This window comes from Aethalodelphis obliquidens, unplaced genomic scaffold, assembly GCF_003676395.1.
Source record: "Aethalodelphis obliquidens isolate GAN/ISIS:26980383/991018 unplaced genomic scaffold, ASM367639v1 scaffold116, whole genome shotgun sequence".
NCBI lineage: Eukaryota > Metazoa > Chordata > Mammalia > Artiodactyla > Delphinidae > Aethalodelphis > Aethalodelphis obliquidens.
In genome coordinates, this window is record NW_020838060.1 from 51,862 (window position 1) to 123,950 (window position 72,089).

Consider the following 72,089-nt stretch of genomic DNA (forward strand, 5'->3'; position numbering starts at 1 on the left):
ATTTACAATGGTGTGTTAGTTTCTGCTCGGTTTGCTTTTAATGCCAGCACCAGCTACGCCCCTTAAGAAGCGGTCAGAGAGCAGAGTATGCCGCCGGCCACACAGCGCGATGCGGTCAGAAGAGGAGTAAATCCCACGGTGCACAAACCTGCGCGTGGCGTTGTCTCACCTCTGAACAGAAAATGTCTCTAAGGGTGAAATACAGCCTCTCAAGGAGGCTTGTCTGTACGTTCCGCTAATTAAACAGTGCCGCCATTACCGTTTTTCTGGTAAAGATCATTCAAGTATCAGTGTTGGGTTTTTTTTCTAAACGAAAACGAGGTTTTAATGAGTTTACAATAAAATGCAAGCTAGTTGTCATCATCTACACCAGCTTGTCTCCATCCATCATCCACTAATTTTTATGGGAACAGTAAATCATTGAGTCCCTTCTCCAGTGCTTATGAAGAGAGCTGAATCAACGTTTTCTAACAACGGGAGGAGAGAGAACCTGCGGCGACAGGAGGCAACCCGTTCTTATGCTGGTTCTTTTGGCACAGCCCATTGAGGGGCCCGGCTCAGGAGCCTGGAATCGTCCCTCCTACTTGAGGGACCTGGGTCGCACGCGGCCACGGAACTGGCCAAGTTGGCGTCTCTCCCACTGCCTCTCAGGGAACAGCAGGAAATCCTGCGGGGTCCACTCTTACCCAGAAGAGACACCCGGGAAATGATCCAGCAGAAGCCCGGACCCTGCTCGATGGACCACTTCGGAGCGACACTTCTGTCGGCCAGTTCTTGAGAGGAGAAATCATTTAGGACGAGGCGTTCTTCAGTGTCTTGTCTCAGACAAGAGTGAAGGAGGGTGCTTCTTCCAAGAAGCTGGCAGTCCTGATACCTGTGGTCGCAGAGAGGCTTGTGGAGCAAGAGCGCCCTCTCTCGACCAGGGTTATCCAGCTGTTTCGGCCTCCGCCTCTTCCTCCTCTTCTCCTCCTTCCCCTGTCGTTTTCTATCTTGGTGTTCCTTGAGTACTTATCTTCCTTTTGTGCCTCGGAACCTCTCACCCTCTACCATGGATTATACATTTTCCTGGGTTGTTCTGAGCTTCAAATAAGGAAATGTATGTAAGAGTGCCACAAATGCTCAAAAATTTTGATCTCATTATTTTATCAGTAACATCATCTGAATCATCAGGATTGTCTAACTCCCTTTTTAACAATTGCATTTTAATTGTCTGAATATATTAATGCACATTTAAACACCATATAATTTTTGAATAATAAATTGCTTCTGATATTTTAGTATCAAAAATAATGCTGTAGGGCTTCCCTGTGTCGCAGTGGTTAAGAATCCTCTTGCCAATTCAGGGGACACGGGTTCGAGCCCTGGTCCATGAAGATCCCACATGCCGCAGAGCAACTAAGCCCGTATGCCACAACTACTTAGCCTGCACTCTAACGCCTGTGAGCCACAACTGCTGAAGCCCGCGCACCTAGAGCCCGCACTCAGCAACGAAGACCCAACGCAGCCAAAAATAAATAAATAAAATAAATAAATTCATATAAAAAATAATGCTGTAGAAAGTTCTTACTTGTAAATCCTTGGCAATTCTGTAGGATAGACACTGTCCTTTTTTCCATCCTGTAGCCAATCTGTCAGTGTTAAATACCTTTAACAAAAATTTTCCAACAATCAAATGCTTGGGGCCAATTGCCTTCACTTGTTACTGTCTCAGTTCAAGGACTCTAGGTAATTGGCACAATACCCTGGATTAGCTAAAATGGAGAATTTTTTCTCACTCTCTTCTGTTTTGTGTCCTTTCTTCAGTTCTTAGGTAACAACATCCTAATAAAATGGTTGGCAACAACAACACAAGTATATCACTGTATCTTGGGGAAAGTTAGTGCTTTCCTTGTTCATATGCTTGTCTACCCAATTTGTGCTTGGAGCCAAGGAAGAAGAGATCTGCCATGGGCCTCACTCTTGCACTCTTCTAGCTGTGCCTTCTTCCATTAGGCAAGGATCATGTGGACCCAAGAGGACATTCCCACATGGTGCCCATGTCCTCCCTCCCCCATAGGGCTGTCAAATGTGTAACGAATCCCAGAGTCCCTTGCCCAAGTGTCTTTTAGCTCATGTATAGAGACTGTGGATCTTTCTTCCTTGCATTGTCAAACTGAGGGCAAAAGGTACTTTTGTTTGTTTGTACTCAAACCTAGGGATTGTGGGCAATGTGACATCAAGAGACCACTTTTTAGGGAGAGCTAGTGGATGTAGCATGGATGTGTTGGAGGTGCAGAACACAATCTGGTTCCAGCAGGCCAGTAGGCAAGTGGTGATGGATGTTCTCACCATGCTTCCTTTTTCTGGTGTGTTACTCCAAAAAGTATAGGAATTCTAAAATACTATACATTCAGTGATTATAAACATAATTTTCAAAGTAAGAGAATACAACCTATTTCAGTTTCAACTGAGAGATTTTTTTTAAAAAGCTTGATCAGTAGCTTTAAAAAAGATAGATCCATGGTAGATGCCAAGCTTGTCACTAACATTTGCAGGTGCCAGTGCAAAAAATAAAAGCAGAGGCATCAAAGCTGCTTACACTCTGAGGTTGGAGTGCCAAGATAGCTTCTTTCATATTCTGTTCCAGGGGGCCTTGAGTACAGGAAACATGGAAGTCAAGTTTTAGTCCCAGACTAACTTGAGAAGTTATATAGGAGGTCCTCACTACATTAAGTTGGGACCCCAAAGTCTTAAGCCCTCAGGGGTAAGGGTCATCCGATCTAGTCCTGTCCCTTCAAATCCCAGAGCTCTTTGGACAAGGCAGCCTTGGTGCCACAAACAGTATAAAGAAAAAGAAAGTTTTAAAAGTTCATGAGAAATCGTGGCCACAGACTTGACCTCTAGCAGACTTAGCCTTGAGTACCCACAGCCTGGGTAGTCTGAGAAACCATAAGAGAACAATTTGATGTGTTGTTTCCCAGCTGGTAACAAACCACAAGAGCCTATTAGAGGAGAACATATTCAGAGGAAAATATATTCATTCTAGGGCTGTAGAGATGTCTACAAATAACATTTCAAGAGAATCAACTAGTATCTAGAATTCAGTTATAAAATATAAGAACAAAATCTCATGTATTTGGAATTTTAGAAACACTTCTACCAATCCTTGTATCAAAGCAGATGTGAAAATTAGAAAATATTCTGTATCAAACAAAACTGAAAATACTACGTATATGCAGAAGGTGCAGCTAAGCCAGTCTTTAGAGGACAATACACAGATCTAAATGTAAATTATGAAATTCAAGGCTGATTTCTGAAGAGCTAAATTTCCAACTCATAAAGTTACAAAAAGAATAATGACAACAACAAAAGCAGATAGGAGCAGAAATTATATATAAAACCAGGAATTTTCAAATTAGAAATAAATATACAGAAGAAGAAGTATAAATGGTTGGCTCTGAAAAGACTACTAAAACTGATAAAACTGTTAAGAGAGAAGAAGGAAGTCATTGCTGCTGAACCTGTAGACATATGGGAACAATAAATGAATCTCATAAACCCATATATGCCAACAAATTAAAAATTTGAGAGGAACTGAACATATTCCAATAATGATTCTGGGGGAAAATGAGCTAGTCCTACAAGCATTAAATTTTTTAAAATCAGAATTTAAAAATCTTCCTGCAAAGAGAACTCCAGAACCAAAAAAGTTCATTAGAAGAAATGATTCCCGAGCAAATAAATTCCAAAAGTATTAAAAGATGGCATATTTTCTCCAACTTATTTTATGAGTTTATATTGGAACCAAAAAACGGCAATGTAAAAAACAGAAATTATAGGTCTGTCTTATTGCTGAATATAGCTGTAATTAAAAAAATAATCAAGCAATGTATTAAAAAATATATATTGTGACAAAATTGATCTTATCCTGGAAAACAGTTGATTCTTGTTAGAAAATAAATTAATCTAATTTACCACATTAAAATGTAAGGGAGAAAAATAATAATCACTAAAATACAGAACAGTTGTTTGAAAAATTTCACCATCGATTTACCATTTTTTAAAACTTAAGCATAATAGTATAGAAGAGAACAGACCTAATCTGCTAACGGGTAGTTTCAAAAACAAAAACAAAAGAAACACACAAAAAACCTTCAGCGAACATTATAGCTGATGATAAAATACTGGCTTTCCCCCCTCCCCCAATGCTTACCAATCAGGAACCATCAGGAATCAGACAAATAAGCCTCACTCTGACCACATCTTTTCACCACTGCGATGGAGATCTTAGCCAGTGAGGAAAGGCAAGAAAAAAAAAAGAAACAGTGTAAGATGTGAAGATGACCAAAAATCAAATAACCCAATCAAAATATGGGCAGAAGACCTAAATAGACATTACTCCAAAGAAGACATACAGATGGCCAAGAGGCACATGAAAAGATGCTCAACATCGTTAATTATTAGAGAAATGCAAATCAAAACTACAATGAGATATCACCTCACACCAGGTAGAATGACCATTATCAAAAAATCTACAAACAATAAATGCTGGAGAGGGTGTGGAGAAAAAGGGAACCCTCTTGCACTGTTGGTGGGAATGTAAATTGATACAGCCACTATGGAGAACACTATGGAGGTTCCTTAAAAAACTAAAATTAGAGCTACCATATCATCTAGCAATCCCATCCTGGGCATATATTTGGAGAAAAACATGGTTCAAAAGGATACATGCACCCCAGTGTTCATTGCAGCATTATTTACAATTGCCAAAATATGGAAGCAACCTGTGTCCATCAACAGATGAATGGATAAAGATGTGGTACATATGTACAATTGAATATTACTCAGCTATTAAAAAGAATGAAATAATGCCATTTGCAGCAACATGGATGGACCTGGAGATCATCATACTAAATGAAGTAAGTCAGACAGGAAGACAAATATCATATGATATCGCTTATATGCAGAATCTTTAAAAAAAAGATACAAATGAACTTATTTACAAAACAGAAACAGACTCATAGACTTAGAGAATGAAATTACGGTTACCAGGGGGGAAGGGTGTGTGTGGGGGAGGGATAGACTGGGAGTTTGGGATTGACATGTATACACTTGAAAAAAAAAGTAAAGATGAAAAATGAATACTATAATTATTTACATATATGAAAGATAAATTACTAGAATTATTAAGAGAACTGAGTTTATCTGGTATATATAAAATTTAAAAATCAGAGGAACTGAGCTAAATTAAGGGTTTAAGAAGAAAAGGTATTAAAAACGTTATAAATATTCAACAATTGTAGCATGAAGTTCAATCACATGCACTGGGGAGGGGACGGGGCGGGGGTGGGGGGGAATGAAATATGACACCTACCTCTACTGTAACCAAAATCATTTCAGTGTGGATTAAGTACCTAAAATGAAATGAAACTTAAAATGATCTTAATTGGTATTATGTAGCAAGGTACTTCTACGATCTCAAAGGTAAGCAAGGATTTTAAAAATAAGACAAAAAGACTAATTCTTAATGAAGAGACTGATCAATTTGAATACATCAATCATCTCTGTTCATCAAAACACAGAATAAAGAGTAAAAAGATAGGTCACAACTTGGGCGAATGTATCTGCAGTCAGCATAATCAACTGGTACTGAAGATATTTAATGAATTCTTACAAAACAAGAAGAAACAGACAGACAGACCTATAGGGAAATCAAAAAGATCTTTGGGGGGGGAACTCCTTATATGAGAAAATCCAAGTAGCTAACAAACATGTATTGGTGCTCAAATTCATTACCAATAAGGGACATTAAAAGGGAAACCCACATGAGATAACATTCAGATTGGTGAAGAAGAAGAAGGAGAAGAAGAAAATAGGAGTGGGGATGAGGTAGAAGGTTATTACCTGTTAAAGTGTGGGAGGAATTGAGGAATTGCCATCGTTTTATACTAAAAATGTGGAAAGACAATCTCAGAATATGGAAACTCTTGAAAATGAATAAATCATGTTTTTCTTTAAAACAGAAAGGGTGGGTAACTCCCAAAATGTCACTGATCTTTGATTCCCCTACTGTTAGGTAGGGGAATCCTCCACAGATTTGGGGGAAAATTAATCACTCCTAGTCTCTCTTAAGGCAGCCATACCCCTAGTACCCTCAAGTCGGAATCCTTTAGAAGGAACCTCCAAGAGCTATAAAATAAAACCGGATAAACATATCCCAGATTCTGTTGCTCATTTTCCCTTAAAAAATATATATATATATAAATTTTCAGGCTAACACCTGTTGACACACATTGCCAGGTACACAGGATCCTTCCTGCAACACCGACGGGGCCCCGGGACACGCAGAGACCGAGGCGGCTGACGACGTTAAATTTAGCACAGTGTCCGGTGCACAGACTCAAGAGGCCTCTCCTCACCTCTGTGCAAGGCCTCCTTTTCGAATCCCCCCTCCTGTCCACGCGGATTCCTCCCCACACGCCTTCCTCTTCCTTGGGCTGCTAGCGCCTCCCTGGACACTGAGGTGTCTGCTGGGCCCCGCAGATGCTCTTCTTTTGGGACCTTCCTCTCTTGATTCTCGCTCTCCGGTGAGACGGGGCCCAGCCGTGAGCCCAAGGTCCAGAGAGTGAATCAGTGACCTGATGGCTCTTTGGGTTCCTAGGATCTTCCAGGAGAAAAACTGAAAGTAAGGTGGCTGCTGCGCTGCGAGCCAAAGGCTACTCTGTATACCCAAACACCTGAGGGCCACAGGGCTCTGCAAAGCCCCAGTTTAGCTCGACTCCTTAGAGTCTACTGCTCAGAACTGCCTTGAGGATTTTAGTTCTCATTTTCCTACTCCTGGTGGCCAGAACCACGGGATTTTCGGACGTGACTGTGCACCACGCAAACAAGGAGGAAGCATGAAAAGTCGGGGAGGGAAAAAAAGAGAAAAGCACTGTGCATTGGCTGGGAATCGAGGCTGGCTCTCCCGCGTGGGAAGCGAATGTTCTACCACTGAACCACCAATGCTTCTCCCTGTCCGCGTCTCTGACAGCTCTCCAGAAAGCATCTCCAGAGCGACCGAAGAACCGGGGGCGGCGAGACAAAAAAGTTCCAAAATAGGCTTACCCCTTCGTCTTTGGAAGACAGAGCTCACAGACTGACAGGCACCCGAAGCAAAGGCTTGCGAAAGAGACTCGCAATCAGGCAACAGCATGGAGTGGGGACAGTCAAAGGAAAATATCAAAATATCAGTTTTGTCAGCTCACATCACAGCTCTGATAATTTCACCCATTGATACTTTTCTAAAAATAAGTCCGCTCCTTATGTAAGCAAAGCACCAAAGCCTATGCGTCATACGCACCTCAGAGTCACAAATGCTAAAACTAAGCACAACACCGAGTCCAATTTAGGAGATTAGATTCTCCCATATAATCAAGCATTGATTGCAAACCTAATATTAATTACTCTTTTAATGATTATGGTATGTCACATATCCATCCAAATACTTTGAACACCTTAAAACGTAGACACATATTATTGTTATAGTGGTTACAAGACTGACTCATTATTCTTGTACAAAAAAACAGTTACAAAGAACTAACTCCGTTAACCAATGTGTTTCTTCATTATCTCTATTTTAATTCTGGCTTTTTTCTAATTCCAGTCTAATTCTGCTTCTGTTTCTTATTTCTTCCCTGGATTAGAATTTTAGACCGAACAATTCTACTCCTGGGTATATATCTGAAAGAAACAAAAACACTAATCTGAAAAGATACATGCAACCCCATGTTCATAGTAGCATTATTTACAATTGCCAAGGTATGGAAGCAGCCTAATTGTTCATCAACAGATGATAAAGTAGATATATATAATACTACTCAACAAACTAGTGAATATAACAAAAAGAAGCAGAAGAAATATTAATATATTGGCCTTCTGATGAAATTGAAATACAGAGAGATTTCTTTCCCAGTTTTTCCTGGGGGAAATTACACTGAAGAAAGGAACCTGGGAGGGGGCTCCCCCACATGTTGGGACTTAGGAACCATTATGCCGTTCTGAAAGATAGGAGCTGCAGACGTGCAGTCATGCTTCTCTTGCTGAGAAGCCAAGCTAGGTGGAGGCTGAGTCAGAAACTTGAACTCAACAAGGAAAACGACCATCCCCTTGACCTTGAAGAGCTTTGGCTCTATCTGCCCTCTGCCCAACACCAAAGACACACGCCAGCTCTGGCCATCATGCTTTCATTTACCAACTACATCGACCAGATCTACATGTATTCCCACACCTCTTTCTAAACTACAAACCTGCACTTTCCACTCACAACTCCTAAATCACAAGTCGATGCCTCCTATGCGTCTCAGAGTCACAAATTCTAAAACTCAACACACCAGTGAGTTCCCTGTCAGCATCACACACCACCCTCTGCCTCAACACTCTATGATCAGACCCAGGCACAGTGTCTCCCAAAGAGTAGTGTGCACTGTCTCTCAAGTGTTTCAATCAATCACCAAGACAATACCCAGATCTGTTCCTACCCTCACCTAGTGTGTTTATCCTCACCACCAACCACCCTGTTGTCCAAACCAGACCTTGCTACCCTCTTTGCATATACTCTCTTATCCTCCCGGCACAGAAGTTTATGTCCAGTATAATCAAGAGATCGTGCTTAACTTTATTGGGTGCACCACTGGCTTACTGCCACTCTATGCCTACACTCTTCCACCCATTAATACATTAATACATTCCATCCGCTAATACAACCAAATAAAAAGCTGGCCTCCCTACAGCCAGTCTAGTCTACACTAATCCATTTGCCACACTGTATCCTGAGCGACACTTCCGCAGCCTAAATCTGGACATGCCTGTTGCCTAAAGCCACCTAGCATCCCCATATTCCTTCACTAAAATGTCTTATTACCTCTATGACATGTACGCTGCTTCCCCCCCTCCTCATCATCAGAATATCTCTTGCCAATTCTCAAATCCAGCAACAGTGAAGTACTTGACCTGTCAGGAACTCTCTCACTCTCAGGGACTTGCTTCTCTCTACAGGGGATGGCCTTTCACAACTCCCTCTTTGTTCTTCAAATTCATTCGCATCCTTCAGGTCTCAGTTCAGAAGCCTTTTTCCTCTGGAAAGACTTTCCTGACTGTCAGAATTGAATATGTGATGTGTCAACTTTTATTTTGGCATTAATTGTTCTAACAAAATCACATTTTACTTGACTCTGTCTTCTGAAGACATATTTTCATATGAAAAAGATTCATATTTCCCAGAAAACTAAGGTTGTATACGTAAATAAAATATTCTCAAGAGGTAGAACAGTGCCTAGCATAGTTTATAGTCTAGAGTTGTTAAATAATGAAAGAGAGAGAGAGGAGCAAATAAGGAAAGTTTCTCTCTCTCTCTCTCTCTCTCTCTGTCTCTCTCTCTCTCTCTCTCTCTCTCTCTCTCACACACACACACACACACACACACACTCACAGATAGACAAAAGAGAAAAGAAATTTAGCTAGATAGGCAGAATGATTAGTCTGCAAAGTAGCAAAACTCCAGCAGAGCAATTGAAAAGGGTAGAGAATACAATGATCAAGAATAAAGTTTTGCTTGAATGTAAGGTAGTAAAAAGACCTTGAGTGGATCTTCAGAGTTGAAAATAAGTCAAGAGCTGGAAAGGAGAGGGGAAGGATATGGTGTGATGTGGTGAAGGGAATAAACCTTGGAGTGAAAATTTCACTTATACTCTTGTGTAGGTCTTGTAAGACATAAGAGTTTGAAAGCTGCCCATTTTGATCCTTAGGCTTTTCTAGGGACTTAAAAGAGATGCCAAGAGAGGAGAGAGGCTCTGGGGCCCTGGAGTGATTGTGCATGGGTTAGTGCTTGGCCTGTGCCAAGCTAATTGTAAACAAAAGAATAAAAAAGGAATAATTTGGATATCAGAATATCAGACAAGGCAAAGGGCAAAAGAGCTTTACATTAGATAGAAGAGTAACATTCTAGCATCTACCCAGAATCGAATGTAATCATTTTTCTCTGGCATGCCCTCTTCAAGTGGCCAAAGAGGGTGGGGCTAAAGGGAAGAAATCTTGGAAGAAAATTTTCACTTATTCACCCTTTTGTAGGTCTCTCTCAAACACAAGAGCTTAAATTCAGGACCATTTGATCCTTGGCCTCTTTCAGCGACTCAGAAGAGCATCTTATCTGGTTAATTTTATTTATTCTGAAGAGAATAGATTAAATTCACTTAACTGTCCACTCTATTAAATTTTGTTATAATTTATGTTACTGTAGTTGAATCAGGGCAGGAGGAAATTAAATTGCTTTAAAAAAAAAAAAAAAAGCCTTAGGAGGAGAGAGGTTTAATAGTCACTCAGATCTGGAGTAACTCAGGCACATCCCCAAACCTCCAGCCTCCCAGACCGTCCCTGAGTCCTGAATGCCTGTTTAGGGGAAGAACTTGTGCTTGTCTCAAGATTGGGGGAAAGGGTTTGGGAGGCACCAAGCAATGGGAGGGCAAAGAGAATGCATCCTCAGTGAAGAAATGAAGTCCAGTATTTTGCTTTGAATGCTGCAACTTGGTGGTGTTTCCTGACCTAAGCCTCCTACACAAGGCTTTGCTCTGGGTATGTTTTTTGTGGGGGGGGGGCGGGGGGAGCGGGTTGTTCTGCCTAATAAAGACGACTGTATAAACTTATTTTTAGAACTGGCTTTTCAAAGTCCTTCCCGAGACCCTGCCTGGTGACGCCTAGTCTAGCAGTACAGACCAAGGCATTGGTGATTCAGTGGTAGAATTCTCGCCTCCCACTTGGGAGACCTCGATTCCCAACCAAAGCATAGCTTTAGCTGCGGGGCTCTTCCCCGTATAAGGAGCTGAGCTCCACAGGAGTACTTTTGCAGCCCTCTGAAGCCACGAAGTGATCGCGCATGCGCTAGTGCTACAGGGCAGAAGCCACCTGGCGAGAGCCTGTCTTTGAAGCCCCAAGTGTGTCTGTCTGCTGGATCTCTGCGGTTTGGAACACTTGAAACTGAAACCCTTGTTACTACTTATCCTTTCTCCTATCCTATCCTTGGACTACATCGCACTATGGAGTGGGGATCAAGAAATGAAGGTCACTGAAGGACTGTAGCTGTGACGGGAGAGTCGTCAGGGGCCCAGGGAGGCGGACGCTTGTGGGGAGGAATTCGCATGGAGATGAAGGAAGTTGGAGAGCGGGACCTCTGACCTTCCTGGGGAGGTAGGCCCTAGTTTGCTGGTCTTGGTAAAATTAAGAACAAGGATGAGCCCGCAGTGGAGCGGCGCACCCACGAGAAAATCATTTTTATCTTGCCTTTTGGTTTTACACTTCAGCACTCCAATCTTCTGGTCAGTAGATCTTTGTTTTTGCATTATTAATATTCGTTAGAACTGTTTGAGGATTACAAAAACATTGAGCACATAGCAGAGTTGTCATATTCACTCCTTCTTTGCACACAGTTTCCTCTATTATTTACATCTTGCCTTTATGTGATACACTTCTTACAATTAATAAACCAATATTGATACATTATTATTAACTAAAGTTCATGGTTTGCGTTAAGGTTAACTCTCTTTTACTATCTCTATAGTTTTGCCTTCAATGTCATATAATTAGAATCATACAGTATGCAGTCTTTTCAGACTGGCTTTTCACTTAGTAATATGTGTTTAAGGTTCTTTTGATTATAGTCCATTTCTTTTTATTGCTTAGTATTATTCCATATTCAATACATTCACCTACTGAAGGGCATCTTGCCTCCAGTTTGGGGCAATTATTAATGAAGCTGCTTTAAACTTTCGTGTGCAAATTTATGTGTGGACATATGTTTTCAACAGATCTCTGTAAATACCTAGGAGGAGCACGATTATTAGATCATATTGTAAGGCTATGTGTAGCTTTTGTAAGAAACTACCAAACTCTCTCCCTAAATGGCTGTATCATTTTTCATTCCCACAAGCAATGAGTGATGATTTCTGTTGTTCCACAATCTGCTGTAGCATTTGGTATTGTTCGTTTTTTGGATTTAACCATTCTAATGGGTGTGTAGTGGTATCCCATTGTTGTTTTCATTTGCAATTCCCTAATGACATAGGATGTTAAGCATTTTTTCATATGCTTCGTTGCCATCTGTATACCTTCTTTGGTGGGATGTCTGTTTAGATCTTTTGCAACTTTTTAAACTGTACTAAAACTTTTTTCTTATCATTGAGGTTTAAGAGCTCTCTGTGTATTTTAGATACAAGTCCTTTATCAGATACTTGTTTTGCAAATATTTTCTCTCAGTCTGTGGCTTGTCTTTTTGTTCCCTTAACTGTGTCTTTTGCAGAGCAAAGATTTTCATTTTAATGAAGTCCAATTTATCCATTTTTTCTTTCATCAATGGCACTTTTGGTTTCATACCCAAGAAACTTAGTGTCAAGCCCAAGGTCACATAGATTTTCTCCTATGCTATCGTCTGGAAGTTCTATAGTTTAACACGTTCCTTTTAGGTCTATGAACTATTTTGAGTTATATTTTGCGAAAAATGTAAAGTCTGTGTCTAGATTTGTCTGAGATTCTCTTGCAGCTTGGCTTCTGCATAGAAATTATGTATGCCATTAGATGCACTCAAGAGAAATTGTAGAAGTGAGAAGAAGCAATTTTCTGCAGCTCTTGCTGGTGGCCTGTAAGGTTATGGAACCATGAGTGTTTAGACACACCTGTGACTGGCAGCCATATTCTAGTGTCTAGTCACCTTTTTAGTGCTCTTCAGTGGCAGTAAATATTCCACTTCTCTATGACCTGCCTCACTGCTCCCCTTCACTCCCCCATACTGAAACCTCTAGGATAGAAGGCCATTGGTCTTGCTCTCCTTGCCAATTTCCTGTCCATTGCTCTCTTTCCTTCAGTGGACATTTATTCTCATATCCACAAATAACTAGTAGAATGGCATTCATATGAGCCTTTCCCCAAAGCTGTAGTTTGAAATTACCCAAATGTCCATCATTTGTGACATGGTTTTACATTAGTGTAATGCTTATCATTAACACCAAAATTAAGGTGTGAGAAACTCAATAACATACGTATATATCAAAAACATAATGTTGCTTGTTAATAGCTAGATAGAAAAATTATATATTCATTCACATGAACTTGAAGAAAGGACAAGCCTACTCTGAAGGGGTAGACATCAGAGTAATTTAAAGTAGCAGGAGATGTACAGGCATTACCTGGAGGGTATCAAAGGGCCATGCTTGAATGATAAAAATCTTCTGTCGATCCTGGTGATGATCACACATTTCAATAGTTAAATAGCTGCCCATTAATGATTTGTGCATTTTGTTCTGTAAACACACGTTAATAATTTCCTTTTAGGATTGGTGGGCGGACGTCAGAAAAAATCCAGTGTAGACCACGATCGGTTTGCAGTATACTGTAAACTCTTTAAAATCTGTTTTATTTTGTGTAAAAAAACATGACTGATGTTTGAAACATTTGCACCAAAAACCAAAACCAAACAAAATCCCCGTGTGACTAGACCATTTCCTTCGTGGAAGTTACACATAAGACTCATTTAGAGCTTGAACCTGATCTTTAGATATTTTCTCTTAAATGGTGAGACCCGGAGCACATCCAGAGCTCTATAGCCTAGTGCACTGATGGGCTGACCTCCGTTCTCCTTATCTTACTCCGTCTGGACAAGCCAGCGACAAGCTAAGAGTTGCTTTGGTAGATAAAACGCAAAAGATGGGGAAAACACTGCTATTACTCGGACTCGAGCCGAGGTTGCTGCGGCCGCAATGCAGAGTACTAAACACTATACGACCACAGCGCGCCACCGTGCTGGCAGTCAACTGCACTCTTGCTCTTCTCATTTTGACATAAATCCGTTCCAGTTACTGCTCTGCTTTGTTGTTGGATAACTGCAGGCACTCCTGATTTTCCTTCACATCTTCCCTCCGTTATCCCCTCCCAATTCTGACGCATTTCTCATCTCCCCTGTGTCCAGCCCTTGTCTCTGCACAGCCCTCCAGGAAGTTATCTTTGCTTTGCCCTTGCCTCCCCTGCTTCATTCCCGCCTCTTTATATTTCCCTTTTGAGCAACCCTCCCCAACTCCTCTTTCCCGCTCCCGCGGCCAAGCCCAGATGGTCGGGTGAAGACGGAGCAAACGGGGAGCCATCACGAAGCCCACGGGGCGTTCAGCTTCCCTTGGGCCCCACTCGGCTCAGGCCGGTAGGGTCGCGACCCCTGGCGTCTCCGGGGCGCTGGCAACTGCGGCGGGTGTGGAGCAAGGCGCGGCGGAGACGCTCTGCTCCCTTCTGCCTTCGGAATCGCCCGACGCACGGCTTTCCCACGGAACGAACGCGCTGCGTCGACTCCACGTCTCCGGTTGTCCGATGCTTGGAGCCAGCTCCTCAGTCCTACGAAAGGCGGACTTGCTCTCTATGGAGATGAGGTGGGGGAGGGGAGAGGAAGGGTGACTTGCAGGTGTCTCTGTGGCGCAATCGGTAAGCGCGTTCGGCTGTTAACCGAAAGGTTGGTGGTTCGAGCCCACCCAGGGACGGGCCTTATCGTTTTCGAGTGTAAAGGGTTTGCGGTTGTTTCTACCCTATACATTGCTCTAAAGGTGCAGAAGCCCTCCATTACCCTTTTGTCCCCCAAGTCTTATGCACAACAGGAGGACATAAGCCGAGATCATCACTGATCCTCACAGAAGAGCTCTGGAGGAAAACAGGTCACTTGGAATCCAGGATTCCTCATCTCATCGTTATCTTCTGGGTTCCTTTTAGCAATGAAGTTTCTTGCATTGTTTGTTTGTACTAGTATTTATTGAACCCTTTCCATATAACTTTGAAATTAATTTGGTCCTATGCTTTTTTTTTAACAAATAAAAAATCATTCGTGTGCACATGTCTATAGGGTAGAGTTCTGGAAGAGCAACTGCTCTATCATAGTATTTACATGGTTTTGTATATGGTTCCATTCTCTCACCTTCGTTGGCTTATTAGCTATAACTCTTTCTTTTGCTATTTTAGCGACTGCTTTAGGCTTTACAGCGTACATCGGTAACTTACCACAGCCTGCCTGCCAGCGATGCCACACCTCTTCACAGTTCTCCCCTGCCGGCCTTTATGCTATTGTCATACATTTTACTTTGCATATGTTATAAACCCCACAATCCATCGCTGTTACTTTTCGTTAAACTGTCCCATGTTTTTAATAAGATTTAAATAGTAATAATAATACCAATAATAAAAATAAATGTTGTATATTTTCCCTGCAGATGCCATTTTTGTTGTCCATCAATTTGTGTACATCCAGATTTCCATCTGGTGTGAGTTTCCTTTTTCCTGGAGGACTTCTTTAACATTTCTTGTAGTGTGGGTCTGCTGGTGATGAAGTCTTTCAACGTTTGTATGTCTGTAAATTTTTCACCTTTATTTTTCAAAGACTCTTTGGGGGGAAGAAGCATAGAATTCTACGTAAACTTTTTTTTCCCCCTCAGTCCTTTAAAGATGTTGCTTCACTGTCTTCTTATATCCACTGCTTCTGATGAGAAATATGATATAATCTTTATTTTTTCTGTATGCAGCATGTCTTATTCTCCTGGCTTCTTTTGAGATTCCTTCTTTTTCAATGGATGTGAGCAGTTTAATTATAACGTGTTAGGTGTGGTTTTCTTCATGTTCCTTGTGTTAGGGTTCATTTGATTCCTTGGATCAGTGGGTTTATAATTTTAATTATGATTGGAATGTTTTCTGGCATTGTTTCTTCAAAAATCTTTTCTTCCGGGCTTGCCTGGTGGCGCAGAGGTTGAGAGTCCGCCTGCCGATTCAGGGAACACGGGTTCGTGCCTCGGTTCGGGAGAATCCCACGTGCCGCGGAGAGGCTGGGCCTGTGAGCCCTGGCCACTGGGCCTGCGCGTCTGGAGTCTGTGCTCCGCAACGGGAGAGGCCACATTAGTAAGAGGCCCGCGTACCGGAAAAAAAAAAAAAAAATTTTTTTTTTTCTTCCATAAAATTCCCCCCCCCCCCCAGTGTTTTCAGGGACTCCAATTATATTAGGTCTTTTAAAGTTGCCCTAAAAAATAAATAAATAAAGTTGCCCTAGCCTTCACTTATGCATGCTCATTAAAAAAATTTTTTTGACTGTGAATTTCATTTTGGATATTTTAAAATTGTGGCTTTGTGTTCCACAGTCTTTTTTTTTTTTTTTTCTGCAATGTCTCATCTGCTGTTAATTCTAACTGGTGAATATATTATCCCAGACATTATATTTTTCACCTCTGAAGTTTGATTCTCAACTTTTGTATATGTTCTACATCTCTACTTAACTGTTTGGACATATGTAACACAGTTATAATAACTATTTTAATATCCTCTCTACTAATTTTAAATTATATCAATTCTGGTTCAGTTTTGATTGATTGATTATTTCCTCCCTATGGGACATGTTTTCCTGCCTCTTTGCATGGCTGGTATTCTTTGCTTGGATGCCAGACCTTGTCAGAGTTTCCCTTTTGGGAAACTGGCTATTTTGGCATTCCTATGAAACTTGAGATTCATTCTGGGGAGCAGTTAAGTGACTTGTAATCAGTTTAATGTCTTTAGATCTTACTTTTATGATTTCTAGGTAGATCAGTCTAGGACTGAGTGTTCCCACTAGTGAGGCAAACTTCCTGAGGGCTCTTGCCAATGGCCGATGAATGATGGACTACCATAGTCCAGTATGGCTGGTGGGACTAAGATTTTCTGCCCTGTGTGAGTACCAGGCACAGTTCCATGATCTTTTCAGAATTTTCTTTCCTTGGCTTCATGCAGTTCCTCTGCAAGTAGACCCTGATCAGAGCTCTGCTGACTACCTGAGGAAGATCTTTTTCATATGTCTGGATTGTCTCTTCCATCTCTCTCATCACTGGATCTTTGTCCTATGGACTCCAGCTACCTTGCTCTCCACAGACCCTCAGCTTTATCTCCTCTATCGAGGACCTAGCCTCAGATCCTCCTCTTCATGCCCAGCTTTGAATCTCTCTGGAAGCAGTAAGCTGGGCCAATGGTAGGGCTCACCTTGTTTGTTTGTCTCCTTTGTTGCGGATTTCCAGTGTCTGGAAAACTAGCCTTTCATGTATTTTTCTCTTTTGCTTTTCTTGGGGGCAGGGGAGGAGGGGAGGGTGAGATTTCAAGCAAGAGGGTAAATATACAATAATTTCTGTCACTCCACATTTGCCAGAAGCTGAAGGTATCTTTTTATATGTTCCTAGTTTGGCTTCAATAGGAGTTGTGCTTATTTATATTCCAATGTATTATTCCAGCTTGATGAAAGACCCTTTTTCCTGCCAGTACAACAAGTTTGTACATCTATCTGATATTCTAAGAAGGGGAGTGGTGCCCTCTGGGCTCAACTAAGCAAGAAATACAACAGAAAGACAATGTGGACATTACCCAGAGATACCTACTGCATATGTTCAGCAACTAAACCTCCAAGATGTTTAGAAAGTCTTCCAACAATTGTAGTTGTTTTCAGTGGTGGCCTACATAATCCGGTCCAGAGAAGACTGATTAGAATGACCTGAGGTTGCTTCCTGCCAAGTAGCTTATTGGTTGGAGGTGGGGAAACCATTGGTCTCAGACATTTGTTCCTCTTCCCTTTCCTATGTGAATTGCACTTTTGCCTTTGTTGAAGGCACACAATCTAATGACTGTGTGCGTCCTATACCAGGGTGAACTAGCATATTGATAACTGTCGCTATGTAATTCCTTGACAGTGTTTGGCTATTTTTGAAAAAACAAATTACCCCATTTGAGACAAATCATTAGAACCAACAGAATCCTACTGCTGATAATGCATCAGGTGCAGACCTGGACACAAAGAGTTATTGGCTCACCTTCCCTTGGTTCTTCTGTTGACTCTCATGAGCATAATTGAGCTCTTTGGCTTTTACACACTAAATATGGTTCTTGGACAATCACTCTCTCTCTCTCAATCACACACACACACTCTCTCTCTCTCTCTCTGTTTGTCTTTGTCTGTCTGTCTCTCTCTGTCCCTCATACTCTAGACTGCCCCCAATCTTACCCACTTTTCTCTCCTCCTCTTCTGCTTTCCAGGCTCTCTCATTAGAATGCCTTCAATCACTGAGCACATATTAGGGCTTACTAAATGCCAGACCCTACTCTGGGAGAGATACTGCATAGTGAGTAAACCCAAGGTCCCTGCCCTGCTGAGCCCACATCTGGAGGCATCCAAAAAAAAAAAAGAAAAAAGTGTGGCAGGAGCACAACAGCTTGGCACTGTGTCCTTTCCAGATGTGTCCTCCCACCCCTCTCCCGGGGCACTAGCAGTGAAAAAGAAGACAAGGAAAGCCTAACAAAGAAGGGGAAAAGGGTGACTCATGATCTAGAAGGCAGGTAACAAAGATCAACCCCCTACACAAATTTTTAAAAAATAAAAACACTTCAGGAAAACAGCAAGTGTCCAGTGACAGCTCCTTAATTCCTGGAGCAGACATTGCATGTGTTTTACACTTCTTAAAAATGACAGTGTTGGCCATGCTCACAAACATCCCTTAAAGTACTGACATTTCCTCTTAACCTGTTACCATATGGCCACTTTATAATCTATAAAAATATGAGGCAAATGACTGAAAAATGGTAGGTGGAATAATTAACACAGTTACTTCTAGAATTATAAGACTTAATCTCCATTTAAAAGATATCATATGGTATATTTAATTTACTGCAACACGTATTTTTAAATCTTATAAACGTAAATATTTATGGAATTTAAGTTTGCTTATTGGACCAGTAAAAATAATACAGCAAAATTAGGCAGTTCAGTGTCATTAGGATTTTGAAGAGAAAATAAATCTGAGACTTCTACAAAATTAGAACTGGAGTTCTTTGCTACCAATATTTTCTTCATTATTAGAAGAAAATAGCTCTTAGAAATTATTAAATTGGTGAGATGCATAAAAGGAGTCATCTTTATAAGTATGACATGACAAAAACATTGTCTATGCCGTTATATGTCAATTATTAGAATTCTTTAAAGTCTTTAAAAGTGTTTTGTTTTCTTTTTTGTTTTTGCTTTTGTTTTTTTACCTAGCACTGAAGACCACAAATTTATCCAGAGCTAAACTTCCCCCAACCCCCTGCCCCGAGTTACATGTCACCAAGAAAGAAAGTTCAAGAACAAAACCCAACCCATGGATGCCATCCCCTGGGATCCTGGAACTAGAAGCTCAGTGACTACCCCACTTTGTAGAGAGGCACAATGGAATATGTTCTGCAAACCAGGATGCCTCTGTCTGCTTGGACTCAGACTGGACCCTGGCCCAGGTCAAGGCCAAGACAAGACTAAGTACCATTATCACAAGGCAGCCACCCCCCTGACAGCACCCATGCAGACAATTCTGGGAAGCTCTTGAGAACTTTCCCTCTCCCTTTAATGTATTTACCACCTGCTCCACTCATCCTCCCACCACAGGAAAGATCCTTCACCTTTCTGTCCAGTCAGAACCCTTTATGCTCCCTGCAGGGCACAGAGAGCCAGGTAAGCGCCAAGGGGGCAGTTGCACCTCCCTGACGGTTACTCCCAAGGTAGGTGGTTCTAGCACTCAGATTGACCAAAGACCTCACTGGCCACCAAGGGAACCAGGAGGAGTCTGGAGGGCAGACGGTCTGGGGGGACTCCTAAAAGCACAGGGCATGCCTGGCCTGCACTTGGGGGAGAGCCGAATAAAACACCACCTGAAGCTCCTCTACAGCCTAAAGAGAACAGATTCCAGGTTTCTGAAGTGGCGAGAAGGGCCTCCTCACGAAGACAAAGCTTCCTCCTGTCCTTGGAGGACAGGTCCCGCAGAAACTGGTTTTGAAGGAGATGTCAAAGGAAAGGAGTAACAGTGGCCTAACCAGTGATCTTGAGTTGAGATGTCTGTAAGTTACTCTCAAATGGTGTAGCAAATCATGTATATGGAGAGAGAGTGAGAAAGCAAGCTTGGAAAATGTTAACTGTGAGATTAGGTACAGAATAGACAATGCTAGTATTTCAAATTTTTGTATATTTAAAAGGTTTTATGTTTTTGTTTTCTTAATGAGTTTTTCGAAGTTAAGTCCCAGGTTCTCTTTGGATGAAAACTCCATATGTGAGACACTAGGTTTCTGAAATAAAGGAAGAAAAGAGTGGAGTGGAGGGCAGACGTCCTGGTGGTTCATCACATTTCCCCTCCCCCACATGGAGGGTGCCTGGCAATAGGAACCCTGAAGAGGGTCTTGCATCGCCCTTCTGGCAAACTACCTCTGTTCGGGAAGAGGAAGATTTAGCGCAATTTAGAGCTTTGCTGACCTGGAATCGAATCCGGGCCGCAGCAGTAAAACGCCAAATTGTAGCTACCAGGCAACCAGACATAACAAACCTCCATAATTTGGCTTCTCCAGTTGAAAACTGTAAGAATAAGTTTAGATTTTTGAGAATGGCAGAGCAGAAAAGGAGGCGATTCCCAGCGGCCCGCGGCTGAAGGCAGCTGTGCAGGGCTCCCAGCCCTGGCGCCGCTGCTCATCACTTTTCACCTCTCCTGTTCCGGGTGACGCTTTGGGCTCTGAGGCCAGGCCGCAAGGTAACTGGCTGGGTTCCATCCTGGTCTAGCTTTAGCGCTGTGTGCGGCAGAGCCAAGGTCATGCTCTCTTTCTGAACCTCGGTTTCCTTATGTGTCAGGTGCTGCCTTGGCTCTCGGCGGCTGATGAGCGATTCCGTCTACTTCCTCATCTCTGAGCTCACTACAGGGGCTCTCCTGATAATGGCACGTGTAAGGACTCCTTTACGTGCCCCTACCAGCTGCAATTCTGGAGCCTGAAATTCGTCTACGTGTCTTTGGGTCGAGCACCCGGTGCGGAGTTGGGTCGGTCTCTCTTGTTCTGTCACGCAAATCAGCGTGTTCCGCAAGCGTGCTGAGGTGAGGTAAGCAAGTGAGCTTCACAGGGATAAACTTCTTGTTTCCAGAGACAAAATACGTGTCGGAGTTTAGAGGAGATTTAGGCGCCACATGAGGAGGTGGGGGGATTTCCGAATGTAAAGATAACCTTAACTTGGCTTTGTCCTGGGCCCTTCTTGGTCTGTCTGTGGCCTTGTCTTCAAAGTGACACAGAGCAGACAAAGGAGGGATGGTTGCTAGTGCTGAACGGGCTTTCAGGCAATAAGGGAACTCCCCCTGTATTTCGGGGGGATAAAAATACAGCTGCACGCGCTACTTCAATCCATCCCACTCGCCCCGTTTTTTGGTGTTTAAACGTGAATGTTAGTTTCAGAAAAGAATCGACGTGTTTCCGCCTGGTTTCGAACCAGGGACCTTTCGCGTGTTAGGCGAACGTGATAACCACTACACTACGGAAACAGATACCTCTCAAGCCCCGGATGACACATCTAAGAACTGTATCTCTTACAACGACTGGCCACAAATATTTTCGAAAGCAAAGGACCCTGGGAGCACAGGCGAGCCCTCAGGTAAGGAGACTGCAGCTCCCGAGAGGCCCTCGTTTAGGGCTCCTCGCCTCCCCCGAAGCGAGGTCCCTGGGGCCCCCACAGCTTCACTTCTCGATCCCGCATCCAACACACAGCTATGCACCGAGTGCAGGGGTCGCCCCCGCGGACCCTCCAGCTCCCGGAAGCTCCAGGAGCCGGGGGTTAGGTGAGCCTGAGCCCCAGGCGACCTCGCATCCCAGCAGCGTGGACACCACCCCTCCAAGGCTGCGGACCCGCGCCTCGGTGGCCCTTTTCACGGCGCAGGCGGTCAGTGCTCTGGGATCTCGGAAATGATCGATGCTTCGATTCCACCTGGGAACCATAGGACCCTACCTTCCCTTCCCCCTCGCTGCCTCCCCTCCCTCCCTCCCCTCCCTCCTCTTCCTCTCCTCCCTCCCGTCTGCTCTGTCGCGCCTGACCCGCGCGCTCCTTCCTCGAAAGCCCTGTCGCAGCAGCGCTTCTCCGGTGTCCTTCCCTGCAAAGGGGCTTGCTCAGGTGCCCCTGTGGCTTATTCTAGTCGTGTAGTTGAAGTCCAGTACTTTAATCACACTTTCACGTTTAGCAGGAACCGTAGCAAAGGCTGACGTCTCAGGTCATTTGGCTGTTGGAAAAACATCGAACATCAACCCAGGCCTGTATTGACTTCGTTTGAAGACCAGGCCCAGCCGCGGAGGACGCAGGCGCGGTCCACGCCGATCTCACAGTTGTTCATTCCTCCCTCATCGTACTTGACATTCTTCTTGAGGAACAGTTTTGTTTTACCTTTTACAAGGTCTGAAACGTCTTTTATTTGCCTTTTATAATTTTCCAGTTCAACAGGTCATGGAGAGCGAATTTTAACCTAGTAAGACAAAGAGGTAAAGGCGGTTTTCCCAGAAAGCCGGTGTCTGGAGGGGGTTTCGTGTTCACCTCACAGCACACGGCCAGCAGGCAGACGACTTTCTTTTTGCTGAAAGACTTATTGTAATGTTGTCTGTCTGTGTGTCTGTGTCTCCCTGTCTGGTTTCCTTTAAAAGTAAAGCTTTACAAGTTTGGGGAAGCATGTGCCATTTTCTCCAGCAGTTGCTTTTCTTCTTTCTTATTGTGGCGGTCACCGCGTTTCCTTCACACGTGAGGTTCAAGTGCTGCGACCCCGAGGAAGGCGCGGGCAGCATGCGCACTGACCCCCAAGCCGCGGGGCTCTGCCTTGTTGCGCGTCGACTCCAAGTGCCGTCGAGGGTGCGACCGGACTGCAGCATCCTCGCCAGCGCTGGAGGGCTGAGTCCCCAAAGAGGCGGACTTGAAAGTAGCTTTAGATCAGGACATTTCATGAGGTTTTCCCCCTTTTCCCTCCCCTCCAGGTTCCAGTTTTCACCTCCCACGCGCAGCCAGAGGAACGGATTCACCGTCTTTCGGTCGCGTCCGGCGCGCTGCCGTCCCACGTGGATAGGACGAGGGGGCGGTCGTCCTTTCCCCGACAGGGGCGGAGGGACAGCGGGTCCCCGAGGGACCACAAACACACACCCGCGCCGCTGGGGCCCGCAAACCCGATCAGGCGGCCCCTGGAGCCTCCCTGCAGCCGCAAGGGAAGGCGCGGGGCTCCAGAGCCGGCGAGAGAAGCGCGCTGAGGGCACCCGGCCCCAGCCCTGGCCTCGAGGACGGGTCCGGAAGAGGGACGCAGCCCAGGAAAAAGCGCAAGTGTCGCCCAACGCCCCCATCCGAGGTTCAGGGTGAGGGAGCCGAGCGTTACACTGATTTCCCCGCCTTTATCAGGAGAGTCGTTTGCCCAAGTCCAGAGTCGTGAAAAGGAGGGACTGTGTAGGCCAAAGTCCACCTGGACTGAGAAGCAAACACGAAGTCCTAACTAACTGCATGTGGGGTCTGAGGAAAACGCTGCGTGAGAGACAACTCTTGGTCGGAGCCTTAGGACCTGGAGTTGGCGTCATCTAAGGCGGGAGAACGGCAGGCGCCGCAGGTAGTGAGGGGAAGACCCGGAATCCAGGTCTGGGCGCGCAGCCTTGTTTGAAAGCGTTTTCCGTCCAGCCGTCCCCGATCCTGCATCCGCCGGGAGTCTTTTATGGTGTTGGGGATCCCGGGGTCTCATCCCGTGCGCCTCCCCTCCTGTCTCTACAGCCCCTGCCCCGGCGGCCTGCTCTCCACACGCGGTCGCCTGGCAAAGGCGCGGCTCCAGGGCAGTTCTGAGGTGCGGCCCAGACGGGGCAACTCGCTCGGGACTTGCGGCCCCGGCGGGCCTCGCGGGCGCGTCCACTGTCCCGCAGAGCGCTCGGCCTTTCGCGTGGGGCTCCTCTTTTGGAGAAAGCAGGGAGGGAACGTTCGTCGGGTACAGCTCCTTGGAGGGAGGTGCGGCACTCAGAACAGGAGGGCGGGAGACAGCAAACACTCATTATAGTCTTCCTACCATCACTTAACAAAGGGCTTGCGTACAGCTGCTTGGTGGTCTCTTGGCTAGAATTCGGAGCTTTCACTGCTGCTATCCTGGTTCGATCCCAGTGAGGGAAGTTTTTTTTTGTGTGTGTGGCATCTCAGCACTCAGTAATCTTCACTTCCTCCTCACAAGTGTTATATGCCCCAAGGCGCAGATGCAGTAGATCTCTGCACTGAATCCTTAAGTCAGTGAGGTCTGGACCCAGGGTCCAAGGCATCTCCCAGGCTGGGAGAAGGGAGATGTGATGAACAGCCTTGGCAGCCCCTCGCAGGATTCCTATCATCACTTACAGACACAGAGTGCACAGCTCCCTGGTGGTCTAGTGTCTAGGATTCAGCGCGCCGCGGCCCGGGTTCGATTCCCGGTCAGAGAAGCTCGTTTTTGAAGTGTCACACGCAGCCGCCTTTACTTCTGCAGAAGTGTGCTGTGCCCCAATGTCCAGATGCATTAAAGTCTCTGCACAGAATTCTGAGGTCATTGAGGTCGGTCCCCAGGGTCCAAGGCAGCTCCCACGTGGGGAGAGGGGTGATGTGATGAGCAGCCTGGGCACTCCCTCGCCTCCACTCCTCCCATCATCTCAGATACCTACAGCCTCACTTTCAGTGTCCATCTAAAGAGAACTTGGGACTTGAGTACCAATTACTCCTTAAAAAAACAAACAAAAAAACCTACTTTGAAACCTCCGAAAATTTGCAAGAATAGTAACAGCATATGTTCTTCACCTAAATGCACCATTTAACATTTCCTCACATTTGCTTTCTGACTCTCTCTCCATGTACATGACTTGCTACACCATTTGAGAGTAACTTGCAGACATCTCAACTCAAGATCACTGTTGGAGCCGCTGTCGCTCCCTTCCTTCGGCTCCCTCAAAACCAGTTTCTGTGGTACCTGTCCTCCAAGGCCAAGGAGAGATTTTGTCCTGGCAAGGAGGCCCCTCTTGACCTGTTCTCTGCAGGCCATAAGAAGCTTCAGGTGGAAATTTATTTGGCTCTCCCTGACAGTGCAGGCCAGAATGGCGTTGAGCTTTTAGGAACACAACTAGGCTGTAATCCGCCCCCAGAACCCACTGCCCTGCAGACTCTGCTTGGTTGCCTTGGCGGGCAGTGGGGTCTTGGGTCAGCCTGAGTGCTAGAACTGCCTACCTTGGGAGGGACCCTTCAGGGAAGTGCAGCTGCCCCTTGGCTGTTGCCTGGCTCTCTGTGCCCTGCCAGGGTATCATTTTACTCATCTTCTTGTTTATAATATTTTTTATGCATACAGTATTATATTTCAACTTCTGTATACACTACAGTGTGCTCACCATCAAAGATTGACTTTCCATCTCTTGCCATACAGTTGACTCCCTTTACTCACTTCTCCCTCCCCCCTCCACTCTTCCCCTCTGGTAAGCATTGCCCTGTGTTTGTACCTATGTGTTTGTTTTTGTATGGTTCCGCTTGTCCATTTATTTGAAAATTAAAATAAAATTCCACATGTGGTGAAATCATAGGGTATTTGTCTTTCTTCGAATGACTTATTTCACTTAGCATAATATCCTCAAGTCTATACATGTTGTAGCAAATGGCAAGATTTCATCTTTTTTTTTTTTAAGGCTGAGAAATTGCATGGCTGCCAAACCTCTAAGCATTCCTGTGATTTGTCAGTATGAAATACCTTCATTTCTTTCTGATTTAATGGTTTGTTCTGCTCTCTGAATGTCTTGTGCTCATGGGTATGTGCCAGGTGACTATAAGCTAACAGAGGTGAACAACACAGCACCTTCTATGTTTATGGGCTTCAATAAACTACTAATTATAACAGTGCACAGACTCCCCTGTGGCTGTGAGGCAGGGTGAGGAAAGGGGAGCAATATCAAGACAGTCATGTCTGGAACAGAGTTCAAAGTGCCCACAGCACATAGCCATAGAAGGGGCTGGCAGCATGACAACTATGTTATTCCAGATTCTCCAAAAAGCAAATGCTGAGCAGGATTAAATATACAAGGACTATATTAGGGAAAATACCTATGTGAAAGGAAATAAGAAGGTACTTAGGAAGGATGGGAGACACCTTAGAACATGAAGCAAATCAGACTCTGAATAAGGAAGACAGGGAGAGAAAGTGTCCAAGACTGCCTGCCATGAAGTCTAAATTCATCAAAGTTATTGTGGAGTCACTGAGCCAAAGTCAGCCAACAGAGAGTCCTATGTCTCCCAGGAATGGGTCTGCCTTTGCATCCTCACTGCACTCAGCTACTGGCAGGGAGCAGCCCATGGGAGATGCGGCCTCAGAGATAGATTTTAAAGCATAGCTGGGTCCTTCAGTCAGTTAAGATCTATGTATTACGAAGGTCTATAAGGCAAATTATCATGGCCATCATAGCAGCCAAACCCAGAATAGATGTAAGACTACACAAAAGTACTAGTGATTGGCAAGTATGGGGAACAGAAATAAGTACAGTGGTCACCTCTCCTTCCAGTTCTGTGAAAGCTACTGTCACTCACCTTTTGTCCTACCTTCAGTTTGAGCTATAAGTGGCAATAAGGAATAAGTGGACCCAAGAGCCACAGATGTGATTACTTCTGTGCCCTGGGCTGATCTCATGAGACAAGTCATCTTGTTGACAGCATCTTGATTAAAACTATTCTTTTTCTAGTAAGTATGGCATTGTTTCTTGCTCAAGCCTGCATGGAATGTAAGCATGTACAACAGTGACTGAGACAGCGGGCTGGCTCACATTGTGGAAGGCAAGGAGAGCAGGAAGAATGGATACAGGGAAGACATAACTAAACACTACTATATATATATATTTTTTTTTTTTTGGCTGTGTTGGGTCTTCATTGCTGTGCGTGGGCTTTCCCTAGTTGAGGTGAGCAGGGGCTACTCTTCGTTGCGGTGTGTAGGCTTCTCGTTGTGGCTTCTCTTGCTGCGGAGCACGGGCTCTAGGTGCGCAGGCTTCAGTAGCTGTGGCACGCGGGCTCAGTAGTTGTGGCTCGCGGGCTCTAGAGCTCAGGCTCAGTAGTTGTGGCACACGGGCTTAGTTGCTCCGCGACAAGTGGGATCTTCCCTGGCCAGGGCCACTGCGCCACCAGGGAAGCCCACTATATTTTTTTAAAAAAGAAACTTGGGAATTCCCTGGTGGTCCAGTGGTTAGGACTCTGTGCTTTCACTGCTGAAGGCCTGGGTTCAACCCCTGGTTGGGGAACAAAGATCCCACAAGCTGTGTGGCGCAGATCCCCACCCCTACCTCCCCCAAAAACTAAATATGTAAGGAGATTGGGTTGCTGAGGGCAGTATCCACATTTCTTTTGAAGACAGGGGAGATTAGATTGAGAACGAATACTGAAAGAATAAGAGAAGGACTAAGAGTGCCCTCCTGAGAAAGCAAAGAAGATTGAGCCCAAAGAGATGTGATAAGGAAAAAAATGGACGCACACCACATGGAATAATCATGCATGTGAAAGCACTTTGTACATTTCAATGTACCCCAAAACAGAAGAGATAGATCTTAAATATAATGAATATGCATTGCCATTAATTCAGTGATTCTTATGTTGCTTGGCATTATCTCACTATCTCACTCACTTAATGCTTCCAGCAACCACATGAGGTAGATTTTTTATTATGGTGTTAGAAATGAGGAATTTGGGACTGGCTTAAATACCTGAGAGCCTTTGTCTAAAGCAAAAACCAAAAAAGTAGTGGCAAACCAGAACCTCCTGCAAATAGTGGGGACAAACAGCTGTAATTAATACAGTAAAGGCTCATGACAGTTTATTTGAATCTTTTGGGCCAGATGTTTCTAAGATGTCGGAATTTGTTATTCTTTTAGGAAAATAATATAAAGCACAGCCTTTATATTACACAATACCTCCAGTGAGTACTGGGATTGTATCCCACAATCAAATGCATATACTGGATTCTAAAAATATAGGCATCACTTGTCTTGCCCTAGTCACTTCCAGCTCATGAAATGAGGGCCACTTCATTTGGTGTCTTTATCTGGAAGGACATTCATCCTGGAAAAACAAGTTCTCCTGTTGCTTCTCCTTCCAGTTCTATGAAAGCTACTATCACTCCACCTTCTTTTGCTCTACCTTCCATTTGAGCCCTTGAAGCTGGGACTGAGAGGATAGCAGAGCCTCCTCAGGAATTCCATCTCCTTGGAGTGTTCTGGTGAGCCCAGGTTGGAAAGGGGTAAAGGAGGGGGAATTTGGGTTCTCATCACTGCAAAGCAGTCAGCTGGAAGGTGAGCCCAGTCACACCCACACTGATATTGAGATCTAAAGCAAAGGTGGAAGGAAGCATCACTATTGGTATCTGAGGTGAGCTAGGGCCATATAATGGCCCCTGGGGTGACCTGCACTTATCTGGGTTCAGAGAAATAAGACTGGCACCTAAATTCAGGGAAACTGAGCTTAGTACCGAGGCATCAGGAGATGTGCCGGATTTATTTGTGGGAGGTTGACGGGGGTTGAAGAGAGCTATTGAGATGGTGTGAGTGCCTTTGCGATAACCTACTGAGAAAGGTAGCATCCAGTAAAGACAAGCACATAAAAACTATGCAATAGAACTATTTAAAAGACCAAGCCGTGAATATCGATTAAAAAATCATAGAACCTTGCAGTTGGATTGTGCCTTAGGCATCTATCTCAGCAAGTTCTCCTTTCAAGGATTCACTCTCAGACATTCTCCATGATGAAACATCTACTCTGGTCTTGAATACTTCCAAGGACAGAGAGCTCTCTCCACTATGAGGCACGCTACTTCTGTCACTGGACAGTTCTAGTTGGTAGAAATGGCTCTCATCAAGTCCACCTTGGCCTTCACGTCACTTTCACCCACTGGTGTTCATTCTGCCCTCTAACTCCATAGTCTAATTTCATTTCCACATGGCAGCTGTTCCAATATTTGATGAGCCTGTATTCAGAATCTTTTCTTCTCATGTACCTTTTTTCATGAAATACTCTGTCATCCTCTGAAAACTAGCAAAACTATGTCTCTTAGTTGGCAACTAGAAGTTCTCTTAAAACCGAGTTATGCCATGACCAATATAGAGCACATGGGCCTGAATTTTATCCTTGACTCAGCTCTCTGGGCATTCTTCTGACCTGCTAAATTATCAATATGGCTTAACTTGCTCTTGGTGAACCCATTCTGCTTATCAGTGCCCATCTTTTCTATGTGCTTACATGTCATCTAATTAATACCAATCCATTCTTAGTTTGAAAAAGATCAAAATAAAATTTACTCTTCTATATATATTGAAATATATTATTTCTACCTTTCTGAAAATTGGACAACTGCTATTTTCCAGGCTTGAGGCAACTCTGATCTTCATGACTTTGAGAAGCAGCTTCCGTCATTCTGTTGAAGGGAGTGCACCCGGGTCTGGTAAATGGTCTTCATTATAAACGTTCAGATTTTATGCTACTATATTTTCACGTGATAGTTTTTCTGTTCTTTCCAAGCATGTAATGGGGGTCAAGGAGTCCCACGGCCCCACTCTTAATAGCTCCAACATTTTCCCAGCATCGGCCTTTCTGGTCTAGTTCTCTGAAATAGAGATAGCTAATAGAGAAAATGTATTTTTTCCTTTAACCTTTGCTATGAATTTCAGGCCATTCTGGGTTTTATTCTTTCCTGCCCAAATTTTACTTTTTATAGACACTCAATAAATACGTGTAAACAAGTTTTAAATAATAATTTATTAAATTGATCCATTCATTTAAAGGTAATATCTGATGCCTCCAAGTTTACATCCACGAATGCTGTTGGATAGGGCTGGAAAATCTGGAGAACATATCTCTAGACCCTCCTGCTGTCATGTCACAAGATGTCCTTACCAGAGCCAGAATAGTGACTCTCAATGTATGAACGAGGGGTTGCAAGGGAGATATCTGGAGCTGGCTGTGCAGTTCCTAGGGAGGGAGAGACAGAGCTGCAATGAAGTCTGGAGGGACTTAGGGTACTCTCTTCACTGACTGCTCCAGAGAGAAACTGACATTCTTTCCCCTCCTCATTTTCACTCAGCTGGAAATGGGAAAGGGAGAGAAAGAGACACCAAGCTGGTATTCAGTTCACAGCCAGTGACCCTCTGGTTATCTGCAAAGATGGGAGAAGGGATTTATATATGAAATGTGAATTTCTCAGTGCTATTCACAACTAGAGCTTGTGAGTCTAGGGACTTGTAGGTGGGATCTCATAAGCAGCAGCCTCATCTAGATTGGGCTGTGTGGGTCTGGGCAATTTTTGTACTCTCTACCCTCTTCTCTTTGATTCTGCAGCAGAGTATTGCTGTGGAAAGGAGGAATATGGAAGTGACCTGAAAACTCCAGCTGGCTTCCCTGAAGGCCCTTTTCTTGTTGTAGAGCTGAGGCATGGACTCTGGGTTCTAACCATGGAAGCCAAAGGTGGATACTGTCTCAGGGAATAACAAAAACCCAGTCAAGTCACACATTTGGGTAACAGATTCTTTCAAAGATATAGTTCCTTGCATTCACCAAAGTTTCAGCCCTAGCCAAACAGAAAACCTGGGAGCCTCATGCACTGGGACAATAGTATGATGTGGCTGAGTCCATGATGGGCCACACACTCATGTCAATGGCTGCAGTTGTAGAACAGGGTCTTTCCCCCTAATTGGCTGCTTCTGTGATGTTGTAGGGGCTCTGGTCACCTTTTTTCTGATCCTGACAAGGGAGAAGGAATGTGGAAGTACTGGTCTTCCAGCCACCACTGGGTGGAAAGTGTGGAAATATGGGCCACTTGCATGGGGCGGGGGAGTGGCAGGTGCTATCCAGGGCATGTGGTAGTAACATGAAGGTGGGATGTGGTCCTCCCTCTGCTGAAGTGGGCAACATGGAAGCCTTGGCTCTATCATTTGACAGTCATGCCACAAGCCCAGGGGCAGCACCAGGTAGTATAGGGAGTCACAAGAATGGGCATCACATCAGACAGCCCTGAGGATGAAAACTAGCCCTGCCTGGGGCAGGCCACTTGGGGTCAGTATTTGTAAAGTAGGGACAATAGTGCCTGTCCTGCTTCCCTCTCTGGGCTGACTGTGAGGAAGAGTGGAGTACTGCACACCAATGTGTTTTATAACTGCAAACCTATATGCCCTCCTGAGACTCTTAGATGTGGACAGAACCAGGAGGTTTTGGTGCCTTTCTTACTTTTTCCTTGGTGAGCTTTGCTGAGCACATATTCCAGCCTCTCCCGCAGGCGGTCATTGATGAATATGGATTCCTCCAGGCGCTGGCGCAGGTTCTGGATCTCAACAGGATTCTTTTCCAGCAGGTCGGCCCCTGTTGCGTACCACCAAGACATGGGAGAGGTAGGAAATGGGGAAGGCTGTCACTCATGGGCAGGCGGGGGGTTCTGCCCAGGGTCCCCCTGCAAGATCCCTGCCCATATCTATACTTCCGTCAACTTCCTCCTCACACCTGGGCACCCAGGAAACACCAGGCAACTTCGTTTAAAGAGCTCCTGGGCTCTCAATCACATCCACTCACTGACAGAAAGACTAAGGTAAGTGGAGATGAAATTAGATCAGGCTGTGAATAATGAGTGACACTGAGTGTTTTCCTTTGGTGAGAAGTGACAAGGAAGAGCCTGGGGAGGTATCAGGACCTGAAGGAGGAGTGAGAGAAAGGAACACCTTCAAGGAGAGAAAAAGATGCACAAAGGAAAGGGTAGAAAGACCAAAATTAGCTTCATCCACCAGGACATCTTGCTTAGGGCCAGCTTTTTCTCTGAGAATTTCAAATGTTGTATTGTTACACTGTCTGCATCCCAGAAACTGAGCTGCTTCAAGGCATTCCTCTACACAGCTGAACCCCTAGCCACTGGGTGCCAGATGCCTGGCTCCAAACCCAATGGCAAAGTTTGAGAGGCAGGACTGGCTTATAGTTGTATACAAAGTGTGTGTGTGTGTGTGTGTGTGTGTATAGAAATAGAATCCCATCCTGCAATAGCTCTTGACCTAAGGAAGACCTACCTTCCCCATGGAAGGGAACACACAAATGTGAGGCAACTCAACCTCCCTACAGAGCACCTCAGAGTGCCTTCCTTTATTGTCCTGCCCAGAGTAAGTCCCTAGGTAGGGGAAATGGGAGAGGCACATAGAAAGGACCAACACTGAGCTGGGACTTCATTCTCTGGCTGACCCACGGGATGTTGCCTTTCATCTTCTCACCCATTTTCTGTGAGCCAGGGTCTAACAGAGGAACAAAAAACCATCTGGCCAGGAAAGGAATGTATCATTCCTGTCAATGGGCTCTATTTCACCAACTGCTCCTTTGTATTTTACCAGAGGGCTTGGAGTTGGGCTGGTATAAAGAGGAGAAGGAGGATAGGTTCCCAGATGCATTCATCTTCTGAGGCCTCATCTCGTCCCATGGGCCACTGCTGCCGTGAAGCCCAGGGTCTGGTGTCCCACTCAGTTGTGTGGTGCCACTCAAAGGATAGAAGGGCTGAGCAGACATGGCTTCTGAATGGTTGCTGGGCAATGAACCTGAATCAGCAGGAGTGGCTGGGCTCTCATCTGTCCAGAAAGGAATATGAGTGAGAAACAAACAGAGAAGTCAGAAATGAAGTGTTTTAAAAATAATTATACTGGGTTGAATAATATCCTCCAAAAATTCATGTCTACCTGGAACCTCAGACTGTGACCTTTATGGATATAATTACTTAAGATGAGATGATACTGGATTAGGGTGGACCCTGAATCCAACATGACTGACCACATGACAGTGGAGGCAGAAATGGGAGTGATGCATCTTCAAGGCAAAGGATGCTTCCCACAACTACCAGAAGTCAGGGAGAGGCAAGGAAAAGGGAGCATGGCCTGTTGATGCCTTGATTTCAGACTCCTAGCTTCCAGAACTGTGAGAGAACAAATTGCTGTTGTTTTTATTTTTGTTTTGTTTTGTTTGTTTGTTTTTGCGGTACGCGGGCCTCTCCCGTTGCGGAGCACAGGCTCCAGACGCGCAGGCTCAGCAGCCACGGCTCACGGGCCCAGCCGCTCCGTGGCACGTGGAATCCTCCCGGACCAGGGCACGAACCCGTGTCCCCTGCATCCGCAGGCGGACTCTCAACCACTGCGCCACCAGGGAAGCCCCTGCTGTTGTTTTTAACATCCAGTTTGTGATATTTTGTTACAGCAGCCTTAGAAAACGAATGCAGTAATTCGTGGAATGAAGACTAAGGTGGATATCAGTGACCCCCAGCCTAGTACTGAGTATCAGCTGAAAACTCATTTCTCAAGGACCATAAATTTCACCCCAAGGTTACTGGCATTCCTGGCCTATGATATCAAGAAGTAGTTGTTAGATGTTGTGTCTGAGGGTCACAGTGCACATGCAGGAAAAGTACAGGGGCCCCTCTCCTAGCTCCCTCTATGATCCCCAAAATGCTGGAATGTTCCCAGGGAGGTACTTCAGAAATGTGTCCTCCAACAGCAGGACTCATTGCCAATCGTGTAAGTCATGAGACTAAGGAGATGAAGCAATTTGCTGGTCTGTGAACAGGTGATCCACTCACCCAACAGTCTATGCTCTTGCCAGCAACAGAGCAGCTAGTCCTTCCTGGGGTTGTTCTGTACTGGGGCTGTTGGAAGAGGATGAGGAAGGGAAAATTGTCTCTACTTCCGGCGGATGCGCAGAAAACCTAGACGGGTGGCTTCCACTCCTCCTGCCTCAGCTTACTCTGGACGCCTTCTGAGGCTGAAGGAGTGTCTGAGGAAAGCAAGTGGTGAGTTGCATCCCACCCAGAATGGCTCATGAGACTGTAAAAATAATTCTTAAATATAGCTGATTGTCTGGCTCCCGTCCAAAGAATGACCTGGGTATTTCTGCATGGGGGATTGTAGAACCAAACAATATACAGTATCTTACAGCTCAATGATCCTACGAGAACATCATCATGTCCTTTGCTGGCTCCCTTTAGAAAAAAACCTGGCTAGGTGGCAGGGCCATAATTCAGAGAAAAGTTCAAGAGTCGCCCCTTTCAAGGATTATTATCAAGGTCCACAGAGTAGTCGGGTTTCTCCTCTAAGCAGGGAGGAGTGAAGTCCTATTTCCCTCAACCAAGCCAAGTTCCTCTAGGGAACTGCCTACTTAAGTCAGTATCCTTCCCCAGTTTACATAATACCAGATGTAATTAACATCACAGTGAAATAAAGAGGAAAGCCTTCAGTTCAGAGCCTCACTTAAAGTAGGAACTCAATCAAAATGTGATTCCCAACCCCTTTCAAAGCCCCTTTATCCCCTCCCCAGAAAATCAACTTACTCTCAGCTAAGAGCGTAGGAGGGTTCAAGTCTGTCAGTTAACAGTGATCAGCGTTTTCTTGTCCCATTCTCCCCTGGCCACACAACGCAGGGAGTGTGCCCTACACGGCATGTGGAAAGCAGCAGAGAAGAGCCTCCTGTGAGAGGAATTCAGCCTCACGGTGAAGCTGCCACACACCATTTGTTAACTACCCTAGACATTTTGACCCCAAAAGCAAAGAAGGAGCAGTGATAAGCCATTGCCCCTCTGAGAAAATAATGACTTCAGATGGGAAAAAGAAGGGCTTCAGTCTCCCTCTGAAAAGATAGGAATAACAGAAAATAAGGCCAATACTTTGAGAGTGCCACTCCAGCAGCCACATTTTAAATGTGGCCATTCTTACAAGTAGTGGCAGGAATTGCAGGTAAGGAGAAGGTGTATTTGCCTTTCTCCTGCTGTCCCTCAGGGCAGCGCGGAGGTGGAACCAAGTGCCTATGGGCAACTGAGTCCAAGGATGCACTCAAAACTCCCATAGGCCCTTGGATGATGTCACACACATATCAAGGGCACCCCATTCATTTATAAATTCATGGGTGCAAGTGCAATGTGTCTAGGGTCTTGTCTCCTTTGCAGAGGCTAGGCCTTTGTGTGGGGCATAGGGGCAGAAAGAGTGGAATGGGGGAAAAGCCTCGCCCCAGAAGCCTAGAGAAAGAGGTGTGCAACGGAGTGACTCCCTCCCTGCTTGGTCCCTGAATGCTGAGGCTGCCGTTCAGTGGACAGTCTAAGCTTTAGGGTCAGGCAGGCTCACAGTGAACGTTACCCCAAGCTGGGCTGTCTTCAGTAGGTTCCCTTACTTCACCAAGCCTCAGTGTCCTTAGCTGTGCTGTAAAATCAGAACACCAGCACCAACTGAAGAGGATTGCTGTCCTGATTAAATGAAGCAACATATGTGTAGTGGTCAATAATACAAGCATAGCAGGTGCTCAGTAAAGGTGTACTTCCTGTCTTCCCTTGGCTGCTATACTCGTGAGGAAACATTATGCTGCTTTGCTTCTCGGGGTAAAATGAGAAACAGGAATAGTACCAGGTCAAAACCCATTATGGCTTATTCATGCCTAAAACAGTCAGTTCAGGTAAAAACAAGAAAACAACAAAAAAAGAAAAAAAAAACCCAGATATAGCCAGGGACTAAGGATGGTTTCCTGGGGTCTGGTTGTTCACACCAAAATCTGACTCATACAGCAGGGAAAATAAAGAGAAGGCTTAGCAGGAGAAAATGAAGGTTTGATTTTAAACTTACTCTCCTCCTCCTATCCCTAGCAAGGCTGCCTAAGAGCCCTCCTTGGGGAATTCTGGAGAGGGGCAGGCTGGTGATGGATTCAGCCAGTCCCAGTTACTGACGGTTTAGAGGATATTACAGCTGAATTATTAGAATGATGAGTGGGATCTGTAAATCCACAAATGATGAAGAATATTTAGTGGTGAATAGAAAATAGGAACTGTGGCTGTTTACCCAAAAGAGTCCAAGATCAGAGGCCCAATGTTAATGATATTTGCATCCATAGTCTGAAACATGACGTGACTGTGTTGCAGTGATGAGGAGCATCTGTCCCCTCCCGTTCCCAATTCATGACCCCTCCCCTCAAGTCCAATACCATGTATGTGCCTGATGGGGTCTGGCGGCTGACGACGTCGGGGACTGGGAATGGAGAAAAGCTATCTGACACCCTTGGGGCCTGTGCTCGGCACTGAGTCCCAGGCCTGTGCTCAACCAGGTGCATCACAGTGGATCTGCAGGGTCTGGCTGCCAAGATGCCTCCCCTTGGCCTAGACAAATAAGCGAGCACCCAGAAACTGGAGGCTGTCTGCATACTTACTGGCCACATCCACTGCAGGGCGCACTTCCTGCTCATCAAACAGCGGAGAGGTGCTGCTAGGGGAGCGATGGGCAGCGGACTGGGCATGGCTGCTGGAGTGGGTCTGGGGCCTAGTCTGGGGCCGGGCATCCTGCTTGGTCTCTAGGACTTCTGTCATTTTACCCTTCTTCTGCAACTCCCTTAAGATACTAGGGGGTAAGAAAGACAGAAGGAAAAGTGAAAGTCACCCGAACACCACAGCTGTATTGACCTGGGGGCTCACAGGGGAGGCCCCAGGAGTCAAGGAGACTGTTCCTTTAGGGAAGAAGCCAAACAATCCATTTCCATTTGGGGGTAGAGAGTTGGGAGGCAGGAGAGAACAACAGTGTGCAGTGCCTTGGCCACAAACATCCTGAGAAAGAGAGAAGACCCGTCAGGCTCTTCAACACTTAACGGTTCCTTCACAAGACACCCACAGGCCTGTAAGATTTCAACATACTCTGTGACATAATCCACTGAATAGTATTTAAAACTGCTTCCTGAGGCAATGTTGCCTTCTGGGTGTCTCGTAGTTTCTAGACCTCCTTCCCTAAGTATAGTTATACACAGTATAAATCTATCTATGTCATCTTTATATAAATATATATATAAATATATATATATTATATATTATATATATAAATATATATATAAATATATATATAAATATATATATTATATATTTTATATATATTATATATAAATCTTTTTTCTTTCAAAGAAAATTTGTAGCCATTTAACACCTGCCAGCACTCGCTGGGTCACACTTGAAGATATCAGGTATAATATCACTCCAGTTTTTAAAGATCTAGAGGAAATCAGAGGTGATCCCTGGGAGTACAGGAGACTCCTAAGACTGGAGAGTTAGGCTAGAGCAGCTCTATATTACTAAATTAGTGAATTAATACGAGACTGGGAACCAAAAGAAAAATAAATTAAAAAAATAGGAAATGAGACCACGTTGTCGCTCAGGATACATAATGGTGTAATGGTATAATCAGCTGTTTGGTTTTTACGGAGGGTGAGCGCTCCTTGCTCCTTTGATCTTCTGGCCTTCGCTCTGGATCCTCTACCAGATTATATCTTGCATAGCCCCGGAAAATTTGGACTTACCTGAGGTCCTGCAGCACCTGTTCTCTTTGATTCTTCTTACTTATACAGTCATCTGAAAAGCAAATTTAAAAAAGGATCAGTCACAATTTAAACAGCTCTCATTCACCAAATACAAACACACACTGGGTTCTCTCTCTGGGATCAGAGACACATAGCTGCTTGACTCTCAAGTCCAGGATACTCTGAATTTTCTCAGGAGACACTGGGTGGAGTCTTTAGAGAACTTGTCTGGCAGACTTTCCTGAACCCACCGTGAAGATCATCATCTCTACTCGCTCTGCCCTGAGTCAGAGTAAAAAGCTGAAAATGTCTCTTTTCCCACAGATCATGGGATACTTGTCCAGCTGGCCTCTGGACCACTCCGGCCAGAGTCTCCAAGTCCTGCCACAAGGCTGGTTCCCAGTCCCGTGTCTGTGTGTCCCATCACAGCTTTCATGCAGAACCTACTCCTGCCTCTGTAGAGGTGACAGAAATCCCTGTCCCATCACTGCATCTGCCACCAGGAGCCTGCACAGTGGCCTCAAGCCTGCTCTTACTATGTGCCCTCAGGTCTGCAGGCAATATTCTATGTAAAAGGCTCCTGAAATAAATATTCCACTAAAGGTACTAATACACAGAGCGCCTAAATCATTCCCAAATCAGCATGATTCTTTTATCATTCTTTTTTTTTTTTTTTTGTGGTACGCGGGCCTCTCACTGTTGTGGCCTCTCCCGTTGCGGAGCACAGGCTCTGGACGCGCAGGCTCAGCGGCCATGGCTCACGGGCCCAGCCGCTCCGCAGCGTGTGGGATCCTCCCAGACCGGGGCACGAACCCGCATCCCCTGCATCGGCAGGCGGACTCTCAACCACTGCGCCACCAGGGAAGCCCTTTTATCATTCTTTTGAAGTACTCTGATTAATATTGTTTATTTGTCCTAAGAACAATCATGCAAACTTTAGGCGCTGGTATTATTTGACCTAATTTTTTAGGTGAGGAAACATATCAAAAGGACTATGAGTATGTCCAGAACTAGTAATGATCACATACAGGCTAGAGCAAGAGTCTTTAGATTCCTAGTTTAGGGCTCTTTTCATGACAACCAGCTGCCCCTACTACACCTCTCTTTCAATTAGTTTCAGATAAATGCTGTCCCCCCACTGATACCTCCTGTCATAGCAGCCATATTCCATGAGAGATGGAGGAGCAAGTAATCATCATGGCATCCTCAACCCTGTGTGCCGCTCTGTTGCTCCTAACCAGCCAGTCCTGACTCTGGCCCCAAGATGGTGATTACAAAGCAGGACCCCAGATTGAAAAGTCACTCGTGGATGAGTGTGGGCCTGTATGAGCGTAGGTCCGTGGGAGGGACTAAAGGCCCTCCTGAGGCCTGGGGCCAGATTACCTGTGTTGAACTTGCTGGCAAGGCTCTCTGCCAGCTGGCTGCCCTTGGCCAGCTGCTCACGGAAATGCTGCTCCATGTGGCAGTCAATCTTATTACTGCTGAGGAGCTCTTCAAAGGTCTTCACTGTGTTCTTGACATGCTGGATGAGAAGGGAAGAGACAGCCCTCCCAATCCTCATCTTTTCCCGCAGGTGGGTCAACTCTCGAGCCTGATCCTGGATCAAGGAATATTTCCTAAGGCGGGAAAGAAACAGTTAAGGGTGGAATGGGGTGACTGATAGATGATGGCGCTTCAGCAGAAGGTGCTTTGAGAATTTCACCGAAAGAGCCTCCACGCTGAACTCTAGCACGTGTTTAGTGACCGGAATGTGGTAAAGAGAATGATGTGTAAAGAGAATGATGTGTTTCTCTGTGTAAAAGACCCCTGCTAAGATCATCTTTCCCCTTGCCCTATACTTCTGAAAATGGCTTTCTTCTCTAATTCTACTGTAAAATCTGCTCCCAGTCCCTCTCTTCAGCTTATAATCCATTTCAATACAGTAAACAAAGCTAGGTGTTAATTGAAAAGTTGAAAGGAAAATCATTATGTGAGAGAAGAGACCACTTGTCTAGGCAGCGGGATTCTTCTTTCACCAGAATGGACCTATCTGTGCCTTTTCCATAGACAGCCAAGGCTTGATTGGCAAGACATCCTCAAGCCCTTAATTTAATCACTACATACTATTGCTTCTGTATTCTCCAGTGTAACTGCTACAGTTTTGCCCATAGGGTTCAAAAGGATGATCTGAAAAATATGATCTCCAAAAAATGTTTTGAATTAATTTAGAATCCTATGATATCTTGGCCAATATAACTACTATTTGTTATATAGAAGAGTAGAAGAGAAGGTTTTAGTTTATCTTGTTCCTGAGGGAGGCAAAGAGGTTAGGTGTATGAGCAGGAATCAGCAAGCCCAAGGCACTCTGTCCTCCCACCGCAAACTTGAGAAGTCACTTTACTACTTTGTGCCTCAGTTTCTTTATCTGCAAAGTGAGAGTCATTTAGCTTCTTTGCCTTTTTAGAAATATGGTCAGGATTGAAATTTATTTTAAATGTTGGGATGAGTAGAGCAAAGCCTATAAAGCATTTAACTTATCAAAATGAAGACAGATTATCATTCATTACTTTGGTAATGGTGAACTTATAAGACCAACTTGACATCCTCTGTGTTTCTACAGATGTGCCAGAGCAGAACCAACGGCTTCTGATTTCACCATTTTCTCTTGGAGACCTAGGCAGTGTTGTCTGTATTGTGCCAGCAGGAAGCACAGGTGTTTGTTTTCTGAGAAGCGAAAATCTGCCTGAGGCCCAGGGTCGCTGGTCTGGAACAGGCAATCCAGGTGTTGGAAGGAGCCTGAATGGGGATCAGGGCAGGTCAAGTAGCATAAAACCCCCTTTGAACCTTTTAACCCACCCTACATTTTATTCACATTTCTGTCCAACAATTCTCATGTCATTAAGCAGCTATACTGGTTACTAGGCTAAGAATTCTTTCAGTGCTGGGAGTTTTTTATTCATCTTATGCACACAGGCAAACACAGAGGGGGCTCTCAGTAAACGGTTCTTCAATAATGGAAAAGAGAAGTGCTTGCAAACCTCCACTCATCTCTCCCTGTGTTCCTGTCCTAAGTGTCCTCTCAGGGAGCCTATGGATTCTCCACTGACGCAGAAAACCCTTTCCTTAAGAAGGACCCTGCACTCACTTGTGCGGAGGTCTGTGAAATGGGATTGTCTTCAGAAATTCATCTCAATGGGTGACAGCTTCTTAGGAAGAGATGGCCTTGTCCTACACTCTTTTCATCTGGGCTTCCAAAACACCCAGAGGTTAGAACAGTTAGAGTGTTCTGTTGAAGCTATCTATTCGTATACTTTCCTTCCCCACCGGTTTGAGTTTCTCCATGGAAGAGACCAGATCTTATTTATTTATTTATTTTTGGGCGGTACGCGGGCCTCTCGCTGCTGTGGTCTCTTCCGTTCCGGAGCACAGGCTCTGGACACGCAGGCTCTAGACGCACAGGCTCACCGGCCATGGCTCACGGGCCCGGCCTCTCCGCGGCATGTGGGATCCTCCCGGACCAGGGCACGAACCCTCGTCCCCTGCATCGGCAGGCGACTCTCAACCACTGCGCCACCAGGGAAGCCCGAGACCAGATCTTATTGATTCCAGGTGCCTAACATGGTATCTAGCAAATGATACATTCAGTAAACATTTATGAGCTATTACGTATAAAAGCCTTTCTCAAATGTAATATAAGTACAGAAAAATACTATTATTACTGCTGCTTCAGATGCATTAAGGATTTAAGCACACTGCAAAATCTCAGAAATTCTACTTCAATATGCAGATGACTTACTTCTGTGTTCCTCATCTAGAGAGAACTCAGGAGTTAATTCAAAATATTTGTTACGACTGGCTTATAAAGGCCATAAGGCCTCGTGAGATACACTTCAGTTTTCACAAGGAAAGGTACATTACCTAGGTCATGATTTATCTCTAAAAGGACACTTTCCGTCTCCAGAAAGAATAAGTACCACCCCAAGTAACCCAATCTATGACTAAGAACTTAGAGGTTTCCTCAGACCTGCAGGATACTGACAAGCCAGGGTCCCTAACTTTTTCTTGTTAGCTACTCCACTCTATGTAGGAATTGACTACAAATAACACTCAAGGACCTCTTCCTTGGGAAACAAAATATGAGAAAGGCTTTACTGAAACTAACGGGCTTTACAAAATCCTCCTGCATTGGGACCCGCCCCCCGGCCCCCAACCCGCCAACTACCCTAAACCTTTCATGCTATTTGTTTAGGAATGTAATAATCAGGCTTGGAAGTTCTTATGCAAAAATCTGGAGGAAAAAAATAGACCCATAGCCTACAATTAGGTCCAGTGGCCCGGGCATACCCAAATTGTTTAAAGGAAGTAGCTGCAGCCTTTAAATTCCTTTGTGGGATCCTTCTGGAAACTTGTTCAGGGAAGTGAATTAAATTTACAGGTTCCTCATGTTGTAGACAGTTTGCTAAACATTGAGCGTGCACACCATTTCTTAGCTAGTAGATTAACATGAGACTCTACTTCTGCCTCCTAATCTGAGCCTTCTTTGCTGCCGCTCTTTAAACCCTGTTACCTTCCTACGCTTATCTGACAGAGAGAGACTCAATCTGACAGAGTGCTGAATTTGGCTCCCCAAATCTAACTCCTAGATGAGTTTTACAGAAAACCCTATTAGCCAACCCAGATTTAGTACTCTGTGTTGGTGGCTCCTATGCCACAAATTCTGAAGGGGAACGTCAAGCTGCATATACTGTAACTACTCAACACGAACTGTTAGAAAGAGGAGTCCCTTCCTCAGTTTAATTCAGCTCAACCTACAGAACTATCTACCCTCACTTGAGCCTGTGAATTGGCAAAAGAAAAAACTGCAAATATCTACACTGATAGCAGGTATGTCTTCAGAGTGATCCGTGGCTTTGGTATGCTCTGGGAACAGAGAAGATTTTTAAGTCCAGTGATACACCTATAAAAATGGACCTCAGGTTGCTGACCTCCTCTCTGCACTGTTATTGCCCTCACAAGTTGCTGTCATAAAAACTGAGGCTCATGCCCACTGATCAGACCCTGAATACCAGGGAAATGTGATGGCTGACTTTCATGCTAAGGCTACTACTCAAGAAATTACTAAGGTACCAAAACTTTGTAATTTAAATGAACTCCATAAAATGGCACATAGCCATTTTTCCTGAATTTCCACAACCTACCGTCCACGGTAGAGCCAAATCAGATTGCTTAAGACAATTTGGGTAATAGGCAAAAAATTGTATCTGATGCTGAAAGATACAAAAGTGTCATGAAGAAGGACGAATATTTAACATAAAAGAGAGGATTTGCAGAGGGCCCAAATGGCTGTCTGGTGCTTCCTGAATCTCTCAAACTACCACTCTTGCAAGCACTTTACGAGACTACCCACAATGGAATTGACAAAATGACTCAAATTATGAAAAAATATTAGTGATATGGTTGTTCTAAATTAGCAAGACACGTTTATAATCAATGTTTAAACTGTCAATCATATAACATGGGTAAAACCATTAATGTAACTCCAAGGGCTGCTCCCCCACTGTCTGGACTATTTGAATATTTACAATTAAACTTTTTCAATTGTCTCCTTTAGGGGCTATCAATATGTACTTGTAATGGTGTGTCTAGAGGAATAGAAGCTTTCCCATGTTGGAAAGCTGATGCCAACATTGTAGTCAAGAAATTATTAGAAAATGATTTTCCATTGTGGGGAATCCCAAATGAAATTTCAAATATTAGAGGGACTCACTTCACTAGACAGGTTTTAAAACAACTAACCAAGGTTATTCAAACATTATGGCATTATCATTGTCCTTATCAGCCTCAGTCTTTATGGAAGTTGAATGTACCAATGGCATTCTAAAATTTAAATTGGCAACACTGACTGAAAACACAGGAATACTTGGCCTAAAGTGCTACCCTCAGCCCTCATGACAATGAGGTCAACACCTTTTGGGAAACATAAATTAACACCCTTGTGAAATCACCACTGGACAACCCATGCCTTTGATAAGAGAACCCCATGCACATCCTACCCTTGTAAATTCCAATATGACCCAATACTGTAGGGCACCAATACAATATTCAAAAGCTTACAGTCAACAGGTCAAGGAGACTTTCAGAGATCCTTGGTCTCATGAGGACTTTGTATCCCTTACACTGGAACCTGGAGACTAGATATTCCAGAAGAGATATCAATGAAAAACTCCACTTGAACCTTGATGGAAAGGGGCCTACCAGGTTTTTTTAAATTTCTCACACAGCAGTTAAATTACAGGATATTGAAACTTGGATCCATGTCTCTCAACTGAAGAGACGCCTCCCCGCACCACCACCAGACTCTTGAACTTGTCAACCTTCAGCTGACTTAAAATGAAAGATTTCCAGGAAAAAAAAAATCTTCCCTCAAAGCAGATGACAACATCAGGTAGACAGCTTACCCCCAAGGTCACAGAACATGATTCTGCTGGATTCCCCATTCTCTTCCAGGACTTATTTTTATAACAATTATTGTGATATTGCTATTTTACAAACACAAAACATTCAAACTCATTTTCCTTTTTCTGTTAGGGATTTTCTCTACCCACTAAGGTCCGCCATTCAATGCATACCCTCCTTTACTAATCAGAATGATTGTTATGTTATTATTATTTAAGTGTAGCCACTAAAATGCTCAGGGAGACTCTCAGTTAATATTAGAACCAGGTTTTACACATACTTGGATGACAGGAAAAATGGCCTTACAGAAAGATTTAGTATCCATCCTTTGGCCATTCAGCTAATACTGATGGCCAATTAATCTGCCATTGAGAGGAAGCTTCAGAAGCCAAAGGATGGCCTGTAATCACTGTAAACTTCATTGCTGGCAATCTGTCCCTATGCATAGGAAACCTTAATGGTACTGGACTTGATTTAGGACATGCTCTGGACTCACTCTTTAATCACACCCTTTGGTTTGACTCAGATGATGGAGACTGAACTCCTATATATAATGACACAGATTTTAAAATAGATAATGACAATGAAATCTTTGATTATAGTATTAAGAAAATTACTGAAGCTAAACTCAACCTAATCTGCAAAACAAGAAAAAATTACATTGGGCTGCATCTCGTAAGTGCCTTTGAAAATCATAAACAAAACTTAAGCTGTTCCCCCAAACGGGCATGAGGTGGCCAGTTTTAACCAAACCTCTATCATTAGGAAAACTCTAATGCTATCACAAATCATTGTAAATAATAAACAGCCTCTGCATTCTTACTATATAAGCTATCTTATAACAATATACTTCTGAGCCTCATTCTAACTGTCCATTTAAGAGTTCCCAGTTCATGAACTGTTTTTATGTGCACAATAAACTCTTTTTTTTTTTTTTTTTTTCTGTACGCGGGCCTCTCACTGTTGTGGCCTCTCCCGTTGCAGAGCACAGGCTCCGGACGCGCAGGCTCAGCGGCCATGGCTCACGGGCCCAGCTGCTCCGCGGCATGTGGGATCTTCCCGGACTGGGGCACAAACCCGTGTCCCCTGCATCGGCAGGCAGACTCTCAACCACTACGCCACCAGGGAAGCCCATAAACTCTTACTAATTACTATTTTAAGTGATCCAATAGTTTCAATGTTGTCATTTCTGGATTTTTTACACTCAGTTCCCTCTTTCTCATTCACACCAACTTTGGCTACCCGTTCCCATCCCAGCGCCATCATCTCCATCCTTCTTGTTATTCTCTTTTTCCAACTAAGAAGATGCTTCTTCTCCTATCTGCTCTTTCAGCTCTATCTCAGGATATAATATTAGCATAGTGTTCCTTGTAAGAAACACACACACAACACACAGATATACATCAGGGGCCAAGGCCCAGTCTTGGCTGCATTTACTAAGATAACAGACCCTTTAACATCAAGAGGTATAAAATACTAGTTCAGGAAGGGACTTCATCTTATTTTACAGATGAAGACATTGAGGCTCACAAAGAATAAGAGAGATATTTGACATATGTCAAAAATATCTCAATAAAGCTGAGGGGGGATATATCTGAACCCCCATAATTGGTTGGTGGAAGAGCCATCATTAAAAATTTTGGCTTCAAACTCCCAACCTAGTGTCTTTATCAGTACCATGCATACTCTTCTGACTTTCAGGGATCACTGAGATATAAATAAAGCTAATTCTACTTTTAAAACAAGGCTCTTTTCTGAAACACATTTATTATGCTGGATTCTATAGGTCTATTATTTACTCTCAGCCAGTTTCCAAATAATAAACAGCACTTATCACAATAACAATTAAAATGTATCTAGGTAATTTTTTTGCATAAAAGCTGTTGTTTTGAAAACATCAATAAAATCAATAAGCGTCTGGCCAGGCTAACTAAAAGAGAAGACACAAATTACTAGTAACAGAAATGAAAGAGAGGACATCATTATAGATCCCATGGACATTAAAAGGATAATAAAGGAATACTATGAATAACTCTAATCCCACAAATTTGATAACCTAGATGAAATGGGCCAATTTCTTGAAAAACACAATCTGCCAAAACTCATACGAGAAGAAATAGACAATCTGAATAGAACTATATCTATTGAAGACATTGATTCAATAATTAATAACCTTCCAAAACAGAAAGCACCAGGCCCAGATGGGTTCACTAGTGAATTCTACCAAATATTTAGGGAAAAAATTATACCAATTCTCCATAGTCTCTTCCAGAAGATAGAAGCAGAGGAGATACTTTCTAACTCATTCTATGAAGCTAACATTACCCTAATATCAAAACCAGACAAAGGCATTATAAGAAAAAAACTACAAACCAATATCTTTCATGAACATATGTGCAAAAATTCTCAGCAAAATATTAGCAAATTGAAGTCAACAATGTATGAAAAGAATTATACAACACACCAAGTGAGATTTATTCCAGGCATGCAAAGCTGGCTCCAACATTTGAAAATCACCTGATGTAATTCATCACATCAATAGGTTAATGAAGAAAAATCACATGATCTTATCAATAGATGCAAAAAAAAAGCATCTGACAAAATCCAACACCTATTCATCATTAAAAAAAAAAAAACTCCCAGCAAAATAGGAATAAAAAGAAACTTTCTCAACTTGATAAAGACTATCTACAAAAAACATATAACTAACATTACACTTAGTAGTAAGAAACCAGAAGCTTTTCCACTCAGATCAGAAACAAGGTAAGGTTATCCCCTCTCACCACTCCTTTGCAACATCATATTGGAATTCCTAGCTAATGCAATAAGATAGGGAAAAGAAATAAAAGGTTTACAGAATGGAAATGAAGAAATACAACTGTCTTTGTTTGCAATGACATTATTGTCTATGTAGAAAATCTGAAAGGATCAACCAAAAAACTCTTGGAACTAATAAGTGATTACAGTAAGGTTGCAGAATACAAGGTTAATATACAAAAGTCAGCTTCTTTCCTATATACCAGCAACGTACAAGTGGAATTTGAAATTGAAACAATACCATTTGCATTAGCACCCCCCAAAATGACATATTTAGGTATAAGTCTAACAAAATGTGTACAAGACCCATGTGAGGAAAACTACAAAACTCTGAGGAAGGAAATCAAAGAAGAACTAAATAACTGAAGAGATATTTCATATTCATGGATAGGAAAATGCAATATTGTCAAGACGTCAGTTCTTCCCAACTTCATTTAAAGACCCAAGGCAATCACAGTCAAAATCTCAAGCAAGTTATTTTGTAGACATTGGCAAACTGATTCTAAGGTTTACATGGAGAGGCGAAAGAACCAGAAGAGTCAACATAATATTGAAGGAGAAGAACAAAGTCAGAGGACAGACACTACCAATGTTAAGACTTACTATATACCTATAGTAATCAAGAAAGTGTGGTAGTGGTGAAAGAATAGACAAATCAACAGAACAAAATGGAGAGCCCAGAAACAGACCCACAAAAATATAGTTGACTGATCTATGACAAAGGAGTAAAGGCAATATAATTGAGAAAAGATAGTCTTTTCAACAAATGGTGCCAAACAATCGGACATCCACATGGAAAGAAAATGAACCTAGATACAGACCTTATACCCTTCACAAAAATTAACTCAAAATAGATCATAGACCTAAATGTAAAACACAAAACTATGAAACTCCTAGAAGATAATGCAACAGAAAATCCAGATGATCTTGAGTTTGGTAATGACTGCTTTTTTATTTTTTTTACTTTTTATTTATTTATTTTAACATCTTTATTGGGGTATAATGGCTTTACAATGGTGTGTTGGTTTCTGTTGCTGGTATTGACTCTTCAGATATAATACCAAGTTTTAACATTTAAAATTTCTGCTTTGCAAAAGACATGGTCAAGAGAGTAAGAAGACAAATCACAGACATGGAGAAAATATTTGAAAAAGACATATATGATAAAGGACTGTTACCCAAAATACACAAAGAACTCTCAAAACTCAACAATAAGAAAACATACAATTCAATTAAATAATGGGCAAAAGGGGCTTCCCTGGTGGCGCAGTGGTTGAGGGTCCGCCTGCCGATGCAGGGGACGCGAGTTCGTGCCCCGGTCCGGGAAGATCCCACGTGTCGCGGAGCGGCTGGGTCCGTGAGCCACGGCCACTGAGCCTGCGCGTCCGGAGCCTGTGCTCTGCAACGGGAGAGGCCACAACAGTGAGAGGCCCGCGTACCGCAAAAATAAATAAATAAATAAATAAATAAATAAATAAATAAATGGGCAAAAGACCTGAACAGACACCAAAGAAGATATACAGAGGTCACATAAGCATATAAAAATGCTCAATATCAATGTCACCATGGAACTGCCAATTAAAACAACAATAAGATACTACTATACATCGTTAGAATGGCGGCCATCTAGAACACTCACAACACTAAATGCTGGTGAGGATGTGGAGCAATAGATACTCTCATTCATTGCTGGTGGGAATGCAAAATGCTATAGCTACTTTTGAAGACAGTTTCTTACAAAATTAAACATATTCCTACCATATGATCCAGCAACCACACTCCTCACTATTTACCCAAATGAGTTGAAAACTTATGTCCACATAAAAATCTGCACACAGTGTTTATAGCAGCTTTATTCATAATTGCCAAAACTTGGAAGCAACCAAGATGTTCTTCAGTAGACGAACAGATAAACTGTGGTACATCCAGAAAATGAAATATTTTTCAGTTCTTAAAAGAAATGAACAATCAAGCTATTAAAAGATATGGAGGAATCTTAAATGCATATTACTAAGTAAAAGAAGACAGTTTGGGAAAGCTAGATAGTGTATGACTGCAACTATATGACATTCTAGAAAAGGCAAAACTATGGTGACAGTAAAAAGGTCAGTGGTTGCCAGGGATTAAAAGGGAGGGAAGGTGGAGCAGAGTATTTTTAGGGCAGTGAATAGTCATTCTATATGATACTGTAATGGTAGATGCATGTCATCATACTTTTGTCAAAACCTATAGAATGTACAATACCAAGAATGAACCCTAATGTAAACTACTGACTTTGGGTGATAATGATGTTCATCAATTGCAACAAATATCAACAAATATACGACACAGGTGCAGGATGTTGACATTGGGGGAAGAGGCTATGCATGTGCGGGGCAAGGGATAGGTATATGGGAACTCTTTGTACTTTCCATGAATTTTGCTCTGAACTTAAAACTGCTCTAAAAATAAACTCTATTTTTTAAAAAGAATGATCACAAGAATATAAATTTTTTCAATGCGTTTGACAAACTGAGTGTAGGCTTTGTGAATTGAGGGCCCAGGATTCTGATATTATTTCTGCTGAAGGCTACTGTGCAACTGTGATCAAGCAACCATATCTTTGGGCCTGAGTGTTCTCAGTTCTAAAATAACTCTCAGGTTATTTTAGCTCTAACATTATTCTCTGGGTCAGTGAAATTTAAGTGGTACATATTGACAGTGACCCAATGGAGTATGAAGCAAAATCTAACCACCTCCAAAGCTGCACTTCAACCACTAAGCAAGTTAGTGATGATTTAGTATTTCAGTAACTGGTGCTCACAGGTAACTGTATAATAGATTATCCCCATATTAATTGAATGTTTTCCAAAAGTTATAGGCAAACAGCCATTAAAGACAGACTGACAAATCTAGCCAACAGGCCATTATTTGGCAATTTTGTAAGCTTATTTGTAAAATTGAGCTGATCACACTGTAGTGTATACAGAAGTAGAAATATAAGATTGTACACATGAAATTTATATAATGTTATAAACCAATGTTACCTCAATAAAAAATAAATTTAAAATGTTGAGTTTGTCCAAATTGCCATTCTAGAAACCAGGGTCATGAGCTTCCAAGAGAACGGGGTGGAGATGGAGGAGCCTCTGTATAAGTCTACCTCCTCAGGCACTGAAGTGGGTCAGCTTTCACCATCAAAACATCTCAGGTAACAGGAGATTCGTATGTGCTTCCATCAATGAAGAAAAGAGACACTACTCAAGTGACTGGAAGAGTTCCATGAAATCTCAAGTACCCGTGATATCATATATTTGGTGAATACATGCATTGTTAGTTAGAATAAAACCAAACTACTCTGAATAATATAAAATAATTAATAATAAGAACACAGGGACTTCCCTGGTGGTCCAGTGGTTAAGACTTTGCTTTCTAATGCAGGGGGTACAGGTCTGATCCCTGGTCAGGGAGCTAAGATCCCACATGCCTCATGGCCAAAAAATCAAAACAAAAAACAGAAGCAATATTGTAACAAATTCAATAAAGACTTTTTAAAAAGATGGTCCACATCAAAAAATCTTAAAAAAAATCAAACATAACTTGGTTCCACGTTGTGGACCTTTTTTAAAAAATAAAATAAAATAAGAATACTATAGACTTTTCTTTAAAGAATTTCCAGGAAGGTCTTAAGAGAAAGCACTACAGTTAAGGTACAAAGCCTGAATACAGACCCTGAAAGGTGCTACGATAGCAATGACTTAATTCTGACAGAAGAAGTCTCCGAACAAAGAGTCTCTTACCCACTGTGGGACACAGAGGAGAATCCTACTTTCTCAGGCTGAGTCTTCTGCTCATTCACTCCCCTCTCAGCAGGTCCCTTCTTCTCTGAGGGTTGATGCATCACAGTCTTCAGTTGGAACATTTTCTCACAAAGAACATTCTTACTGCCTCCTTTAAAAGGAAAGATAGACAAGAAATGCATCTGGGTCTCCACAATGGCTAGACATTCCTCCAAAGCTACCTAGAGGAATCAAAACAAAATAATGGTTTAAAGAGGCTGGATTACTATGAAGGGTCCCCTAGGAGCATAAAAATCACAAGAGCAGAACCTACAAGAAAGTAAACAATGAAGCCTACAATGTGCCCCCTTGAACAGTTCTTTATCAGCCATGAAGACCCTGGTGATCCACTGGGTTGAAGGAAAGATGCAGCAAGTAGGGGAGACGCTGCTTGCTATGAAGAGGAAGAGGACGGTCCAGAGAAGTTTTAGAACTAAAAACAAGCAAACAATGAAGTAAACAAATGAAAATAAATGGGCTTTAAACTGGGCTAAAGGACGAGTATTTTTGATTCTTACCGTTGAGATAAAGTTCCCTGGGAGTGTCCCTTCAGAAATCAGAAAGCCTTTTTATCATCCCTAAGTTTTGACAGTCATGTAGGCAGAAACAAAATTTGAGATGTCAGAATTCAAATCTCAGTAACTGGGACTCAACAATAGCACCATGGGAAGGACTCAGAGTGTCTGGTCTCAAGCTGTAATCCTAGAATTGGAATGTGGAGGTAGCTACAGAACCTGAGGAAGCCCTGCTTTCTGATGGCCCGCCATACTCAACACAAGGCTACCTGTTTCTCCCTGGATGTCCCTATCAATAAAGACCACCTCTCTTACCAGCCAGTTTTAGTATCTGTGTATTCTTTTGCTCATACTACCAACTAATCAATTCTAAAGAAAAATCTAAGCATATTTTCCTTGTTCGATCTTGCTGTTGCATAGAAAACATCAAACAAATAATACTTTCTCAACACCTTTTATTTTCTTGAAGATAGTTTCAATAAAAACAATTGTGGCTTTTCCTAAATGATTTTTTTTTTTTTTTTGGCATGCGGGCCTCTCACTCTCGTGGCCTCTCCCGTTGCAGAGCACAGGCTCCAGACGCGCAGGCTCAGCGGCCATGGCTCACGGGCCCAGGTGCTCCGCGGCATGTGGGATCGTCCCAGACGGGGGCACGAACCCGTGACCCCTGCATCGGCAGGCAGACTCTCAACCACTGCGCCACCAGGGAAGCCCCTTACATTCTTTTAAGAGCAGAGTAATCAAAAACTGGAGTATATGTTCGAAGTATGACTAATAAATTTAGCATAATGATTTTTCATTAATCATAATCTTTTCATTCCATAATAATTAATATATCCCAATGCAATGTTGGATTTCTTTCCCTTGAAGTAGGGAAACATGTAGGGGTTTCATTTAACAAGAAGTCAATTTTAACTTTCTGAACTCCCACCCTCACCCAACTTTGCTACTTAACAGATGATTGTTTTTGCATCTACAATTTACTTTCCACTTTGTCAAAGCCCTTAAAATATTTTATCTCCTTTAATATGATTAATGGATACTTAATGTTGGTGCCGATTTAAAAAATCTAACAGATTTATTTATTCTTTCACTTGGGTCTTGAAAGAGTTGCCTGGGCTGCCAAAAAGCCATTGGAAATGGCCCTTGACAGAGCCCAGTAAGACCTAGGCCATGGAATGGAGGGAATGGATGGCAAATGCAAGCGATAGTTTTTAGTGACAGCAGCTGAGACTATAAAGAGAGTCACAGGCACAACAGGAGTGAGAGGGATTACCTTGTTTCTTAATGCAATTGAGTTGAATGCTCCACACACTCAACTCAATTGCATTCAGTCTCAGTGGGTGGTGGGTCAGTGGGTGGGCATGGGGAAAGGGTCAGGGCTGAAAGGGAAACTTCAGGAGGAGGAAAAGAAGAAGGGGAGGCATGGTCAAGGACAACAAGACCTCCCAGGAGGCTTGTGCAGAGACCCAGGCCAGATCCTGAGAGAAGAGAACTGTTTTTATTCTGTATCAGAATGGGGAGGGAGAAATGGAGAGAGAGGACCTGAAAGAGAGAAATGTGCGAGAACCTGTAGTTGTTTAAGAACAAAGTTCGAAAACATTGTGGATGTTTTCACAACAAAAATATTAAAGGACAGGGAGTGGTCAAGATGCTCAAGGAACTCGGGAGAAGAACTGATGAACACAGTGAGAAGTTTAACAAAGAGTTAGAAAATATAAAGAAGAACCAAATAGAGCTGAAGGATAACTGAAATAAAAATACACTAGAAGGAATCAACAGCAGATTAGATGATACAGGGGAATAGAATAGCAAACTGAAAGACAGAGCAGTGGAAAACACTCAAGCTGAAGAGAAAAAGGAAAAACAAATTTTAAAAAATGAGGACAGTTTAAGAGACTTCTGAGACAATATCAAACATGCTAACATTCGCATTATACGGGTCCCAGAAGGAGAAGACAGAGAGAAAGGGACAGAGAACATACTTGAAGACATAATAGCTGAAGACTTCCCTAACCTGGGAGAGGAAACAGACATTCAGGTCCAGGAAGAACAGAGTCCCAAACAGGATCAACCCAAAGAGGATCACACTAAGACACGTTATTAAAATGGCAAAAATTAAAGATAAAGAGAGAATATTAAAAACAGCAAGGGAAAAACAACAAGTTACATATAAGGGAACTCCCATAAGGCTATCGGCTGACTTTTCAGCAGAAACTCTGCATGCCAGAAGGGAGTGGCATGATATATTTAAAGTGATGAATGGGAAAAACATAAATACTCTACCCCACAAGGCTCTCATTCAGATTTGAAGGAGAGAGCAAAAGTTTTACAGACAAGCAAAAGTTAAAAGAGTTCAGCACTATGAAACCAGTTTTACCAGAAATGTTAACGGAACTTCTTTAAGCAGAAAAGAAAAGGCCACAACTAGAAATATAAAAATTATGAAAGGAAAAATCTCATTGGTAAAGGCAAATATACAATAAAGGTAGTAGATCAACTACTTATAAAGCCTAGTAGGAAGGTTAAAAGACAAATGTAGTAAAATCATCTATAGCCACAATAAGTAGTTAATGGAAACACAGAAAGATGTAAAATATGATGTCAAAAACAGTAATCATAGGAGGAGGGGAGTAAAAATGCAGGGTTGTTAAAATGCGTCTGAACTTAAGAGATCAGCAACTTAAAATAATCATACATAGATACAGATATAAAGATTACTATATATAAACCTCTGGTAATCACAAACCAAAAATCTATAATAGATACACACACACAGTTATTATTATTATTATTATTTTTTGCGGTACACGGGCCTCTCACTGTTGTGGCCTCTCCCGTTGCGGAGCACAGGCTCCGGACGCGCAGGCTCAGCGGCCATGGCTCACGGGCCCAGCCGCTCCGCGGCACGTGGGATCTTCCTGGATCGGAGTACGAACCCGCGTCCCCTGCCTCGGCAGGAGGACTCTCAACCACTGCGCCACCAGGGAAGCCCCACACTGTTATTTTTAAATGAGTATTTGATACATGTAAAAGAAATAAATTCAGTTAGAATCTATTTTAGCACTGTAAACTGAATTGGTTTAAAAGCAACATCACCCAAAGCTCAATGAGTATCCACAGTGTCCAGGTTTTGGTCTTTAATACCATTACCCACAAAATGAAGCAGACTTCTTAAAGAAATGACTACTTCCAGGAATGGTGCAGGGGAATTACAAGGTGAGCATGGGAAAGCTTGGACCAGAAAGCAATGTTCATTAACAAACTATTAGGATCTTTTCAAAAACACATAGCCAGCTTTAAGGAATTCCCAGTGGCATAAGTTGTGATAATTTGAGCATGAAAAGGAATTGTGATTTTTGTGCAGGGGTCAGTAAACTATGGCCTACTGGCCAAATCTGGCTCACAGCCTGTTTTTGTAAATTTTTTTTTTTTTTGGAACAGAGCCAGGCCTATTCACATATGTATTATGTATGGCTGCTTTTGTGTTACAATGGCAGAGTTGAGCAGTTGTAACAGAGACCATATGGCCTGCAAAGCCTAAAATATTTACTATCTGGTACTTTTCGGAAAAGAGTTTGCTGACCGCAGTCTAGTGGATTAAAAAACAGAATATTGGAGTCCATAAATGATAATCAAAGAGATGAAGTCATTTGCATGTTGAAGTACTTAGGTTCAATGATCATGATGTCTGTAAATTCCTCAAAATGTTTCAACAAGAACATATAATTAAGTAGATGTAAACTACCTGATTTCTATCTTCATAGATTAGTGTTGATTGTTTTGAAATTCACATAAATAAATATACTTTTTGTGTGTGTCTGGCTTTTTTTTTTTTCATGCAACATAATGTTTTTGATGCATCTGTGTTTTTGAGTGTATTATTTTGGTGTTATTCATGAAGGTTATTCCTGTGTGTGTCCATATCACTGTTGATGGATAATAGAGCTATTTCTAGTTTTGGCTATTGTGAACAAAGCTGCTATGAACATGCTTGTATAATTCCTTTCTGTAGACATGTGCATTCATTTTTCTTCAATATATACTTTGTAGTAGAATTGCTCAGTCACAGGGTAGGTGTACGTTATTAGAAACTGCCAAAACAGTTTTCCAGAATGACTGTGCGATACCTTCTCAACAGCAGCAAGATATAAGTTATTCCACATTCTTGTCAGCATTTGTCATTCTCTGTCTTTGAAGTTTTACTTATTCTTATGGGTGCATAAAGGTATCTCATTGTAGTTTTAATTTGTGTTTCCCTAATAAGTAATGATATTGCACATCTCTTAGGTCTTTTGCCCATTTAGAAATTCTCTTTTGTGAAGAAAGTCTATTCCAGTATTTTGCTCAGAAACTTGCTTTAGAAACTAAATCTAGTTTCTTTATTTTTTCTTTTATTGCTAAGGCATCTTACTCTAAGACATCTCTCCTATCCCCAGATTGTGAATATATTTTCCTACATTTTCTTCTAGAAGCTTTAATGTTTTAACTTCCAGCTTTTACATATATGATTCATCTCCCGACCTCAGCACAATACTTAATCACTATAGAATCCATAGCTTGCTTGCAGACCACCAACCCAGACTCCCCCAAATTTTTACAACCTTTGATGTAAACACATTCACAATAGTTTCCTGCTCTGCTCTTTGATAACTACAGATCCTTATACTTCCATCTCTCACTCTTTCTTTGGCCCTCTCTTTCCTTCTCTCTCCCCTTCTTATCCCTACAGCTGAGAAAACCAGAAAAACCTAAAACTGAGAAGAAAGACCTGGTCGATCTGTGCTCAGGAGCACAGGTTCTGGTTTGTAAAACTGATTCAGCCCTTGTGTGGCCTTGGACAAGTAACTTAAACTTTATGTGCTTCAATTCTTTCTTCTGTAAAATGGGCCTAATAGGAGTAGTCTACTTCATTCTGCCATTGTTAGCTGTGCCTAAATTTAGTAGCTACTCGATCAATAATGTTATACTTAGTAGAATCATCGTTTTCATTGTCATTATCCTCTGCATTATTTTTATTTATTTATTTATTATTATTATTTTGCGGTATGCGGGCCTCTCACTGTTGTGGCCTCTCCCATTGCGGAGCACAGGTTCCGGATGCGCAGGCTCAGCGGCCATGGCTCACGGGCCCAGCCGCTCCACGGCATGTGGGATCTCCCCGGACCGGGGCACGAACCCGTGTCCCCTGCATCGGCAGGCGGACTCTCAACCACTGCGCCACCAGGGAAGCCCTCTCTGCATTATTTTTGAAAAACACTATGCTGATATTTTGCACCTTAGTTTTACGTCTTCGAGAAGTTATTGTAAATGGAATAATGGAATGTGAACCTGTTGTGTTCTGCATAATGGCTCTGAGTTTTATTCATATTGTTGAGTATATCAAAAGTTTATTACTTTTTATTGCTGAGTAGTATTCCATTGCATGGATATACCACAATTTGTTTACCAGTGTCCTGATAATGGACATTTGGGTTGCTTCAAGTTTTGGCTATTGTGAATAAAAATGCTATGAACATTCTCACTACAATTTTTTTTGTATGGACATGTGTTTTTATTTCTCTTAGAAGAATATCTAGGTGAAGTGTTTCTGGGAACAAAAGGATATTTATGTAAATTTATGTTTAAATGTATAAGAAATTGTCAAACCAAAGTGGTTATAACATTTTACAGTCCCACTAAAAATGTATGAGAATTCCGGTTTTTCCACATCTTCACCAAGATTTGATGTTTTCAGACATTATAATTTTAGCCATGCTACTGAGTGGAGTGGTATCTCAAGGTAGTTTTAATATCTATTTCCCTGACAGCTAATGATATTGAACACTTTTTATGTGTTTACTGGCCATTAATATATCTTCCTCTTTGAAGTGTGTTTAAGCTTTTGCCTGTTTTAAAAAATGGGTGTTTCCGTTTTTAATCTGAACTGTAGTAGTTCATTATATATTCTGGAGACATAGCTTTGTCAGATATCTTTTGTAACTATTTTCTTCCAATCTGTGACTTGACTTTTCACTTACCTAATGGTATATTTTCATGAGAAGACTTTTTAATGTTGTTAAAGTCTAATGTATCATTGTATTTTTTACTTCTTTTTGTGTCATATTTAGAAAATCTTTGCTTACTACCAGGTCACAAGGATATTCTCATGTATTTTCTTATAAAATGCTATAGCTTTAGTTTGTATGGTTTGATCTATGATCCAACTCAGATTAGCTTTCGTGTATATTGTGAGGTAGGGATTGTAGGTTTTTTCACTACATAGATATCCAGTTGTTCCAGCACTATTTATTGAAATGATATTCCTTTCCCCATTGAATAGCTCTAGTGTCTTTTTAAAAAAATAATTTGACCATATAAGGTGGGTCTGTTTCAGGTGTCTCAATTCAGTTCCATTTATCTATACATGTATCCTTTTGCCACTCCCATACTATCTTGTTTGTAGTAATAAACAGCTTGATAGTAAATCTTAAAGTCTTCCAGGGTTGACTTTTTCACACAGCTCAATAAATTTTGAAATGTGTATATAGTAAAGTAGCCACCATGCACAGCAAGATATGCTGTCACTTAATCCCTCTCATTTAATTGCAGGATACGTGCCTTCACATATTATGGCTGACCTGTTAGCCAAAGATCCTCTATTGCAGCCTCCAGAGAAAAATCTCCAGTTACCTTCAGAGCTGATTGAGAGACAAAATATCTGCAACATTCAACAATGAATCTAGATTTTTTTGAAAAAAAAAACTTCATTTTCCTTACACCCATGAATACAATTGTTTGATTTGCAATTTTCTATTCTTTGTAGGGACAGTCCCCTGGGAGGCCTACCCTAATTTACTAGGCTGATGGTTGAGTGTGGGGTTGCAAATTAAAGGCTGAAGTAGAATTTACTTTTATTGTATAGAAAAGATGATGGGGAGATGCTGAGGAAAGGCTTAGGGAAGAGTAAGGTGGAACTAGAAAGTTGATATTAGGCTCTTGCAGTGATTGTCAGATTTCGTAGAAAAAGGAGTTAGATGCTACCTATCCAAAGGCGGAAAAAATGTTGGTGGAAAAAAACAATATTTAAAGGCATTTTATTAGGCCTTGTCATTTATATATCATCTTTCCTTTTCGTTTTTGTAAAATTGGCATAAAGCTGGCCTCATGTGTTTGTTATATGACTTCTGGAATGTGGATTTCTATTGAAAACTATTAAAATTAAAATATTCATTGTGAACGTCCTAGATTATTGGTCCCAACCTAAGGGACAAACCTACCTGGCTGAAGTGCCGTTCCTGGGTCTGTGTCATTAACAGTAGTTGCTTTCCCTAGTGTATTGGCTTTCGTATTTCCCCCACACCTGAAAGTCGTAGTTCATACCAGCCATAAACCGTTTCCTTTGCTAAAAGATTTTAAAGTACTCTTACCCCAAGTAAGTGCATTTAAAAAATTGACCTATCTGTTGCATCCTTGGAATCCATCAAAAGCCAAGGGAGAGACGTTCAAGTGCTACAAGTTCCAGTGCTGCCCATCTGGGGAGGCAAAGGGGCTGCTTACTCGCTGGCCGCCTGGCCACGGTTGTGTGCTTTGGCTCCAACTGCTCACGGGAACTCGACTCACCTTCACCACGCCGGGAGGACCGGGTCGCTGCGGACGCTGACTTCATCTTCAGGTGCGTTTAGATGAGGAATTCGCATGGGATTTCTTCTTTTCCCTTAATCTGTTTTCACCTCGCCCTCTGTCTCTTCAAGACCGTTTTTGGATCCTGACTGGACAGGACTTAAAGGAGAGGCTTCCCGTCTCCTACAGGTCTCTTCCTGCCCGGACGTTATTGCCCGCGAGGAAGAACGAGAGGAGCCGGGAGGGCAGCGGGTGCCCGAGAACCACAAAGTCGCCGTGTGCGCCCGCGCGCACCGCGCCCCTGCGTCTCGCGGGCCGCGGGCAAATTGAATCAACACCGCCGGAAGCTTCTCCGCCGGCGCCACGCGAGGTGTGGGGCTCCCGACCCGGCGAGAGGGGCCCCGCTGAGGCGGCCCCGCCCTGCCCCCGGCCCCCGAGGACAGGCCCGGAAGAGGCCGATTTGGACCGGCGGAGCCAAGAAAAGTCTCAACCGCGACCCGGCCCCACGCTCCCGAGGTTTAAGGTCTCAAACCCTGAAGTCTTAGCGGACCGAGCGTCGCGAGTTGAATCGATTTCCACGCCTTTATCAGGAGAGTCGAGGACCAAAATCAGACCAAGAAGAAGACTGTGTGGATCAAAGTGCGCAATTAATCAGAAAGGAAAAACTATTTTTTAACTGATTAGGTTGTGGATTGTGAAAGACCGGCATCAAGTTTTTTGGCGTGAGCACACGAAGGATGGAGTTGCCCTCAAGTAAGGTAAGAAAACTGCAGGTGCAGTAGGTTGTATGGGAAAGATTCGGAATCCAGTTCAGGGCCTTGGAGCCTGATTTGAAAGCGTTTTCCATCCAAGCCGTCTCCGTTGCTACATCCGCCTGAGTACATTTGGACGATGGAGATGCCGGGTCACGGTGCGCGGCCCCTTCTCTCCCCGCGCACGTTCCCTCCCGCCTCCACTGGGCCCCTAGCACGCTCCCCGGTCACCGGTGACCTTCTCTCCACACGCAGCCACCTCACAAAGACGCGTCACCAGGCCAGTTCTGAGGTGCTGCCAGGATGAGGCAACTCGCTCGGGACTTGCAGACCCGGCTGGCCTCGCGCGCGCTCGGAGCGTCACCTGCGGGCTCCTTTTTTGGACGAAGCAGGGAGGGAACGACCTTAGGAAAGGATTTCTGGAACGACGGGTGACCCTTCCGGAAGGCTCAAGGCCTTGCAGAGCAAAGGGAAAAGGTCACTGTAGTCAGAAGCAAGGAGAAGAGGCGTGGATTTGCGGTTCTCCGGTGGTCTAGTGGTGAGGATGCAGGGCTTTTTCCGCTTTGGCCTGGGTTCGATTCCCGGTCAGGGAAGGAGGCTTTGCTTCTTACTAGGTTTGGCATTTTCTAACCGCTATCATTCGTTTTTTCCACGACTGGCGGAGACATGGGGTTGACTGTTTACCGAGAATACATTCCAGAAAGTGGAACAGGTAGGTGAAATGTAGTATGAATTTAAAACTCTCATATGCGGCCACCACCAAATTATAAATCCAATTACATGCCCCAAATTGTACGAGGCAATTTTCTCCCCACATGTAAAACCAACACTAGAAATTATCAATCTTTTAGATATGATTTTGAACTTTATTTACCATCAATCTCTTCACAATTTCCCCATAGTCTTTTAAGTCCGCAGGAGACAAACTAAAAGAACTGCCTAGTATTTCTGCAAACTTGAATTTAAGACTCTTTCTCTGTTCTCTTTTGTTTTGGTGTTCACCCTTCCAGGTAAGATAAGTCGCAATAAAAAACATAAGTCTGGGCGTCCCTGGTGGCGCAGTGGTTGAGAGTCCGCCTGCCGGTGCAGGGGACACGGGTTCGTACCCCGGCCCGGGAAGGGAAGATCCCACATGCCGCGGAGCGGCTGGGCTCGTGAGCCACGGCCGCTGAGCCTGCGCGGCTGGAGCGTGTGCTCCGCAACGGGAGAGGCCACAACAGTGAGAGGCCCACGTACCGCAAAACAAAAAAAATGTAAGCCTGGAGTTTTTGCTTGCAGCGGTCTCACTGGTTCTAAATTTTGTGGATATGGAGTTGTAGCTTGGATAGTTTCACGGGTATACTTTACCTTTAGGAACTTCACAAACGTGGTACATCGGAGGATCCCTAGATCCATTTTTGGAAGTGTTGGCAGAAATAAACACCAGAAAAAAGTAACAGCTCCTGAAGACCAAAGACTGGTTGGAACCACAGCAGACTTTTGTTGTTGTTGTTGAAGTGTAGTTGATTTACAATGTGGTGTTAGTTTCTGGTGTACAGCAAAGTGATTCAGTTATACATATATATACATATTCTTTTTCATGTTCTTTTCCATTATGGTTTAGTATAGGATATTGAATATAGTTCCCTGTGCTATACAGTAGGACCTTATTGTTTATCTGTTTTATATATAGTAGTTTATATCCACAGCAGACTTTTTAAAACCAGAGAGGAGTTGCTTTCATAATTTAATTTTCATTTTGATGGCCACTTTATCTATTTTGATGAGGACATTAGTGGAGGGAAATTTCTTTATTGGGTCATTCATTTTTCTATATTGTTATTTATCTAAAGGAAACTTAATAAAAAATTGTACTATAATAACAATAAAATTTAATAATAAGATTTCACATCTTACATTATTCACATTGATGTAGCTGGCTTATGCTGTCATGTATTGCCCACTGTATAACATTGCCTGATGAGTATATTCAAATATGTAGTAATACGTACTATTTTGTATATATTTTACATATGGATAGATAGATAGACAGATAATGCAATTATTTATAATTCAAGAAGGGAAATATAATGGGAAGGTGTTGGTAACCTCTTAGGTAGTGTAGACCTGAAATTAACTGATTTTATGCCATGTTCTCACATACTTTAGAAGGCTATGCTATAATATTAAAATGACATTCCTTGGCCAGTTTTGTTGCCCATTTCCTGACCCAGCATTAAACACAGGAAGAGTGACAATGGGAAGAAAATGGCCTTTTGATGGACTTACCTAATATCTCTCTCTTATTATTACTTAGAATAACATCAGAAAGTCAAGGGAAACATTTATGTAGAAAAGGGACATTCTCTGCTCTTCCTCTTCCCCAACCCTTAATACCCAATGGGGGAGTAAACACTTCTCATTCTTCACAATCCAGGACAGATATTGAGCTTCCCTTTCTAATTGTTGAGGTCAGAGTATATTAAAACATCATACCAAAGGGTGTGGTTATTACTGCCGCTTTCTACCTGAGCAGCAAAAATTCTAACCCAACTGGTGTCAGGGGGAGGTTCCAACCATGCATCCCCATTCCATCTGCCTTCTTTCTGGCCCTCTCCTCTCATAGGACTTGCACCGTCAGATTAATTTGGGGAAGTTTGGTAAAGGTTGTTTTGTGCTTAGACAGAAGGAAAAACCTCTCAGACCTCGAACTGAGCCTTATGTTCTGGTCTAGTTTACTGGAATTCTTTCTACTATGGCACAAGCCCTACCAATGGAAGTTTGTTATTGGTAATAACCAATACACTTTGCTACTTTTCTTTGTGTACATATCTCCCTCAGGGACCCCCACACCAACCAGCAAATCTAAGTTATTGGCAGGTTGAGATTTGGGAATTCTTTGGTCCTCTGGCCAAACACCACCAATTAAGTGCTCTAATTCCACCATTTATAAAAATTACACCCACCATATTTTAAACACTTTATTTTAGAAAGTCCAGTTTGTAGGCAATGGAGATTATTACTTTAATGTTATTTCTGTATTTTTAAAATTTTAACTGTAATGGAGATTTCTCATCAAAAAGCATGGAGGCCAGAAGACCGTGGAACAACAGTTTTTACTATAAAACAAACAGGTCAAACTTTGGCAGGAGTTATAAGTCTAGCATGCAGTGGTGGCTTCCATATCAGAAATACAGAGTTCTTTACTTTGTGAGAGAAAGCAGTTTTGGTTTTTTTTGTTTTGTTTTGTTTTTCTCTTTTGGCTGCCAGAGGGATTGAGAATGGCCAGGAGAATTGATCCACCTAGTTCCAAGTAACTTTACTTGACAAGCAAGCTACTTGCTTGTTATTGGGGTTTATCCGTCACTCCTGCTAGTAGCAGTCTGATAACACTGCAGTCAGAGCTGTTGATATTAAAATTTTTGACTTGTCAACCAAGAGGATATTATTTACATGGTGAAACTTTGGACATTAGAGGGTACAGGCACTCATGCTAAACTTTGACCCATCGACTGGTGGCAAACCCCAGGGGAGTTTATCCCATTAGCACTTTTTTTTTTACACATGACAGTACCCTGAACAGAAGAATCTCCTCGAACACTTTAAGAGCATTCAAAGTATAAGCATGTAACTCATTAATTCCAATTACAAATTTTCACAGCTGTGTGTTGAATTGACTCAGAGGCCTCACTCATAACTTTAACTTGGTTTTTCTCTTTGATGCAAGTTGTACCCAAACTCTGTCAGTTGAATTCACGCTCTCTTTTGCTGGAACACAGACCAAGGAGTTTAACACTTGCACTTGATGGGTTACAGCAGCAGCCAAGAGACCATTTTACCCCCTTGACAGAAAGTTCAGGAAGTGCAAGGAGGTGTGACCAGTCTGTGAGATCAGTTGGAACAGTGGGAGGCTTCTTATTATCTGAGGTCAGGAGGAGGAGAAGAGAGGGTTTGGAGAGCATGAGGGTGGCAGCCCCACAGCAGTAAGCACAGCTCTGCATTTTGGTTTTAAGAGGCTGTCTACTCAGTCTCAACAAATTTTTAGAACAACTAAAATATTGTTTAGGTGACTGTTTTCGATCCTTCCTTGTCATTGCCCAGCCTCTAAATGTTCATTAACTCATGGGATAGCTGGAGGATCCTTATTCCCTCCCCGCTCCTGCTCATAACCACCACTTGGGGGAGAACTTCCCAGGGAGCCTTCTCATATCTCCTAACTTGGCTTACACAGACCCTTCTGTCTTTTCTTCAAGAAGGTACTGTGATCTTACTGGCCCTACACTGGGCACCAAATTAGTCAGGCAGTCTAGCAGTCCCTAGACAATGGTATAGTGGCAGCTGCTAGTCACACTTCTGTAGAATTGGTCAGTAAGGAGACAAACAATCTCAAATGAACTGAAGTAGTTCATTATTTACACACACAGCATAAGTAAATGTAGCATGTTGTCAGCTCCCCACATCCATAATTCCGCAAAATCACACCACACTAGAGGGATCAGATGACAAGAAGACACAAGTGATGGCTTGCTCTGTTACGAAGGAGCCAGTTTCCATGTTACAGCTGAGCAGTTTTATAGCTTATAGTTGAGCCCTAGGAGGGTGCGGGCAAGGTTGGAAATTTCTGTGTCTCACAAAAGCAAGGAGGCAGGTGAGAAACTATCTGCTGGTAGCCTGTCCCAAGGTAGGGAAGCTCCTATAAGAGATCAGTGAGAAAGAGCCTTATGATAGCTCCTCACAAGACTGCCTATCTTTCCATGTTCCGAGGCATTCAGCCAAGACTTGGGTCAGACTCCAATTGAGCCTTGCCTATGTGGCCTATGTGGAGAAGTATAAGGTCACCGGAGTACCATACCAGAGCTATTCCCCTGTACCATGAACCTTGAAAACGAGGTTGACTGGACATGATATCTTTGATTTGCACTTTCTTTACATAAGTTCCTTGAAAATGCTGCTCCACTCTTGCCTTGCTTTGTATGTTGGTGCTCATCTAATTCTGTTGCTTTTGTAACTTATTTCACAGTTTTGCCTGGCAAGCCTAAGGATGTTTTCTTTATTTTTGTTTGTTTGTTTTCTTTATCTTTAAAGTCTAAGAGTTTTACTATGATATTGTCTTGGAGTTGATCATCCCTGGTTCAATTTTCCCCGATACCTGATGAGTCCTTTCATTTTGCCTCAACATATAAGTAATCTAATCATTTCTTTTTTATAAATCAAGTCCCCTAGTTTGTTCTCTCTAAAGCCTGATTCTTGTATGTAACACATTACAATTTTTATTCAACAAATACAGAGATTCCCAAACAAGTTCCCAAACAAATAGTAAAACAACCCTGATGATTTCAACACAGTATGCCAGTTTAAGTCTTAAAAAAAAAAAAATCACCATCAGTTTATAAACAAAATGTAGAAAGACATAATGTCAGAATAAGGAAACCTTTGAATATGAATAAATTTATTATTAAAAAGAGAAATGTAGCTGGCTTGAAAATAGGTTAAAAAAACTTAAATTCTAAGCTATTCTTAGGTGAAAAAATTTTGGAACAAGATTAATCACCAAATTGTCTTTCTAACACATTAACACCCATTACTTTTATTTATTTTATTTTTTTAACATCTTTATTGGAGTATAATTGCTTTACAATGGTGTGTTAGTTTCTGCTTTACAACAAAATGAATCAGTTATATATATACATATGTTCCCATATCTCTTCCCTCTTCCGTCTCCCTCCCTCCCACCCTCCCTATCCCACCCCTCCAGGCGGCCACAAAGCACCGAGCTGATCTCCCTGTTCTAAGCGGCTGCTTCCCACAACACCCATTACTTTTAAATGGCAGTCTTTCGCAGGAGCTTCCTAATGTGTCAAGAGCTATAAAACAAAACCCTATAAACAGTTGCCAGATTCTCAGTTCATTTTCCCTTTAAAAAAATATAATTTTCAGGCTAACACCTGTTGACACACATAATCAGGTACACAGGATCCTTCCCTGTGTTGGGGACAAAAATTCTACCACTGAACCACCAATGCTTCCCTTTGTTACACCACAGGCAGAGTAATTAGAGTGTCCAGAAAGACCCAGCAGTAGTTCCAAAAGAAGCTTTTTATGGTGCTAATAGCTAACAAGGACACCAGAACAAAAGGTTTTTAATAGGAGACTTATCGTAGACAAAACTATAAATAACAAAATATCTGATTTATCTGATCAGACTCTTAACTCTGAAAAAGATTCTGTGTAACTGCACAACAGATTCTGATAGAAGAACATCAGAAATTCATCCAGGTTCTTTGTTTCTGTTCCTAAATCTTCACTTGTCAACCTCTAACTGTTGCCTGAGAAGGTAAGCTAACTTGTAGGTTAGGTAAGGTACAATTCTAATCCAGGAAAGAAACAGGAATCAGAATCAGAATTACAATTAGAAGAAAGAGGGGGAAAGGGGACAGAATCAAGATAGAGACAGTGAAGAGATCAATTTTGGTTCTTGGAGTTGGTCCTTTGAGGCTTTTTTTTCGTGAAAGAGTAATGATCAGTCTTACGATAATTATAATAATACTATGTGTCTGCTTTTTAAGGTGCATAAAACATTTGAACGGGTATATAGTATGAAAAGATTAATATTGTTTGCAATCAGTATTTAATTTTTTGGGAGGATTCAATTTCCTAAATTAATAGGCTTTGATTTATTAGCTGTATGAGGCATAGACTATTTTAAAGAAATATTGATTGTTAAAATATTAGCATGGTGATCTTTTGGTGAAGTTCAAATAGTATAGAGGTCTCTTTCCTCAGTCTTCCCTGGGGAAATTAAACTGATGAAAGGAGGCTGGGGAGCTCCCCCACATTTTGGGACTTAGGACTTTTTGAAAGACAGGAGCTATAACCTGCAATCATGCTTCTCCTGCTGAGAAGCCAGGCTAGTTCCAGGCTGAGTCATAAACTTGTTTTCAACGAGGAGAACAACCATCACCTTGACCTTGAAGAGCTTTGGCTCTGTCTGCCCTCTGCTCAGCACACCAGACACACACACGCTCTGGCCAGCATGCTTTCAGTTACCACCTACGTCAACCAGATCTACATGTATTCCCACATCCCTTTCTAAACTACAAACCTATACTTCCAACTCACAACTCCTAATTCACAGGTCAATGCCTCATATGCACCTTAGAGTCACAAATGCTAAAACTCAACACACCAGTGAGTTCCCTGTCAGCATCACACATCACCCTCTGCCTCAACACTCTGTGATCAGACCAGGTACTGCATCCCCAGAGGAGTAGTATACTGTCCCGTGTTTCAATCCATCAGTGAAACCATACCCAGACCTCTTCCCATCCCTACCTAGTACATTTATCCTCACCACCATCAAGCCTGTTGCCCATACCAGATCTTACTATCCTTTTTGGATAGACTCTTTCATCCTCCCAGCACAGAAGTTTATTTCCAGTATAATTAATAAATAGTGCTTAAGTTTATAGGATTCTCTACAGATTCACCTCCACTTCATTACTATACCCTTCCTCTATCACCTCTTACCTCCATTAATCTAAGCAGATCAAAAACTGGCCTCCCTACAGCGAGTCTAGTCTACTCCAGCCCTTTGCCACACTGCATTCTGATTGACTATTCCGTGATATAAATCTGGACATACCTGTACCTAAATCCACGTCAACCAAGACAGTAGCCAAGCAACAGTAGTCCTCCCTCCCTTGGTCATTAGAGCCCTGGAGACTGTGGGAGGTGCTGGGAAAATAATTGCAATAGATCAGCGTCTGGAGTTAGTGGTTTCTGGACTTATGTTGGCTTTAAAACATTTACATATTGGAGAAGCACAAGTCTCTGACAGGGCTTGGAAATTAGGAAGCAAGGATAAAAATGAGTCACTGTGCTGGTATACCTGTCCTTTTGACTTTTCAGTTTCACCAAGTCAGTTTCCTAGCAGCTGGAGTAAAGGCCACCAAAAGGCCCCTGTAGGAAGTTCTCTGGAGGAAACATTCTGAAACTTGGTCTTTTGGGAATTCTTAGTAGTAATGATCAGAGGTGTCCTAGAAGCACAGAGGTCTTCACACAGGGACAATTTTGGGTTCCTCAGGGGAGAATTTTCATCCTTTAGAGGGAGCTGGGTCCTACCTGCAGTTCTCTTCCATCCCAGACCAAGCTCCAGAAACAGTGGGCTGCTTAATGTGCTGGAATCTGTGCAGTCATTGAGTCCAGGGTGTGGACAGGTGGCTCCATTTCTTTGAAGAATCCTGGTAGATGAAGTCGTATGACCTGCTGGTGGTTGTGGGAGAATCAATCTCATGAATTATTGGATGTGTTATGATCTGTGAAGAACACCTTAAACTAAGAATACTGGTGCTTCAATAGCAAGCATTTTATCTCCCACCTGAGTGACCCAAGTTTGAGTGCAGGCCAAAACGTACAACTGTTTTTCTTCTTTCTGCACCATAGTGGCTTCATTACTACCTCTATTAAGTCTTTATTGCAAAGGCAAGTCTCATCAAACATCCAACAGGCAGGGGCAACACAGTCCGCTGAGGTAAGGGAGGGAAATGGACAGTGTTTTGGGAACAAAAATTATTAAAGACCGTTTCTAAACAGTAACGTGACAGCCTTGGAACTGGGATAGGGCTATGATCATGGAAAGATTAGTGCCTGGCATGAGTTACACAACTGTTCCTCTGGGGTGCATCTTCCAAGGCAGGAAGTAAGTTTCGGTGTGTTGCTGGGACATGTAACATTTGGAGCTAAAATCCTTGCTACACTCATGTGTATAACCTCTGACACCATGACATCACCTACTAACAAATAAGTGTCCTAGAATATGAGGAATAACTTTACTGTGTTTCTATCTTTGGAAGTTAGCTTTGGAAAAAGATCAGAAGATTTCCCTCCCTTGTCATGCCTATATTATTCTGATTTTCTCTTGTCATGATGCATGTAAATGTACCCCAAGAGATTTGAGGAACATAGAGGAAGTCTCACCCTCTCCTTTAGGTTGCCATTCCATAAACTTTTCTTGAACCTTCTGTATGTTACACTGGACCAGAAAGATGAGGAATTTGGCCAATAAAGACACTTCTCTCAACAGGTTACTGTACAGGTCACCACAATATCACAAATGGTCAAAATCATACATTAAGTTAACTTTTGGAACCTAGTATCTGAGAAGTCAATTGTTCATTTTGAATTCTAATTATTTACCTCTTCTAACGGCCTATCAGACAATTACAGTCAACAGAGGAATATTCAGAACTTCTGACTTAGGTGGGCATGGCAGATACAGAACAAAAGCTGTTTAGAATGAGAGAGAAACTGAAGGGTAGCTCTAGAAAGTGCTAAAGGCAGTCAAAAGCCAATCAGCTAACAGTTAACAGCATAACTCCCTAACTGACTGACCACATGGCCACTCCTCACAGATGAGACTACATCAAGTGGTAATGTGGACAGTTCACCTGCTGAAACCGAGAACATGTCCACCTTATCTCTACTCTGTCCAAATCTGCCAGCTCCAGAAGGCTGAGAGTGCAAGAGAGTGTAAGACCTCTGCTTCTTTGGTACATGCATAGGAAACACAGGAATTTAGGGGTTAGCCAAACAATAAGGATGGGGAAATTGTCCTCACCAGTTTTGGTGTTCTGAAGAGACAAAATTAAGAGGGAGGAAGGGATAATGTTTGAAGTTCGGTGGGGTGGTGGAAGACTATTCTGGTCCAAATACCTCCTGCTGTTGGCCCAGTGATAAGTGAAGCAGTTGGCCTCAGAGAAGCCACATAAATGAGCATTTGATTTACTATGGGAGGCAGAGACGAAAGAGCAGCAGGAAGCTGGACAAGAGCAGGCAAGGAGTTTGGCACTGGCACTGCCATCCATCCATCTGCATGCCAGAGACAGTGTCATCCTGGGTTTTTCCCTACAGTCTCCCCTGAGCCTGGACAGTTAATAACCTAAGATTTGCCTAGGGAAGAAATTCTGAGGGCCTGCTGTGGCATGGGAATCATCCTAAATTATAAGATGACTGTAATTACATACACAAATTTTAAAGATAAGGTTATCTTTAAAGATTTATTAGTTTATTATGCCTTTATAGTTGGAGGGTGAAGAAGAAAATATCAAAGTTCTTTGTCTAACAAAATGACTCATGGAGATTAATTTATATGTCATTACCCATAATAACCAGTTAGCATAAAAGGCAATTAGAAATGGATGGTTGTATTCCACAAGAGACATATTCTGAAATCATGTTTTTTGCTTTAAAGTCTATTAATGTAGCTACTTTTTGGTTAATATTTTCAATAAAGCTTGTTTTTTCTCCTTTTGTTTTCAACCTTTCTGTCACTTCATAGTTTCAGTGTATCTCTCGAATACAGCATATAGTTAATTTTTAAATCCAGCCTAGCAATATTTATTTTTTACTGTATAACTTGATCTCCTTATATTTATGTAATTGTTAATATAATTAATTTAAAATCTATCAGCTTTATCTTTTTCTATTCGTCCTCTTTGTTCTGTGTTTCTGTTTCTCTCTTGGGTTTTTTTTAATTGGTTATCTTTTAAACTATTACAATATTATGTTTTTTATTGTTTTATATATACTTTGCTTCAATTTTTTCCTTCTAAATTTTTAATTGTATTTCACTTCGTTTCTATCCTTTTTGTGATTAGTTTAAAAATTACAATCTTAATCCTTAGTTTATCAAGCATAGTAATAATTATGACCCTTACTGTCATACTGAACAGTGTAAAGACCTTGGGATACTTTTATTATATTTAGTCTCACTCTACGTATATGCTGTTATCATTTGTTATAGTTCTAAGCATTTTTAAACCCCATAAGACTTTTTATGTATTTTTATATGGCCAATGTTAATTTAGATTTATCTATGTATTTACTGTTATCTTTCTCTTTTTTTGTGTCTGTCTTTCCATGTGGAATCATTTTCCTTCTGCTTGAGAAGCATCGTTTAGAGATTTCTTCTGTATGGGTCCCTGGTGAAGAGCTGTTTCAGCTTCTTTTCTCTGAAACAGTCTTTATTTTTCTTTAATTACTGAAGACTATTTTTATTAAGTATAGGAGTCTAGAAACAGTTACTATCAGAACATTGAAGATATTTGCATTTGATTTTTGCTTTTCAAAAGTCAGTCAATAGTCTAATTGCTGCTGATTTTAATGTAACCTCTCTTTTTTCTCTGGGTGTTTGTATAATTTTTGTCTTTGTTTTTGATTTTCTGCAATTTTAGTGTGATCGCTCTAGTATTGATGTCCCTTTATTTACCTTGTATGGAATTGGTTGGCCTTCTAGAATCTGTTGGTTTGTGTGTTTCATGTTGTCTCAAACATTACTTCTTCTAATATTTACCCTGTTTTCTCTCTCTTCTACTTCTGAGACTAACTAAAAACTAAGGTAGACCTTCTCACTCTATTTGCTATTTTTTCACTTATGTTTAATATTACTTTTTTCCTTCTTGTTCTACATTTTTAATTTTTTCTTCTTCCCGATCTACCACTGTACTAATTCTCTTTTCAGCTATGATTGCTCTCCTGTTAAATTCTTCCACTAAGTTTTAAATTTTAGTTATTTTGTTTCAGAATTTCTTTTTTTTTCTACCAAGTGAAGAAAACGTTTCCAGGAAGAGGGAAGGATCAACTGTTGTTGATAGATTAGATAAATGTTGATAGATACATAAATGAAGGTAAGAATTGACCACTGGATTTAGCAAAATTAGTCATTGGTGACCTTGACAAGAGCAGTTGCAGGGGAGTGATGGGGATAAAAGCATGATTTTAGTAAGTTCTAGATCAGAGACTGAATATGCAAATGGACAATAGCCAGATAACAAATAAAAGTAGAACTCTGACCCACAATTTGTAGTAACCAGCCTAGAAAACCGACCCATTATCTACACTAACCAGCCCAGGAAGTCAACCTACTATCTATAAGTCAGAGTTGTAGAAAGTCAACCATTTTCTCAGCAAACAATCCAGGAAGCCAAACAAAAACCCTTGTAATAATCAGTCCCAAATGGCCAGGACTTGATTAATACCTTTAATTTTTGTCCCTGCTTCTAACTTAGGACCAACCAGAGAAGGCCAAAAATGTACCTTTAACCAGTCATATAGGACATCCTGCTTCTACAGCTGGATGCTGGAAGCTGTTAGCCTGCCTACAGCTTCCCCATGCCAGCAGCCTCCAATCACAGCATACCTGAAGCCTTCCCTTTTTTCCATAAAGCTTTCCCAGTCTTCTGCTTGCCTTTGAGTTTCTACTAAACCTAAAGGATGGTGGCTGACACCTTTGCTATAGCAAGTTCTGAATAAATAGCTTTAGCTTATTCTCATTTGGATGGGTTTATCATTTTAGAATTTCTGTTTGACTCTTCTCTAAGTCCGTTTTGTCACTTTTTATAATTTCCATTTTGTGGTTAAAATGTTAAACTAATAAAAAAACAAAATGTTTCCCCTTCTGCATGACAATTTGACCTTTAATTAACCTTCTAGGTCTGTTTTCCTGGAATCTTGGGGTGAAATATCAACTATATTACTAAAATACATTGCACGATAAAAAAAAGACTCCTGATTGACACCTGGACTTGGAAAAATAAGCATCTGGCGAGAAGGTATACTTTGAGCTTCCTTGAATGCAGTGACTCTTGTAACTTGCATAAACCTTGCATGGACACTGGAAACTACGTTATTGTTACCTGAAAACTGGGTTCACCTCTTGGTGAGTGCTGAGTCAAAAGACAACCGAGCTAAAGACTGAGAGAAGGAATGGTTTGTTGCTTGCAGCAAGTAAGGAGAATACCAGGGATCCTTCCCAAAGCAGTGTCTCCCCTCCCAAGACAGCAAAATTGGGGAAGTTTTAAGCTAAGGGTACATGCATATTCATAAAGGGGGTTGGGCATTCAACAGGATCCAAGCTTTAGTTTATTGAAGTCAGGAGGGTCTGAAAAGGCCAACCTCATCATCCCTTAGGTTCCTGTTGAACTGGTGGTTGAGCTTGGGGGGTGGGGGGTGGTAG

General features: G+C 42.5%; 1 protein-coding gene and 2 non-coding genes across 3 annotated transcripts; 1 reads left to right on the forward strand and 2 right to left on the reverse strand.

Moving 5' to 3' along the window:
* Positions 1 to 14,451: 14,451 nt before the first annotated feature.
* On the forward strand, positions 14,452 to 14,525 carry TRNAN-GUU (transfer RNA asparagine (anticodon GUU)). The gene has a single exon. It is a non-coding gene; the product is annotated as a tRNA-Asn (tRNA).
* A 6,752-nt stretch (positions 14,526 to 21,277) lies between these two features.
* On the reverse strand, positions 21,278 to 21,350 carry TRNAV-AAC (transfer RNA valine (anticodon AAC)). The gene has a single exon. It is a non-coding gene; the product is annotated as a tRNA-Val (tRNA).
* An 8,251-nt stretch (positions 21,351 to 29,601) lies between these two features.
* LOC113615368 (myomegalin) lies at positions 29,602 to 59,204 on the reverse strand. The gene is made up of 8 exons (XM_027097662.1): positions 58,347 to 59,204; positions 50,191 to 50,341; positions 38,543 to 38,775; positions 37,160 to 37,211; positions 36,029 to 36,216; positions 32,194 to 32,427; positions 31,058 to 31,189; positions 29,602 to 29,806 (listed from the first exon to the last, which is right to left on the reverse strand). Exons 1-8 carry the CDS (start codon positions 58,390 to 58,392, stop codon positions 29,715 to 29,717), a joined length of 1,128 nt encoding a protein of 375 aa, XP_026953463.1. The 5' UTR covers positions 58,393 to 59,204; the 3' UTR covers positions 29,602 to 29,714.
* Between the last annotated feature and the right edge of the window lie 12,885 nt (positions 59,205 to 72,089).

Bases quoted from the DNA above. Each gene is read 5' to 3' on its own strand.
- LOC113615368 (XM_027097662.1), bottom strand. From the start codon at position 58,392: ATGAAGTCAGCGTCCGCAGCGACCCGGTCCTCCCGGCGTGGTGAAG. The intron at 38,776-50,190 runs GTAAGAGACTCT...TTCCCGCCTTAG, and splicing joins TCCTCTGTGTCCCACAGTGG to GAAATATTCCTTGATCCAGG. The intron at 29,807-31,057 runs GTAAGAAAGGCA...CTCCCTCCCTAG, and splicing joins CAAAGCTCACCAAGGAAAAA to GAACTGCACAGCCAGCTCCA.